The sequence below is a fragment of the Rattus norvegicus genome, chromosome Y (assembly GCF_036323735.1).
Source record: "Rattus norvegicus strain BN/NHsdMcwi chromosome Y, GRCr8, whole genome shotgun sequence".
In the NCBI taxonomy this organism is placed as follows: Eukaryota; Metazoa; Chordata; class Mammalia; order Rodentia; family Muridae; genus Rattus; species Rattus norvegicus.
Window position 1 is genome coordinate 55,942,240 of NC_086040.1, and position 72,089 is coordinate 56,014,328.

General features: G+C 40.6%; 1 protein-coding gene and 1 pseudogene across 1 annotated transcript; one reads left to right on the plus strand and one right to left on the minus strand.

Annotated features, from left to right (window-relative positions):
* Positions 1–1,329: 1,329 nt before the first annotated feature.
* Positions 1,330–3,652, plus strand: LOC134484262 (Y-linked testis-specific protein 1-like; annotated as a pseudogene).
* A 33,110-nt stretch (positions 3,653–36,762) lies between these two features.
* On the minus strand, positions 36,763–38,996 carry LOC134484257 (Y-linked testis-specific protein 1-like). The gene is made up of 3 exons (XM_063280598.1): positions 38,832–38,996; positions 36,923–37,792; positions 36,763–36,843 (listed from the first exon to the last, which is right to left on the minus strand). Exon 2 carries the CDS (start codon positions 37,713–37,715, stop codon positions 36,924–36,926), a length of 792 nt encoding a protein of 263 aa, XP_063136668.1. The 5' UTR covers positions 37,716–37,792; positions 38,832–38,996; the 3' UTR covers positions 36,763–36,843; position 36,923.
* Between the last annotated feature and the right edge of the window lie 33,093 nt (positions 38,997–72,089).

The following is a 72,089-nucleotide window of genomic DNA, read 5'->3' on the forward strand; positions in this document are numbered from 1 at the left end:
CTCTCTGTATTTGTGTGTTTGAGTGTTTATATGTGTATGTTTGTGTGTGTGTTTGTGTGTGCATATGTGTGTGTTTGTGTGTGTATGTATGTGTGTGTTTGTGTGTTTGTGTTTATATGAGTGTTTCTGTGTGTATATGCGTGTGTGTGTGTGTGTGTGTGTGTGTGTGTGTGCTTTCGAGGCGTAAAAAAAATCCCCAAGGCTGTAAATCTCAGCGGGTGCCTAAAGAAGGAAGAGGAAGGGGAGAAAAGGGGGAAAAAAACATGTCATTTGAGTTAACCCCACATTGAGGTCAGCCACATAGTGGACCAACCGGTACATAATGGCAGAGTAGTCATTAGGGCAGAGAGAGAGTAAAGTTCAAAGTATGAAGGAAAATGTGCTTAAAACTAAGATAGAAGGGAGAAAAAGCAGATGGTACACTAAGAAAAGTGGACAGATTTTAATAAGCTGCCATAAGTTGTTAAGCTCTAAGTACATTTAAAAAAATTATAATGTTAAAGTGGAAGGGAATTATTGGGAAGAGGGAAGGGATGGTCAGAGTGTAGTGGGGACAGGGGAGGGTTCTGAAAAGAATCCTTTTGAAATTCTGAAGAACTATGTGACACAAACAATTAAAGTGCCCTGTAATTTACAGGTAAATTTCATAATTACCTGCATCCAGTATTCTGTCTACCCATATTTCAAAACCAAAATTACCTCATCTATTTCATCCTGTTTTACTGCATTTGATCTAATAAATTCCTTGTAACCAGAAGTGCTGGTAAATTATAAAGACATTTAAAATATGACTGGTCGATATCGGGTTTGTCATCAGTTTATCCTGAATTTGGAAGCAGGTCCAGGAGATAATTTTTCCTCGCTCTTTGCAAAGAATCCATAATTCATGATTGCCATTGACTTTAAAACACGGTATTTAATCCTGTCAAATTCCAGCTTTGTTTGAATAAAAATGGCCCTCCTCTAATTGTGGGTTTTGATAAAGCTAATTTTGGTGTGCTATCCAGTGGGCTGTCTTGGAGCCTAGCAATATTTGTGATATGGAGAATGACTTAAAGATAACCAAAGAAAAGATAGGAGTTGGGAAAATAACCATCAAGGATGTTGGTGACTCAGAAACCAAAGACTTTTTTAGAAAATAAAAATGCGTGAAAAGAGCTACTTGGGCAGAATATTTGGGTGGGGACTTTATTTTGGGTCACAAGGAGGCTACATGAGAAGCTAAAACCTAGATGCTGGAAGTTTCTAAGGGTAACTAGGGAAGGAACTGGACTGAGGGCTTCTATGACATAAGAAGAGCCTGGATGATGTCACAGAGCACTGGTCGGAGGTTGCGCATCTCTTCCACTTGGAGGCATTAGACTACCTTGAAGGTGGGTTCACTATCTTCGCAGTGGTGTGTGAAAGCCAATTCAGCTCCTGAACCCCACAATTGTTCATCAGCCTTTTGGTGCCTGACCAGTTTCAGAAGACAGAATCTTAACGACTAGGACATTTTCTTCGGTAAATACGTTTATGAAGATAACTGGGACCCTTGTAGCCCAGAAAGCTAAAAGTTTGCCCTCGTTCATCAATTAACCTTATGTTTTAATGTCTTCCACGTTTGAGAGCTAGGCGGATGGTCTAGGCTAGTCAGTTTCCGGAGTTCATTATACTTTGCTAACTATATCTAATTCATAATTCTACTAAAATGCCAAAGCTTCTCTTTCTCCCTGTGCATTTTAGGAGATAATATTCCTTTGTTTTTTTGTTTGTTTGTTTGTTTGTTTGTTTTATATTTTTTTTCAGAGGTGAGGACCTTACCCAGGTCCTTGTGCTTGCTAGTCAACTGCTCTACCACTGAGTCATCCCAAACCCAGTAGATATTATTTCTAAATGGCTGTTGTTGCCTACACAAAAGACTCTTGTTGCGTTCGAAGATCCAACAGCATCACGGAATAAATCTGGGGCTGGGTCAGGATGCACAGTACCGAAAGCCAGTGGACTGGTGTGCTTTGTCTCTGGGCAGATACTTGTGGATGTTTTCACATAGCTCATAGTTAGAGGGTAGAAGAGGGGTGTGGCCACCCTTCTGGCTCCTTTGCTATCCTTTCTCTGTTCTGCTTGCTTAAAGTGGGGACAGGGATACTTAATCCCACACTGACCTAGCCATTCAAAGTGATGTTCCTCAGCAGAAGAAAAGTGCCTCGGCCTGAAGAAATGTGTCTGAATATGTTATTCTGAGCTGTAGAGAACCATTTTTTCATTTTCCTATGAATTTTAGATTTTGATTTTTGAGACAGGGTTTTTCTGTGGGTAGCTTTGGATATCCTGGAACTAATTCTGTAGACCAGGCTGCCCTTGATCTCACAGAGGTCTGCCTCCCTCTGCTTCTTGAGTGCTGGAACTAAAGGTGTGCTCCACCATTGCCCAACCCTCCTATGAACATCTGATTATGACAGAATTAGATTCAGATGCTCAAACCCGTTTACCATCGCCTTCCTCACCTGCTCCAAAGTTCTCTTAGACAAGAGCCTTGGTCAAGCGCCCTCCCCCACCCCACCCCCATTGTTCTTGCAGGCACTCATATGACAGAGGCAACACCATTGTGTCTGCTTTAAGCAGGTCAGCTCTTCAAACCCAAGCCATGGGCAAGTATGAAGCCTGAACACAGAACTATAGCCACAAGACAGTGGACCAGGAGTGCCGTGGCCTACTACACTAGGTCTGCAGCCAAGAAGAAGATGTCTCTGAGGAGGATGAGCACACCATCATTCCAGAAGCGGAGGAGGAGGAGGCCTTCTCCCCAGGCCCTGGGGAACATTGTGGGCTGCAGAATTTCTCACGGATGGAAGGAAGGTGATGAGCCATCACCCAGGGGAAGGCCATAGTTCTAGATCAAGTGTCAACAAATCCCTCTCTCTATCTGGTCAAGTATGATGGAATTGATTGTGTCTACGGACTGGCACTTAACAGCGATGAGAGGATTTTAAAGCTTAAGGTCTTGACTCACAAAGTAGTGTTTCCTCAAGTGAAAGACGCCCATCTCTCAAGTGCCATGGTTGGCCGAGCTGTGGAGCATAAATTTGAGGGCAAACATGGCTCTAAGGACAACTGGAGGGGGGTGGTCCTAGCCCAGGTGCCGATCATGAAGGACTGGTTTTACATCACCTACGAGAAAGATCCAGTCCTATACATCTACCATCTCCTGAATGATTACACAGAAGGTAACCTCCGTATCATTCCAGAGATTACTCCAGCAGAGGTGAAGTCAGACATTGACAGAAACATCTTAACCGGTCAATGTGTGCAGTTCACCAGAAGCGATGGGTCCAAAAAGATGGGAAAAGTTATTTAACAAGTACTAGGCAAGCCTTCCGTGTACTTCATCAAGTTTGATGGCGATGTCCACATCTATGTCTATAATCTGATGGAAAAGATCCGTTAAGGTGAAATTCACAAAGTTTGGGGGACATAGATGGGGAATTTATAGAATTGGGGGGAAAATGTTTGTTTTTCTGTGTTTCAGATACCCAAGGGCCTTTGACAACCCCAGTATCTTTTCCAGTGGAATTTGTTTTTGCTCTAAAAATTAAAATGTGCGATGTGACGTTCTGTGTGTGAACACTTTGGTGGAGGAGACTGACTGTGGTGGATGGAACATTGAGAGGAAGCCAGAAAGGTCAAGGTAAGTCTAATGTCACATAGGCTAAAACAAACAGGACTGAGCTGGTCTGGTCTTTAGGGAGAGGAAAGAACTGGAGATGAGGATTAAAGGAGCAGGGATGGCACGGGGGAAAAAAAAAGATGGATGTTTAGGAAGCAGTGGAGAGGGGCCAGAAATAAATAGACTCTCAGAGGTGAAGTTTGAGGGAGAAACAGACCGTTGGGGAAAGAGGGGCAGGTAACAGGGAGGTGGTCTTGGAACTCAAGGGGAAACCCAATAAACTGATCCAAGCAGACTCAGAATCAGAGAAGATTGGGGATTCTTTGACTAACAAAACTTAATGAAACCTGTTTTTCATCTGTAGAAGTATTATTTTTAATTATGTGTGTAGGGGCAGGGCATTAATACAGGAGACAACAGAGACAAGAATAGTCAGGTCACCTGGAGCTGAAATTAAAGGTGGTTGGGAGCCATTAGACATGAGCTCAAAGAAAAAAATCCAAGTTCTCTTTCAAAGAGGATGAGCTCTTAATCAATTGGTTTTCTCTCCAGGCCCCTAAAGTCATCTTTTTAAATAAATCCAAACTTCACATGCAGAGAAGAGACCAGGATGAGGGTAAGAAAGATTAAATTGATGGTGATGTGGAAGAAAGACTAAAGAACACATGAGGGAGTAGAGGATGCTGAGGGACGAAGGAATTCCAAGATGGAGTTCTCAAAATGTGAAGCAGGAGGCCCAGGAAGAACAGAGTGTGTCTAGAATGAGATGAACTTGGACCACATCCATATTGGTCTCTTTGGTTCCTTAAACAACAGCCAAGCCATCAATACAGAAGGTGGATGTGAGGTGGAGGCTTACCCGGAGGACATTTTGATGAGGATAACTAAAGATAAGTGAATGCCAAACTAAGTTTATATCTATCGATTCCTGAAAGTATCATGAAGCCCATTATTTTGTATGATCAGTAAAAAGTAATTTAAAAAAGAACATGAGGATGCCGTGAGCTTATGTCAGGTGTTACGTGGTTTCTGTGTTTAGCTTCCCTGAGCACTGTTAGACTCCGTTGTATCCTGTAATATTTCAATGCCCCTAGATGACCACATAGAGCTCCTGCACTGGCTATTCTTGCCTGGCTCTCCTTCGTCTGGATGGCTTCCTACACAACTGTAGGCCCTTTTATCTTATCTAGCCTCAGGAAGTTCCCGTCTTTTACTCACATGTAAGCTTATCCTCAGAAAACTCTTGACGGTGACTCCAATGCAGAGGTGCTGCATTGAGCACTTTCATAGGCCATTTGCCATGACTTTAAAATCCTTTGTGGTTCCTGACCATGGAGCTCTCTCCTCCTGAGAAGCCCCTGTGCACTCCATGGGGTCTTTCTGAGCCACATCTACACTCCAAGTGTTTCTATGGAGGCAACCTTATCTTGGACTCATTCATTGCTGTTTCTTCTCTCAAGAATAAGTTTCTCACTACAGGACTTGTAAATACTTTCTATCGTTGATTAATTCTGCTATTTGGGAGTTTTTATACTGGCTGGTTGTCTGACGGTGTCATTGCTGTGAAAAGACAACATGACCAAGGCAACTTATAAGGGACAATATTTTTTTGGGGGGTGGTGCTTTTTTTGCAGAGCTGGGGACTGAACCCAGGGCCTTGCACCTCCTAGGCAGGAGCTCTACCACTGAGCTAAATCCCCAACCCCAAGGGACAACATTTAATTAGGGCAGGCTTTCAGGTTCAGAAGTTCAGTCTATTTTCATTAAGGCAGGAATCATGTAAGCGTCTAGGCAGTCATGGTGTTGGAGAAGAAGCATATCACCCCCACTGTGATATGCTTCCTCCAACAATGCCACACTTACTCCAACAAGGTGTCACACTTCCCATGGGACAATCACATTCAAACCACCACCCTGATTTTATGCCAACTTGACACAAGCTAGAGTCATCAGAGTAGAGGGTGCCTCATTTGAGAATATGCCTCCACAAGATCCAAGTGTAAGGCATTTTCTTAGTGATTGGTGGAGGAGGGCCCAGCCCAATGTGAGCGGCACCATTCCTAGGCTGGTGGTCCTGGGTTCTATAGGAAAGCAAGCTAATCCAGACATGAGAGGAAGACAGTAAGCACTGCCACTCCATAGCAAATGCCTCAGTTCCTGCCTCCAGAATCCTGTCCTGTTTGAGTTCCTGTCCCAACTTCCTTTGGTGATGAGCAGCAATGTAGAAGTGTAAGCTGAATAAACCTTTTCCTCCCTAACTTGCTCTTTTGGTCACAATGTTACCTTACAACAATAGGAACCCTAAGTAAGACAATTTCTTATATAAACAGTGTTTCTAGTAGAGCCACAGGCTCTTACCTAATAACCACAAATAGAAAGTTATAGACAGTTTGTTTTAATTTAAAGGTAAAACTTGCTCATGTACTGATAATGTATAATAATGTATATAATGTATAAATATGCTCTATTTGCCTTGGTTATGGACTATTGGCTTTCAAGTTATTAGATATGGTTATAAGGGTATAATATTGGTAACAAAAAGTTGACATAAAGCTGGTAATCTGGATGGAGTCCTTCTAGATAGCGTGTGACACGGGCCAACCTAGGGAGACAGGTCTAAATTGAGGTAATGTTTTTATGGAATTCTTATTCTAGGAACCAGGCTTCTAAAAGAATTTAGGACATTGTCTCTTTGTAGAGGTATTGGAGACCATACCATCTTGCGTTCATATATAAGAATTGGCAGTCAAACTTTTTATCTGTATTTTAATGCTAATTCCACTGCCCCAAGAACAGTTGCCTAGTGAGTTTTCCTTTCCAAAGTTGTGGTTTACCCTAAAGCTATCGGTATTCTTTTTTTTTTTCTAAGAAAATTCTTTATTACTTCCTCATAATGAAATTCAGGGTAAAACAGCCATGCATGTCTGTTGATGTACTAGTTTGATTAGACCATTTATATCCTCTCCTCCAAGAAAAAGACATATTTTCCCCAAAGAACATTAGAATTACTAGAATCTAGAAGCTTCAGAAGACAGAAGTAGAGCCAATAAATGCACATAACACGGTGAGAGACTGAAGCTCAACCTAAGGAGATTTTTGTTAATAAATAATTTGCTCTTTGCCCTAGAACATAGGAAGTAGGAGGCATTCAAAGCATTTACTGGGTGGTTTCAAGGATCGTCAACAGAGAATTAGCACAGTAGTGAAATCTTCAGAGGAAATGTTCACAGAACATTTTCACAGACCAACTGAGAAGAAATCTGAACAAAATCAAGTGCCTGATGAGAATGATCGGTTTTAAGAAAAGGAGAAATGCTAAGAGATTTTTGTCTTTGAATGAAAATGAAATAGCTTGGATGTAGCTCAATTGGCAAATACCTGCCTAGCACACAGAACACCCTGGATTCAATCCCTAGCAATGCAAAACTGGGTGTACACACTTGTAATCCTAGGCTATGGGAGGTAAAGCCAGGAGAACCATGGGTTGAGAATTATCCTCCAGAACACAGCAAATTTTATAGTATCCAGATCTATATGATCTGTCTACTTCTCCCCCAAATGGAAAATGAATAAAAAATAAATGAAAAATTCCTTAAAATATTTTAAAAACAACAGTGAAATTCCCATTTTGATTGTTGCGAAGATATAGAAAGAATATCACACATTACGTGGACCATATAATTTATGGGCATAGAGTATACAATATTTATATTTTCTTACTATAAAGTTTTAAAAGTTTGCCTGCTATATATTTAACTTTATTAAAATGCAATAAGTATACATTTTATAATCAGAATGATAGTTATGATCACTTACATAAATGGAATGCTCAAACATGAGGTGCTGTTGAAAATGTTTTGGAATACTAGATTGTAATTTAGTTTTATTTTCCATTTCCAATTAGACTTAGTTAGATGGAGTTTAAACATCACTGAAGACTGATGTTAGTATGTGTAATATCAAGATGAGACACTTTTACTAGGCATATTACTTGTTGCTATGCCATATTTTCCAAAATTATGAAAACTTGCTGTTGGTAATGTACAGAAAGCCTAACATCAAAATGTACGAGAATAAGAAAAAGCCTTATTTTGTCAAGCACGATTTACTATTTATCAGTCTTCTTGGAAAGTAGAATGTATACATTTCGGTATAACGCTGCCATCCAATAAACTGGATTGCATACACAATAACCTGCACTGAACTTTACGAATTTTTAACTTGCTATGTAGGAGTTCAGTATTTTAATATTCTTATAGCCAAGTGTTGGGGCAGCCAGATGGAAGGAATAACACTGCATATCATAAAATTTCAAAATTCCACAAGGAGGAATCTAGAATTTCCACAGAGAACTGTTAGGAAGCATACCCGCAAAGATGCAAACTGAGCGATATAAGGGCTTAATTCTTTTTTTTTTTTTTAACATTTAGGTTCCCAAGTATAATATTTTTACAAAAAAAAATTCCTGTTTTAAAATGAATTCTTTTTATATATATATATATATATATATATATATATATATATATATATTTTTTTTTTTATTAACTTGAGTATTTCTTATATACATTTCAAATGTTATTCCCTTTCCCGGTATCTGGGCAAACATCCCCCTCCCCCCTCCCCTTCCTTATGGGTGTTCCCCTCCCAACCCTCCCCCCATTGCCGCCCTCCCCCCACCAGTCTAGTTCACTGGGGGTTCAGTCTTAGCAGGACCCAGGGCTTCCCCTTCCACTGGTGCTCTTACTAGGATATGCATTGCTACCTATGAGGTCAGAGTCCAGGGTCAGTCCATGTATAGTCTTTGGGTAGGGGCTTAGTCCCTGGAAGCTCTGGTTGCTTGGCATTGTTGTACATATGGAGTCTCAAGCCCCTTCAAGCTCTTCCAGTTCTTTCTCTGATTCCTTCAACGGGGGTCCTATTCTCAGTTCAGTGGTTTGCTGCTGGCATTCGCCTCTGTATTTGCTGTATTCTGGCTGTGTCTCTTAGGAGCGATCTACATCCGGCTCCTGTGCTATCGGTATTCTTATGCTAATTACCACTGCCCTAAGGACAGCTGCCTAGTCACTACTCAGAACTCAGGTGACCTCGTGGCTGTGTTCTGGTGTTACAAAGAGTACTTAAAGATTATCATTAGGATTGCCAGTGTTACATTGACTAACTCAAACTTATTTTTAATTAAGGAAAAATCATACAGGTAGAGATTGTTACAAGATTTACGAAGGATTGATGAGGTTTTGTAACTTGTGAGAACATTACAGCCATTTTACTTACTCCAACTGCCATTTCAGGATAGATTTAGAGGATTGCTAACAGCCTCATATTAGGTAATTTTGTTGCTTCTTCAGTGTAAGAAGTTAGAACTTAAATCTTTCAATGTATATGGAAATTTTTACTACAAACATTTGCTCTCAAAATGAGCTTTAATATTTGGGGAGTAGCTGTTGCAATACTCCAGAAAAGAATATTTGAAGCTAATTTGAAGCTTCTAAGGATATGTTAATTGGCTAAGTACCTCACCCTACCAGAGGAGTTAGGTCTTTCTTATGCACATTGGAGATAAAGCTTCAGCTGTGTTAATACAGAGTTGTGGACTGGAGTCATGGAAGTATTTTGAAAAGAAACCTGGTAAAACATATCTTATTCCAAACAACAGTTAATTGGTTATTACAAAATACTGATATTTGGCCTATTACATATACAAATTTTTCAGACAAAATTGATAATTTTACTCTTTGCATGCTTTTGTATTTCCTGTAAACAAAATTACATGCTGTAGCCACTGTTTTTAAATGTTAAAAAATCAAGCTTGCAATTCATATACTGATAGCCAATGTGTGGCTTGTGGTTTACAATTGATTAAAAGGTTTTATCTTTTTAGATACTACTAGCCCTCAAATTTTACAATTACTTAATGCTTTATTAGAGGCAGGTTTTCTACATAAAATCAGTGAGTGATGATTTCAGTGTGAATTGTTTGACAATTCACTGTCCTTTCAATGCTCTGGCTCAGACAACTAAACAAAACCATAGACCCAGCTCCTTGAAAATGGTAATGGAGTTGATAACACACCCTCACGAAAAGAGGAAGACTCCACTTGCTTACTTTCAAAGCCCAGCCTCACCCTGACAGCTCAGGGATTTTTAGTAAGACTGAATATGGACAATATTTACAAGATTTGACATTTCTAATTAATGCTTATATTTAGGTAAATAAAGTTTGTGAGGTGCTAGAGAAATGGCTTAGTGGTTAAGAGCACTAAATACTGTTCCTTTATAGGACATTTAAGAACTCAAACAGGATTGCCTGGGCTCTTTAGCAAGGGAGGACTAGATACCAGACAGATTATAGTCCTTACATAAGAACAATTAGTGAAAAAAATCTCATTCTTTATATATCCAATACAATTATGCTGGAGACAATAATTTGGTATACAAGTCAATTTATAAATACAAATGCTCAGTGTCCTCAATTTAATCCTCGAGGACTTACCTTAATAAATAATATCTTTACTATATCTTAATAAATAAAAAGGGGGAGTTATCCCTGTATGCTAAATAATGCTCCTTTTATTTCAATTTTAAAATTTTGGATGCCAAAGTTTATGGCACCCTACAACTAGGCATACTTCTGCCTAGGTGAAATAGAGAGATCCACTTATTGACATGATCCTGTCCAGATATTTTATATGGAGAAGAGGGAATGTTTGTGTTTTTTCTACAAGATGCTACAAGAGTATGCCAGCTGCCAGAGGTGGTTGCAGAGACTTGCTGATACTGGGAGCATGAAGATTCAGCTCTCGTGGTTCGGGTCCCTGGAGTCATTCCTGCCCTGAGAGGAAGATGGAAGATTCCCCCTCATCTTTTGTCATCACAGAGATTTTGGCGTTGCTGCAGTAAGTGTTACCACTGCGTGTGTCCCGTCCCACTGTGGCCTGCTCTCTGACCCTCTGTGCACTGCTACTTTCTGTAGAAGACTGGACTCCAGCCATTGCTGCCCCCCTCATTCCCCTGCTGACTCTTGCTGCCTTAACTGGTGTTGTCATCTTGCAGTCTGTAGCTTTACAGGAATGCTACCTGCGTAAAGCTACAGTGGACTAGGGAATTCTGTTATTCAGATCTCAGAAATGGTTCCATTGTCTGCTGGTTGTTCGAGAGAAAAATGACTGATCCTGAACTGTCCTGGAAAAGACCTTGACACTTTTGCTGCTATTGTAGCAGCCATTACTGCTGCAGACATTGTGTCTGCAGTGTCTGGAGTTATCCTCCCCCAATCTATTGTTAGACAAGCACAGTGGGTGAACTTTCTGGAGAAGTTGCTAACAATTGGGAATTCTAAATTTTATTATAGGAGCGGCTTGACTACGGCCCTTGGTGGTAACAGTTGAGGAGGACCAAATGAGGTCCCCACTACTTATCGGGAGTGGCTCTGTCTGGTGTAGCCCTATGCTGTGGATCAGTGTTCATACTTGGTTGGTTTGCAAACTCAGATCTCAACAGAAACGTGACAAGGCCGTTATCACTCAAGCACTTGTGGGCATTGTACTAGGGGCCTCCCCTGGAATTTGGTTATCTTGCACAGGACTCTCTTTGTATCTGAGTTCTCTGCTCCTGCACCCCATGGATCTGTGCATCCATTGCACTGGGAGGAGAGGGACTCTCCCTGTATATGAGTTCTCTGCTCTTACACCCCATGGATCTGTGGATCCATTGCACTGGGATGAGAGAGACTCAGTGATCCTTTGATCAGCCCATGCACATCGCTGAGGTTTCCTCATTGCACGCAATAGGGTGATCATGACTGCTATAAAATTATATAAATTATAAGGGTGAGATGTAGAGGGCCGCAATAACATTCGCCACCACTAGATGGCGCTGGCTTCCACTGCGCCCCACGTGGAAGGCCAGGATAGCCTCCGCTATTACAAGATGGTGCCAGCCTTCGCCGCGCCAGTCGACTTCCTTTCAGGAAGTTAACTGGGTGCGCATGTGCAAGAGTGCCTTCGTGCCAGATCTTTGCCCACTCCAGGGCGTGACTATGAGATCATGGGTAAGCAACTAATCAGGCGTGGACACGCCACATTAGGGTGTATATAAGCAGCGCCATTCTGGGGTTCGCTCTCTCCTCGTCAAGATGTAATAAACACTTTGCTGCAGAAGGATCCTGGTGTCTGCGCGTGTTCTTGCTGGCAAGACGTTGGACAGGCAACATTCAGCTAACTAGAAACAGTCTTGAGAGCCAAGGGTACCGTTCTGGCTTTACGCTTGGTGAAGAGTTGGTGAAGATCCTGTTGTCTCCTTTCAGAATGATGAGTTGACATCTTTACATGCAAATGTCTGTGTGTGTCATTGATTGGAAGGCAGGGCCTTACCCATTGTAGCTGAGTGAAGTTGATCCCATATGGACTGGAGTTGGCTCCCACTCCATTGCTGTTGACTTCTGAGCCCATGAGAAGAATGGGAAGCAGAGGAGGTCACTATGTGACAAAAGAGGCAGGGATGGACGATTTGTCCACACGCAAAGAATAGTGGTATCCTGCAGAAACAAGGGGAGGGACAGGGAGCTCTCTGTCTCTCTCTGTTTCTGTCTCTGTCTCTGTCTATCTCTGTTTCTCTGTCTCTCTCTCTCTGTGTGAGTGTGTGTGTGTGTTAGGCACTAGACACTCACCTTCCAGAATGCTGAGAGAATGAACGTCTGTTGTGATATCCCCCATGTATGGGCATGTGTTGTAGCCACTTTAAGGCACTCACACTGAATCCATTGCTGCTCTCATCTGCTCCTGAATAGCCATGATAAGGCAGACCTGGCTAGAATCGTTTGTAGTTGGAGGCCTACATTAGGTGAACACACATTGTTCAGGTTTACCCAGGATAGGGCACATAAAATAAGCTGCTAGACATTCATGTAGGTTAAAAAGTAGCAGAAGTCACCTTATGTTAACATAACCAGAACCAGGTACCTAAGGCAGCAAAGCTAATGCTGGGTATTGGGCACAGGTTCTAGAGGACCCAGGGGAGGAAGGATGTTCGTCATCCTCGTCCCACATCCCTGCACCTCTGTGCTGGTCCGGATACCACCAGGCAGGAAACCATCCTACAATCCACTTCTACACTGGTTTACTGGCCAGATCCATAATTCAGGAACCTAGAGCACTACAATGACCTCACTGGCTGCAGGGAGGACACAGCCAGTACAGAAGTTGCTAAAAGTTAAAGGAGAACTATCACTCTTGTAGGGAGAGGACATTTTCACTCTCCAGGAGCCTTGCCTGAGTGCTCAGGCCTCCTGGGATCCACAGTTCTTACTTCAGAGCTCAGCAAAGCTCAGGTCAAATGTAGTCATTTGTCGGAGCTGCCTTCCTGGCTAACTGAGGTGCCGTTCTTTCATTTTCTGCCACAACAAAATTAATGCTTAATTATGGTGGTATGTTTTTCATCTTGTGATACACAGTGCTGAACCACGAAGGCATAGGGAAAACAAACATCTGTTTGCACCTCTCTGCTGGAATAGGATGCTTGTTTTCTCTGGGGAAGTTGTGAGTTCCCCTGTAATACAGCTTACGTTCTGAACGGTCAACATCCAGTCTATTCTGCAGTAGTTGCATTCAAATACAATGCTGTCTATTTATCTTATTTGTCTGTCTGCCTGGCTGTCTATCTTATATATCTAATCTATCATTTGTCTATCATCTATCATCTATTTATCCATCCATTTATCCATCCATCAACTTAATATCTATCTATCTATCTATCCACCTATTATCTATAATTTGTCTATCTGTCTATCTATAATTTGTCTATTTACTATCTATCTAAAATTTGTTAATCTAATATCTATCATCTATATATCTAAACTGTGTGCATGTGTGTGTGTAGATGCCTATGTGTGCAGATGTGTGTATATGTCTCCACATTCAGGCAGAGTCAAAGAACAACCTCAGGCCTCATCCTCTGGCATGGTCTGTGTTTACGAGACAGGGTCTTGAATTGGCCAGGAGCTTACCAATCATGCCAGCTGTGGTGGTCAGCAGATCCTGGGGATCTGGTCCTTGTTTCCCCAACTGGTATTAGAAGCTTTCTCCATTCACATTTTGATGTGGGTTTTGGGAATCAAACCTAGGTCTTCATGATTATGAGGTATCCTGGTTAGTTTTCACTGACATCTTGACATAACTTAGAAGAGACTTGAAATAGAGTCTCCTGGATGAGAGAACCTCTACTGAAAAGCTGCCTCCATCAGATTGGCTTGTGGCCTAATGTGTGAGAGACTGTCTCGACTGACAGTTGATGAAGCTGGGACCAGCCCACTGTGGGTGTCATCATTCCTAGGCCAGGGTGTCTTGGCTTCATGAGAACGCCAACTAAGCATGGGCTAGTGAGTAAGGCTGTGAGCAGTATTCCTTTGTAATTCTCTCCTCGAGTTCCTGTCTGACTGCCCACAAAAGCTGGTAAGCCAAGGTGCAATCCAAAGAAATGATTTCCTTCTACAAGTTGTTTTTGGCTAGAGTGTTTTATCAAAGCTTTAGAGAGGGAGACTAATTAATATGTGAGGCAGACACTTGACTGACCTAGTGACGTGCTTATTTGCAGTCATGATTTTTAAAGAAAAAGCTTTAGGAATGGGCACCAAATGGCTGACTCTTTCTAGGGTGAATACAGAAATCAGATACAACAAAACTAGGATTTATACATACATATATATGTATATACATGTATATATATGTATATGTATGTGTATGTATGTATATGTATATGTATGTATATGTATGTATATGTGTGTTATATATATATGTATATATATATGTGTGTGTATGTATTGCATATATATTAGTATATTGTATATATACAGTATAAAGATATCGCATGGGTGAAACTAAGTGCACACCCACTAATATGTATATGTGTTTTTATAAAATTATCAGTGTGTTCCATGTATGTATGTTTATGTGGACATGCATGCATGTGTGCACATGTTCTTGGTGTGCATATCCATGCAGATATATGTGTCATGAATGTCTGTATGCATGTAAGTGTATGTCTGTGTTGAGGCTACTTAGTCTTGTCTTCCATGCCGTAACCGGCCTGCTTCTCAGTGTCACTTTAGATGGAGTTGGGTGTTTTCTTCTTCCGGTAGGAAATGATGGACTGCAAGTGAATACGATCATACACTGGATTCCCCAGCACAGTTCATACACACATGGTGGGAGTGTCTCTGTATTCTGTTAGAGGCAGGGACTCAGATCTCTGACCTCTTGTCTATGAGTCAGAAAACATCTTTCCTCTCTTCTCTCCTGCCCTGGTTTCCATGAAGTGTCCTCGTGCTGCTCCTCAGAGTTGCTGGTAGGAAGCTCCCTGCCTGTTGCCACAAGACAAACCTGCACCCGGAGAAGCCCAGTTATCTGCTGGTCCCGAAATCCAGGTTAACTCCAGCATTCCTGCTGCTCAGGTTACAGAGCTGTGCTGTCAGTTGTGGGGGTATAATTGATCGTTCTCACCTGTCTTGTAAACATTGGGCCATTATCTTTCTGGTCCAGGCTTCAGATAATGGCCATACAGAGAGTTTTGCTACTTTCTTGCCCTGGGAGAGAGCAAAAAAAATTTTAGTAGATATTATTAAAAGGCTTTTAATCCATGAACACATAGCCAGCTGAAATGGGCTGAAAGTGCCATTGTGACTGAACGGAGAATGGGTGAAGCATCTTTATCTAATATCCACCATTTGCAATAATAAAGATTCCAAATCAAAGCCGATGAGTCAAGTTCTTTTCTTTAAATCTGCTTCTGCCAATAGCCCTACACATCCGTAACCCATTTTACTGTCGTCTCTTCTACTGAGAACGGAGGCAAAGGCTTTCTATTCTCCCCAATGTCCAAAGAGACTCAGTACTGATTCCTTTGGGCTCTCCGTGGAAGGGTACTTTTAAGCCTAAACCCGCAGGCACCATTTGGTGTGGGGTGTTGTGTGGGGTTCAATGTCCCCATTTCTGTGTCCAGCTTGCGCTCAGTTCTCACCTCACGTTTTCTTATCCGCATGCTCACCCACCCCGAATCATTTCAGACAATGTTGTCCCTGCTATCTTTTGTCTAGGTGGGACTTCTGTTCTCTTCTTGTCTCTTGGGCTTCACGGAAAGGGTCTCACCCACAAGTCCCCTGAAATAATTGACAAGGTAAAGCCCATCGATGGGTGACCAGGAGGGGTTTTCAGAGCTAACAAGCACAGCGGAAGTTATATTGGTAAGATTTATAAAGTCATGAAGTAGTCCCGGACTAATGATATATGAAAATAAAAGAATGTAACCCAGCTTAAATAACAATGCACATGTGTACACACACACAGACACACAGTCCTTCTACACAAGCATGCACACGAATTCAGGATTTCAGAGTTCACAGACAGGTGTCATCTTCTTCTGTGTTCTGACTGTGTTCACAGCTGGCTGAACTTACTGTTGTAAAGACTGCCACCTATTTGATTATTAAACCCTACCTTTTCCTCCTGGACATCCAGCTCAGTGACATTGCCTGTTATCTGTGGACTGAGTGCAAATGGAATGGTCTGTGTATATGACTGGATTACTGGCAGCCTCCTCTCCAGTCCTTCGTGTCCTTTCTCCCCTCCTTTTTTGGCTAGCTCTTTGTCTTCTTAGGCTCAAAGTAGGGCAGAGTTATAGGGAAAGGGAAACCTGGGTCCCCGGAGACAATGTGGAACCATGTTAAGAAGGCAATTGCAGCCAGAGAGGAGGTCTGGGCCCTGGGTTGGCAGCTGATATTTCAACGGCTCATGTCTGCGTCATTTTTTGACTTCCTCTTCAGAGATAACTATACTCAGAGAAGCAATCCTCTCTATACCCCACCAGCTGGAAAGGAGCTTTCTTTATTGAATTTCCACATTTCAATTTTCATTTTTGTAATGAATGCATCATGTGTACTCACAGTTGTGTGCACATGTTTGTGTAGGCTGAAAGACTGGTGTCAGCCTCGGGAACACCACACACATCATCTGAAACAAGGTCTCCCATTGTACTGGATCTCACCAGTTAGGCTAGATAGGCTGGTCACCCAATCCCCAGGATCCACCTGTCTTTACACATCAGCACAGGACTAATAATATACAGTGTGCACACAACACACCTGGCATTTCCTTCAAAGTAAGAGACATCCTGAGTTCAAATACCAGCAACCACATGGTGGCTCCCAACTATCTGTAATGGGATCTGATGCCCTTTTCTGGTGTGTCTGAAGATGGCTACAGTGTACTCATAAATAAAGTAAATAAATAAAAAATATTGAATGCAGTGTTTTTGTGGCTTTCAAAGGGCTGCCTCTTTCTCTACTCTTTCTTCTTTTCCTTTTCCTCCGTGTCTTCTAAGGCGTACATATATATATATATATATATATATATATATATATATATATATATATGTAGGGGTGTTTTATTTGAATGCATGTATATGTACATTGGGCATGCCTGGAGCTCAGGGAAGCCAGCAGAAAGTCTTCGCTGAAACCGGAGTTACAGATATGTGGGGACTTCCTTGTGGGTGCAAGACATCAAACATGAGTCCCCTGCAAGAGCAGCCAGTGCTTTTAGCTGCTGAGCTGTCTCTCCAGCTCACAGTGGGGTCTCATCCTTAATGACAAAAGGGATTGTGGCCAGTCTTTCTGACCTGGTAGGAGGAGGATGCCAGAGTGATCATGAGAACTCCAGGATTAGAAAGGAAGGATGGGATAGAAGGCTCATTTCCTACATCCTGCAAGGAAAAGGCATCTAGATTTATAGTTACTAAGAAATAGGGACAGCCTCATGCATACATCAGTCCCATATTAGAGTAAAGTTCGACTGGATTGTCCTCTTCTCTGCTTAACAACAATAAAGTAAATGGGTCATAAAGTAGAAAGAAGTCCCCCATGGTTTTAACCGAAAGAACTTAGATGTGCAAATGTTTTGACAATGAAAGGGTAGGTAATGAGAGAAACTTGATGCCTGTTTTGACTGAAGGTTGACAGGGCTTCTGTAAGTATTTGAGTTGGGAAGTGCAGTGGATGTTTTGGATTTGTTACTTCTGTCCTCTGTCTGGTGCCTTGCACTTCTTGGGTCACAGCAGTCTTATGAAGATCAGAGTGTGTTGTGGTTAAGGTGGGATAACAGGAGCTTAAAATTCGTTAATGACTAGAAATTGGAGAAGGGGGGAAGGTGGCCACTATCTGTTTAATTAGATCTGGAATTTTCCTTGAGTTCTTTTACATTAAGATGCTGAGTTTTGTGCAGCAGGCTCAATGCTTCACTGTAGGCAACACTGTAGCCCTCTCTGTCAGTAAGAAAACAAAAAACCGAAAAAACACCACATGAGCAGCAGACAAGCTCCAAGACTGTGTCTTTTTATTCAGCTCAGAACCCACCTGCCTAGGGAATGGTACCACTCACAATGGGCTTGATGCTCCTAAGTCAGTGAACAACTAAAGCAGTTCCTAATAGACATGTCCACAGACCCACAAACCTCTGGGCAGTGCAGCTGAGGCAGGAGCATTATTGAGATACTTGGGTTTCTTTCCTCTTATGGCTCGCTTCTTTCTTTCTTGACTTAGAACCTTCTGTTTGGTTACTGATGGGGGAAGGGAGCCCACACAGGAAATGTACTACAGAGTCCAGCTTCACCTCTGCCTCTGGTCCTCTTGTTGGCCCTGTGGGAAGCGTTAAGTTCCTCCTCTCTTTCTGTTCCCACTGCTAAACGTTATAACCACTGGGTCATTAGCACTCTTTCTTGTACTTGGAATAAGGACAGAAGTGACTGTGTTATCTCCAAGGTAATGCAGACTGTCCATCATTCTCTTGAGCCTGCCCAGGTCACTGTGGCTTACAGTGATAGAAGAGACAGAAGCTGCAAGCACATGCTCCTGAGAATCTGTGAGGCATCAGTCCTCCCTGCTGCCCCATGGAGTCTGTTCTAATTTCCTTTCTGTGCCTGTGATAAAATGCTTGGATGGAAAGTAGGGTAGCGGAGAAAAATGTTTTGACTTCAACTTTCAGGTCATGGAGGAGAGTCAAGTAGGAACTACAACAATGTTTTGAGGCCGATGCCACCAAGTGACTCTGCTTGTTGCCTTGCTCCAGCTCACCTAGCTTCCTTATAAAACTCAGAACGACCTTCATAGGGAATGGTGCTGCCCACAGTGGGCTTAGACCTCCTAAGTCAGTCAACAATCAAGGCAATTCCTCATAGGCCTGTCCACAGACCAACATAATAACACAAAAAGACATTTGCTAAGCCCTCCCTCACGTTTGTATATGACTGTCTGTCTGTCTGTTTTCTTCTCTCTTCAAGTGATGCTGAGTTGACCAGAGGTTATAGTTAACCAGTTTATGCGAGCTGCAGCATGCATCTTGCTTTATTGATTTTGTAGACTCATAAACGGTGCAGAGATGTGCCCCATGGTGAATCATACCCGAGTCTAACCAGAAACTGATTTAGATGAGATTTTTGATTCAGGAGTGAATCAGCACTCTGAAGTACTTGGCTATGAAAATGACAAGTGTTTTGGATGCCAGAGGGAAGATTTGGATTGAGTTTTGTTCTCTTTAAAAAGATACACAGACATCTGTTATGTAAATGGCACGGTGGGTTCCATGGGAAGGACGAGGAGACAAATTACTCTTTAGGAAGAACTTTATGAGGAAAGGGTCAGCACCCCAGACAGCCATTACAGCCATGATCAGGCCCTGAAGCAGCAGTGAAAACATCTGGCCCTAATGGGGAACTTCCTTAGGAGAGATTGTTTCCAAAGGGAGCTGTTTTGTCTTCACTCTTTCGGCTTCAGTGGCTTAGCATGGGCAGCAACAGCATTTATTCTGGGAAAAGCAAGGTCTGACAGAGTCCCTGAAGTGGCGCTCCTGGATCTTACACCCTCTGGAAGACCAGTCATGCAGCTGGTCCTAGTTGGGCTCTGCTCCCTGAGGGGACAGAGTCTACTGAGTGAACCCTGAGACATGGAATCTAATCCCCCATCAATTGTTTTAGAAGTGTTTTCTTTTTCTCACGCATCACTTTAGAACAGGCCTGTTTATCAAGGACCACTGGTCTGTGTTATTCATCAGCTAAGGAAAATGCTCAAGTGGCTTTCTTTCAGACTAGCAGGATTTTAAAAGGCGGTTATTTAATTACAGGCTACTCATGAGAGGGACAGAGAAGCCTAATAGAGCATTTTATTTAGTGGGGAAATGACACCTGAGGCACAGCAGACACGTCTGTGTGTGTGTGTGTGTGTGTGTGTGTGTGTGTGTGTGTTTTGTGTGTGTGTGTGTGTGTGTGGGTGTGGGTGTGGGTGTGGGTGTGTGTGTATGGTGACAGCAGTAACACTGTCAATTTCTCCCTGTCTACTCTTCAGGTTTGATGCTTACTTGGAACTTTTAAAGTGACTTCAACCTCTCCCCTACACCTTTGCCTCCTTCTCTTTCCCTCATCCTTCTCTACTTTTCTCCATCCTCCAGGGAGGGACACCAACTTTCATTTCACAGGGTAAGAAAGCCCAAGTCTTGAAGATGCAGCCAGGCTTCTCTGTACCTCAGAGGCTGCAATCAGAACATGTCCACATCTGAATTAGATCTCCTGATAAAAGAGACACTCTGTTCTGAGTGTAACTGCAGAGGCATGTGGGGGTGGAACCATTTCTTTCAGAGAATATCCCTTCGGACACTGAGAAACACACACAGCAGAACGCAGGCATGAAGTTTGCGATAGACCATATGCTGATGGGGACTGGGAAGATAGCTCAGTGGGCAAGAGTCTTTGCTCTGCAAGCCCAAAGATTTCAAATTCTCGCTGCACATTTGTAAAACTCCAGGCCTGGATAATCATGTCTGAAACATTGTAGGGTGGAGGCAGGTGGATTGCCAAGAGTATCCTGGCCAGCCACACTAGTCAAAATGATGGGCTGTGGTTCACTAAGAGAAGAAGAGTAGTGAGGAAGAGAATGCACATTCTACTCATCTCTACACATATATACACATGTATGTGCCCTCACACTTGGGAACAGGCACTCAACTCATACACACACATGAATCCCCCAACCACACCCCTGTCGAACCCTGAGTTCAGTTGTTCCATAACATATATGACTGAGTATTCTAGCAACACGAAATTTTACATCCTCCTTGTCTTGTAAACCCCATTTTCTGTTCAGTTTACAAACACAAGAAGCTAAATGTATGATTTCGCCGGCTCGGGATGGTGTGTCATAGCTTTTGGTCTTTCTGGAACAGCATCTGTCTATCAACAGAGGGACTTCAACAGAGGGGCTTTCTAAATTACCCTCAGTGAAATGGAGCCATTTGAGGGTTTTAACCGAGTGACTGGTGTGCTCACTTTTCCTTTTGAGAAGTAGATTGGACATAATGTACAACATCACTCGGTTACAGGATGAATAACACATCAGAGGCTGGGAACAGTGAAGTGATTGTCACTGGGGTTTTGTGTATGTGGAATATGTTAAGACACTGGATCTGAGAGAGAGAGAGAGAGAGAGAGAGAGAGAGAGAGAGAGAGAGAGAGAGAGAATGAGCTTGATCTTAAAATATCTGTTCAATGTATAATGTGATCAGAATACTGCACCTCATACTTCAAATGTATACAGTCTCCATTTGTCAAGCATACTCGATAAATCTCAAAAGAAAGGTAATGGGGAGTTGGGACAGAAAGTTCTGGAAGGGGCTAGGGAGAGAGTCTTGCAGTTAAGCACTCACTCCCCAGAAACTTACATAGATGCCCCGTGGATGTGGAGACCATCCTATAATTCCACCTTGGAAGGCAGAGGCAGGATGCCCAGAGCAAGCTGTCTGGAAATTTGAACCATACCAGAAGGAGCTTTGCCTGTGAGTGAGAGTTGCTGCCACAGTGAACAAGACAGACAAGACATTAAGGATATTTCCTGAATGTACCTTGCGATTCCACACACACACACACACACAGACACACACTGAACAAAAAAGTTAAGTTCTGGAAGAGGAATGCCCAGACTGGATGGATAAAATCAGAAATGAAATAAAAAATTATGTTGGAACTCACTCTGAAAGAAGAGGGGGAACAGAGGGAGAGATGTGAGTGTGGCTGTCTGCTTGTGCCAAAGTGTAAGGCCATATAAACCCAGTGCCACCTCCTCCAGTATATCAAAGCAACAGCTCTAGTTGAGGTATTGTTCATCAGTGATGTCGACTGTGTGTGAGTGTGTGTTTGTGTGTGTGTGGTCACTTTTGTGGGTGAATGTGACCACAAGCCCATGCTCATCAGCTCACAATCCCTAAAGTGCTTTGGGCCCCATCTTAAGTCATCAAATCTCTCAGTGCCTGAGGTTAACTGAATTCCAGAAAGCATCATAGTTTGGCTGACTAATGTTTCATTACATCACAAAGACATTTTCTACTGTAGATAAAATAAACACATATATTTTAGAATAGACAGAGACTTAAAAAATGGAAGTGGAAAAAATATCACTACCGAGTTTGCATTAAAAAACATATTTATTATGGTACTTTCTCCAAAATTGACCATATAATTGGTCAAAAAACGGGCCTCAGCAGGTACAGAAAGATAGAAATAATCCCATGCGTGCTATCGGACCACCACAGCCTAAAACTGGTCTTCAATAACAATAAGGGAAGAATGCCCACATATACGTGGAAATTGAACAATGCTCTACTCAATGATAACCTGGTCAAGGAAGAAATAAAGAAAGAAATTAAAACTTTTTAGAATTTAATGAAAATGAAGATACAACATACTCAAACTTATGGGACACAATGAAAGCTGTGCTAAGAGGAAAACTCATAGCGCTGAGTGCCTGCAGAAAGAAACAGGAAAGAGCATATGTCAGCAGCTTGACAGCACACCTAAAAGCTCTAGAACAAAAAGAAGCAAATACACCCAGGAGGAGTAGAAGGCAGGAAATAATCAAACTCAGAGCTGAAATCAACCAAGTAGAAACAAAAAGGACCATAGAAAGAATCAACAGAACCAAAAGTTGGTTCTTTGAGAAAATCAACAAGATAGATAAACCCTTAGCTAGACTAACGAGAGGACACAGAGAGTGTGTCCAAATTAACAAAATCAGAAATGAAAAGGGAGACATAACTACAGATTCGGAGGAAATTCAAAAAATCATCAGATCTTACTATAAAAACCTATATTCAACAAAATTTGAAAATCTTCAGGAAATGGACAATTTCCTAGACAGATACCAGGTATCGAAGTTAAATCAGGAACAGATAAACCAGTTAAACAACCCCATAACTCCTAAGGAAATAGAAGCAGTCATTAAAGGTCTCCCAACCAAAAAGAGCCCAGGTCCAGACGGGTTTAGTGCAGAATTCTATCAAACCTTCATAGAAGACCTCATACCAATATTATCCAAACTATTCCACAAAATTGAAACAGATGGAGCCCTACCGAATTCCTTCTACGAAGCCCCAATTACTCTTATACCTAAACCACACAAAGACACAACAAAGAAAGAGAACTTCAGACCAATTTCCCTTATGAATATCGACGCAAAAATACTCAATAAAATTCTGGCAAACCGAATTCAAGAGCACATCAAAACAATCATCCACCATGATCAAGTAGGCTTCATCCCAGGCATGCAGGGATGGTTTAATATACGGAAAACCATCAACGTGATCCATTATATAAACAAACTGAAAGAACAGAACCACATGATCATTTCATTAGATGCTGAGAAAGCATTTGACAAAATTCAACACCCCTTCATGATAAAAGTCCTGGAAAGAATAGGAATTCAAGGCCCATACCTAAACATAGTAAAAGCCATATACAGCAAACCAGTTACTAACATTAAACTAAATGGAGAGAAACTTGAAGCAATCCCACTAAAATCAGGACTAGACAAGGCTGCCCACTCTCTCCCTACTTATTCAATATAGTTCTTGAAGTTCCAGCCAGAGCAATCAGACAACAAAAGGAGATCAAGGGGATACAGATCGGAAAAGAAGAGGTCAAAATATCACTATTTGCAGATGACATGATAGTATATTTAAGTGATCCCAAAAGTTCCACCAGAGAACTACTAAAGCTGATAAACAACTTCAGCAACGTGGCTGGGTATAAAATTAACTCAAATAAATCAGTTGCCTTCCTCTATACAAAATAGAAACAAGCCGAGAAAGAAATTAGGGAAACGACACCCTTCATAATAGACCCAAATAATATAAAGTACCCGGTGTGACTTTAACCAAGCAAGTAAAAGATCTGTACAATAAGAACTTCAAGACACTGAGGAAAGAAATTGAAGAAGACCTCAGAAGATGGAAAGATCTCCCATGCTCATGGATTGGCAGGATTAATATAGTAAAAATGGCCATTTTACCAAAAGCAATCTACAGATTCAATGCAATCCCCATCAAAATACCAATCCAATTCTTCAAAGAGTTAGACAGAACAATTTGCAAATTCATCTGGAATAACAAAAAACCCAGGATAGCTAAAGCTATCCTCAACAATAAAAGGACTTCAGGGGGAATCACTATCCCTGAACTCAAGCAATATTACAGAGCAATAGTGATAAAAACTGCATGGTATTGGTACAGAGACAGACAGATAGACCAATGGAATAGAATTGAAGACCCAGAAATGAACCCACACACCTATGGTCACTTGATTTTTGACAAAGGAGCCAAAACCATCCAATGAAAAAAGATAGCATTTTCAGCAAATGGTGCTGGTTCAACTGGAGGGCAACATGTAGAAGAATGCAGATCGATCCATGCTTATCACCCTGTACAAAGCTTAAGTCCAAGTGGATCAAGGACCTCCACATCAAACCAGACACACTCAAACTAATAGAAGAAAAACTAGGGAAGCATCTGGAACACATAGGCACTGGAAAAAATTTCCTGAACAAAACACCAATGGCTTATGCTCTAAGATCAAGAATCGACAAATGGGATCTCATAAAACTGCAAACCTTCTGTAAGGCAAAGGACATTGTGGTTAGGACAAAACGGCAACCAACAGATTGGGAAAAGATCTTTACCAATCCTACAACAGATAGAGGCCTTATATCCAAAATATACAAAGAACTCAAGAAGTTAGACCGCAGGGAAACAAATAACCCTATTAAAAAATGGGGTTCAGAGCTAAACAAAGAATTCACAGCTGAGGAATGCCGAATGGCTGAGTAACACCTAAAGAAATGTTCAACATCTTTAGTCATAAGGGAAATGCAAATCAAAACAACCCTGAGATTTCACCTCACACCAGTGAGAATCGCTAAGATCAAAAACTCAGGTGACAGCAGATGCTGGCGAGGATGTGGAGAAAGAGGAACACTCCTCCATTGTTGGTGGGATTGCAGACTGGTAAAACCATTCTGGAAATCAGTCTGGAGGTTCCTCAGAAAATTGGACATTGAACTGCCTGAGGATCTAGCTATACCTCTCTTGGGCATATACCCAAAAGATGCCTCAACATATAAAAGAGACACGTGCTCCACTATGTTCATCGCAGCCTTATTTATAATAGCCAGAAAATGGAAAGAACCCAGATGCCCTTCAACAGAGGAATGGATACAGAAAATGTGGTACATCTACACAATGGAATATTACTCAGCTATCAAAAACAACGAGTTTATGAAATTCGTAGGCAAATGGTTGGAACTGGAAAATATCATCCTGAGTGAGCTAACCCAATCACAGAAAGACATACATGGTATGCACTCATTGATAAGTGGCTATTAGCCCAAATGCTTGAATTACCCTAGATCCCTAGAACAAACGAAACTCAAGACGGATGATCAAAATGTGAATGCTTCACTCCTTCTTTAAATGAGGAAAAAGAATACCCTTGGCAGGGAAGGGAGAGGCAAAGATTAAAACAGAGAATGAAGGAACACCCATTCAGAGCCTGCCCCACATGTGGCCCATACATATACAGCCACCCAATTAGACAAGATGGATGAAGCAAAGAAGTGCAGACCGACAGGAGCCGGATGTAGATCTCTCCTGAGAGACACAGCCAGAATACAGCAAATACAGAGGCGAATGCCAGCAGCAAACCACTGAACTGAGAATAGGTCCCCTATTGAAGGAATCAGAGAAAGAACTGGAAGAGCTTGAAGGGGCTCGAGACCCCAAAAGTACAACAATGCCAAGCAACCAGAGCTTCCAGGGACTAAGCCACTACCTAAAGACTATACATGGACTGACCCTGGACTCTGACCCCATAGGTAGCAATGAATATCCTAGTAAGAGCACCAGTGAAAGGGGAAGCCCTGGGTCCTGCTAAGACTGAACCCCCAGTGAACTAGTCTATGGGGGTAGGGCGGCAATGGGGGGAGGGTTGGGAGGGGCACACCCATAAGGAAGGGGAGGGGGGAGGGGGATGTTTGCCCGGAAACCAGGAAAGGGAATAACACTCAAAATGTATATAAGAAATACTCAAGTTAATAAAAAAAAATAAAAAAAAAATATTTATTTTAGAATTCTCATATAGGATTCTTGAAGGATAGTTGAAATTTCCCATATAACCTACACATGATTTCCATATATTAACATGTTACATAATCATATGTAAATAATTAGGAGAATTTTACCTTTGGAAAAAGAAAGTACTTTTTTCCTTCCCAGCTCCCGCTCCCACAATGACAACTCTAAATCTAATTATTTATTAACAAATTCCTAAGCCACAAACTTTGGCTCAATCCCGGACTAACTTATTTAACCCATTCAATCTATTCTGTCTTCCACATGGTTATTTACTACGCTTTCATCCCCTTTCTTAGCATCTTCCTCAACATATCCTTTAGCATCTGCCGCAGCGTCCCTCTCTGTGTCTCCTATTATACACTATTTCCCAGAATCCTCTCTTCCTGCCACTCTTCTGCCTTCTATTTCCTGCCTCAGCTCATATGTTTTAGACTATTTTTTATTGGCAGGTTATGCTTAGAAGAGATTCTCTCTGCAAACCTTGGTGCATTAACATCAACTAAATGACACATTTTAAGTTCTCACTTTTATTTTTGTTCATGGGTCTTTTTTGTGTTATGTAATGTGGCTGCAGTACCTGCAAAGGCCAGAAGAGGGAGTGAGATCTCCCAGAGTCAGAGTCAGTTGTGAGGATGCTAAGGGTTCTGAGTAGCTGAGCCATCTCTCCAGCCCCTAAATGACACAATTTTGTCACAGTAAGGGGAAAACTGGATACTACTACTCCTATGCCTTCTCACACTGTAGATTCCAATCCTCACTGTATTTAGAAGCTAAGTGTCCTGTAAATGTATTAAAGTTTTTTTATTCCCACTTCAGGGGGTACCTATCCCTGCATTTCCCCTAGTCTTTGAAGGTTGTCAAGATATGAATGGCCCGTTTTCCAGGCTCTTTGCTTATGATCCACCTGTCTGGTCTACTGAGCCTCCGTACCCTATCCTGTAGGTCCTCGATCAGCAATGATCCCCTCACCCTTGTGGATTCATGCTTTTGAACACTGATTTACAATTTTTTTTGTGCAGCCGTAGGGAGGTTTGGCACCAACTGATTTCGTTCAGCCTGTGCTATTTAACAGATAAAGATCCGGTGAACTTTAAAATATTCATTTGAATAATTTAATTTTATATAGATAGTAATATGATCTGGTGTGGAATTCAAATATCTCGCCACCAAGGAACTGAATTTAGGACGTTGTGTAAATTTTTTTTTTTTTTTTTGGTTCTTTTTTTCCGGAGCTGGGGATCGAACCCAGGGCCTTGCACTTCCTAGGCAAGCGCTCTACCACTGAGCTAAATCCCCAACCCCCGTTGTGTAAATTTTTAAAAACCATTCTCTGGTTTTAAATTTTGGGGTGTGCGTGTGCGTGTGCGTGTGCGTGTGTGTGTGTGTGTCTGTGTGTCTGTGTGTGTGTTCATGTGTTTCACTGTGACTAGGATCCCATCTACAAAATCTGCATAGATATTTCCCAGAATAGACGGGTGGAGACTCTGGAAGCTCTTCTCCCCCAACTGAGGAACTACTGGCAACTGATGACTACAGGGAAGAGGGCCCGTTTTCTTCATGGATTTGGCCCGTTTCAGCTGTCCATGCTCCCCTGGATGTTTGTATCCACCCCCACACATCTAGTCAGCACTAAATGGACTCAGCAGTTTATGTTAAAATGCAGATGGAATTCGCAGGGAGGAAAGGGGAGGGATTTGAAGGGAGGGGATGGGGATGGATTTGCTCAAACACATTATGTGTATGTACCAAGTTCTTAAGGAAAAAAAATAAAATGAAGTAAGTAAGTAAATAACTAAATAAATCTGCTCATTTGTGCACATCTGCATGGATTTATGTGTGTGTGGGAGAGGGTTGCAGCACCCTGCTCCAAGAGGATACCATGCAGTATCTTTATGTCTTTCTGCCATTTTCTTTTGATGCATTGTTGTGGTTTGAATACTCTTGGCGCATGGGAAGTGCCACTAGTAAGAGGTGTGGCCTTGTTGGAGAAAGTGTGTCACTATGTAGGCAGGCTCTGAGGGCTCCTAGTGTTCAAGCTCTGCCCAATGAGGAAGAGAGATGCTCTTCATGGCTGCTTGTGGCTGCGAGTCTCTTTCTGGGCTGCCTTTAGATTTAGATATAGAACACTCTCAACCACCATGTCTACCTGGACACTCCCATGTTTCCCACCATGATAATAACGGACTGAATCTCTGAAACTCTAAGCCAGCCCCAATTAAATATTTCCTTTATTAAGAGCTGCCTTTGTCATGGTTTCTCCCCACAGCAATGGAACCCTAACTATGACAGGTATTGTCTTTGCCTGATCCCAAACTCTCATATTTTCATCCGGCTGGAGCCAGCAGACCTTGGTGATTCTGTTCCCCCTCCCTGTCCCTGCGGTTACAGGTTTCCCCTGCCTCTTTCATGATGTCTGGGATCAGAGTTCAGGTCTGCTTAGGCAGCAAGCTGTTTCACCCACTGATCCTCCTCAGACCCATCCTGTGGTTTTTATGGCTTACAAGATGATTACGGTCAACATGCAAACACAAATTAGAGATGGCGAGAGTATCTTGATTTTACCTTGTTTCGGTATATTTGAGTTATTTCAGTGTCTTGATTTCACCTTGTTTCGGTATATTTGAGTTGTTTCAGTGTCTTGATATCACCTTGTTTCGGTATATTTGAGTTGTTTCAGTGTATTTGAATGATAGCTGAGGATTGGGAGACTTAGTGCGTGATGGGAAGGAGAAAGTGAGGATTCAAAGATCTATCGGATCCCTGCCACTTGCCCTTGCATTCAACATTTCATATTTAAAAAACAACAACAACCACCACAAACGACAATATTCAACAAGTCATGCATACAACAGACTGGCAGAGAAGACACTAAAGAGATTACATACTTGTAACCTCACTTTCTCCAATAAAGCCTAATGTATTGAGCTGATGGATTTTGTTTTCAAACCCTGATGATCAATCCCTAGATTGGAGCCCGATAACATTGTGATGAATGACACCGTGGTCGATGGGATAGGCACTATTTGTCTTAAAACTTGAAACTTATTCATAAAACTGTTAAATGGACAACAGGTAACTTTAATGAAATAAATACGGAAGTATTAGAAAAATAAACAGGAAGATGTGTGCTGTAGTTACTGTTCTATTGCTGTGAAGACACACCGTGATCAAACCAATTTTTGAAAGGAAACATTTAATTGCGGTCTTACAGTATCAGAGGGTGAGTCCATGGACCATCGTGGTAGACACCATGGCAGCAGGCTGGCAGGCAGGCAGGCATGGCTGGAGTAGTTCCTGAGAGCTCACATCCTGCTCGACAGATGAGAGAGAGACAGAGAGAGAGAGAGAGAGAGAGAGAGAGAGAGAGAGAGAGAGAGAGAGAGAGAGAGAGAGAGAGAGAGAGAGAGAGAGAGAGAGAGAGAGAGAGAGAGAGAGAGAGAGAGAGGAGAGGGAGAGGGAGAGGGAGAGGGAGAGGGAGAGGGAGAGGGAGAGGGAGAGGGAGAGGGAGAGGGAGAGGGAGAGGGAGAGGGAGAGGGAGAGAGTGAAGCCTGGTGGGCTTTTGAAATCTCAAGGCCCCCACCTCCCATTGACACATCTCTTTTAACAAAAACACAATACCCAATCCTTTTTAAACAATCCACTAAGTGAAAACCAAACACATTCAAATATATGAAATTCTGAGGGTAACACTTATTCAAAATCCTAAAGTATGTTTTTTTTTCTTTTAAAAGAAATCAAGTAATGAATGTCCATCCCATTTGGTAGTATTTTTTATCGTTACATTTCATTTCTCAGAGGTTAGCGTTATTTGCATAACAACTATCCAATCAAGCCTTAACTCTGGAATAAGCCAAAGGCATCATACCTCCCCCCTTTCTACTTGATTATCCACATAGGCATTAATTATCTGTACGGAAACATATTCCTTCATCCTGATTTAGTTCGAAGCATGGGGAGCTATTGATGTGCAATTAATTGCTATTCATAATGGGATAAAATGGAAGCAAACATGATTGAGTCTATTGTTGCTGGGAGCTGAAGATTTTCCTTCCATTTAATAAAACGTGAAAAATATGATTTTTAACGCAAGCTTAGAAACTGCAACAAAGCCTTTAGTTTATATTTTTTCATTATTTCCAGATCATTCTCTGTGATACACAGGAACATAGAGGAGGAGAACTGTCTGGAGTCACTGACACACACTCAACAAAGGATTTGTTTGCACAATAAGGAGATATATCCTGTCCTCTGAGAGTTGGCCCCAGGACTCTCAATGATCTAAAAGTCCTCAGGTTCCTTGGCTAAAATGAGACTGCATTTGCATATAACCTATGCAAGCCTCTTGAATACTATAGTCATATTTATGTGTCTGTATGTGTGCATGTGTGCATAGAAACATGTTAGTTCAGAGGCTGGGGGTGGGTAGAGCGTGTTCTGCTCCTTCACTACCTACTGTAATCCCTTGTGACAGGGTCCCCTGCTGAACCTGAGGTGAGGCTCACTGTCAGGAAGCCCGGGTCATCCTCCTGTTCCCATACCAAGCACTGGTATTTGCATGTGTGACCACACATTTGGCTTTACCCTTCTGCTGTCATTCCAGATCTTCCTACATTTTAAATAATCTCTGAATTGCTTTTGTACTTAATGAAATGAAATCATGTGGGACTGTTATTTAGGAGATGACAAGAAAAATGGTTTGTATGTGTTCAGTGCAGATTTAGTATTTTAAAAACCACTTTTGTTAGTTCCTGGAGAACTTTGTACATTATATATTGGTAGAATTTACTTCTCACATCTCTTCCTAACTCCTCCCAGATCCATCCCGACCTAATCCCTTCGCCCAACTTCAAGCTCTCTTTCTGCCCTCTGTAATAACCCACTCAAGTCATTTATGCTGCCCATAAATCATGGGCATTGGGCAAGCCACTGGAGCCTGTGCAGCTTATCACCAGCTACATCTTTGTAAAAAACTGACTCTCCCTTTCCTATCAGCTAGGGCTGGGGGATAGTGGTCCTGTTGTGTATAGAAGGCACTGCTTTGTTCTGGTTCTTGCTGACATCTGCATATTATATTTCAACTCTCCCTTCCGTGAGGGTTCCTAAGACTCAACTCCTTCCCTTTTTCCCTCTATCTGTGAGTCTGTATATATGCGTGTTTGTCTATATTATAGATGTCCCATTTTACATTCAAGAAAACACATGGTGGGGGGCGTCTTTTCAATTGATTCTGAAGGTATCTCACCCCAGACAAAATGCTGTAATGCAGACAGGGTGTAGCTCAGTAACAGAAAGAAATAGGAAATATTGAGAAATCTACCCAGTTGTTGCTAGTGTGAGGTGAAGTTTAAACCTCTGACACAACCTTCTGGCCCTACCCTATGGGTTTAAGATACACATTGTCCCAGTTCAATGTTCAAAGTTGGGACTATGAAAAGCCATTGGACCCTGTGGGCTGTAATTAATGAGTTCATCTGTTGATGGATGTGTATGAATGTGGTGGGAAACTAGGAGAAAGGAAATTAAGTGACTTGGTCATTTGGGATATGTCTTGGAGGGTGTTTTTTTGTCCTTGGTCTCTTCCTGTGTTGGTGCTTCTTGGATGCCAGTGAGGTTAGCAGTTGAGCTCTATAGTGCCCCTTTCATGGTCATGTGTCCATGGACTGAAACCTATGAAACCATGAACCAAAATGAGTTTGTTTACTATATGAGTTGCTGGGCAACTTGTAAGAGTGATGAATGTGATTAACATGAAAGTGGCCAAAAGTGATGCTGACCTTACCAGGTCAGGTCCGGATTTGGTGTAGGAGGACCCAAGACTTAATCCTTTAAACACTTTGTCTGGAGGCTGCACACTAAGAGAAGTCCCAATGTTTCCCAAGTGGTTTTATCCAGACAATTCTGCCAATGTATCAGTTGTCTTAGCAAATCAAGTGCCTTGCTGCTTCCCGCTCTGGTCCTTCTCCTGACTTCAATTCTGTGTTTTTAATAGACTTTGATATCATATGAACTAGTGGGAAATGAGTATTAAAAAAAGGAAGGAAGCTATAAATTTTGCTTTAAAATCATTAAATTACACACTTAAAATAAATGGATTTTTTAAGTATGTAAATTATACTTCAATAAAGCTGCAAAAAAGGTTTGGTCAACTGTGATGCTTGTTATGTGATTTGCTATTTGTCATAGTTCCTGTGACTTTGCTCTTTCTAGTAGTGGGTTTCATTACAGATGACTCAGACACCAGTGTAACCATGCAGCGAGAACACTCCGTTCTGTCAGGGAAAAAAAATCAAGTCAAATTCATTGGCTTTCTTGATGAGGGTTTTTCTGGTCACAGCTGAGTTGGTTGGAAGTTGGACAGCTATTGGCTGAGAGGAAAGATGGAGAGAGCACAATGTTTATAGGGATAACTAAAGGTTGTGCTCACGAAATGAGTTGAGTTTCACGGAGAGCAATTGCAGAAGCTCTAGCGACTGATGGAGCTGGGGCCTAGGACCCTTGCAAGACTGCCATTATATGTTTTGTGATGTAACGGCTGAGTGTGAGATAAGGCTAGATGAAGTCGAAAAATTTTGGTTACTTTGGAAACTCACTTGTCTCACAGGATATTTTTCTAGAAGCTATGTTAGGAGAGGATGTTTTGCAGAAGCAGACACATGAGAAGGCATGTGATATTTCGCTGGAGAACATGCTTGAAGGGGGACAGGATGTTTATGGAGAACATAAATGTAATCCAACAGAGAGGGAGAGGACATTTTTACATTGCTACACCTTGCAAGGCTTCGATGGTCTTTGCTGGTCTTTGTTCCATAATGAGAAACACCCAAAAGGACCTGTGCTATACGGGCTGCTTCTGGCTGCTTCTGCTGCTTCTTGTTGGTTTGTTAGAGCCTTGTAGTCTCTTCCAGATCAAGGCACTGCTACTGATTTGTGTTTTGCGTTTGCTATTGGACCATACTGCACAATGAAGATTGGAGTTGCCCCAAAGAATTACTTCTAAATAGGTCCAAAACTCTCTCCCTTTTCCTATCAACTTTCTCTCTCTGCTACCTCTGGTTAGTGGGCTTGAAGGGTGGTTAAAGTGTTTAAGAACCCTAAATAAAGTAGGTTTTGAAAAAATCTAAGCCTACAGATAGTCATGGGTTTTGAGAAAGGGCTATGTCTCCTGCTGAGAGGAGATGATATGTTTTGACTTTTTGGTACTGTGGTCTACTGTGACCCATTAAATGGCCAGTGACTGACAGTCTTCCAGTAAGTGTAACACACACTAAAATGCTTTTGCTTGGCGTTGGGAGCTGTAGAATGTATTACTTTCTTGTCAAATACCCTCGAATATTCATGTTGGTGACAGTAGTTACTCTTCAGTTCTGCCATACAGGGAAGTGGGTCTATACACTGAGAGAAGAGAGTGGCTGGTGGTGAGTATGTAACATGGAGTAAGAGAAACATTAAGGTGCTGGGTCTCTCACTCTTTTTTTTTTTTTCTCAACTTGACAATTTGGAGTCAACTGAGAAGAGAGAACAATTCAAGAACTGCCTCCATTAGATTAGTCTTTGGGTAAGTCTATGGAACATTTTCTTGATTAATGATTGTTGTGGAAGGGCCCAACATCAGTAGTTATGTATATAAAGAAAAGCCTTTTAGGCTGTAAGAAAAAGTAAGGGAGCAAGCCATGGGGAGTGTGGTGTTTTGAATAAGAAAGGCTCCCACAGTCATATATTTGAATATATAGGTAAAAGGGAGTGACAGTATTTTCAAGGATTAGAAGGATTAAGAGGTGTGGCCTCATTGGAGGAAGTGGGTGTGTCGACAAGGTTGGAGTTTGAGTTTTCAAGAGCCCCATGCTTTGCAAGAGTTTCTCTTTCTTTCTTTCTCTCTCTCTCTCTCTCTCTCTCTCTCTCTGCTTACAGAGCAGTAGCTCTCTATTGCTCCAGTGTTATGCTCCCTGCCATGATGATGGAACAGGCTTCTGAAACTGTAACTAGCCTCCAATTACTTGCTTTCATTTACACTAGTAGCCTTGACCATGGTATCTCTTCACCGCAAGAGAACAATGACTGAGACAGGGAGCAATCCAACAAGCAGTGGTCCTTGTTACCGCTTCAAGCTCCTGTTCTTGTTTCCCTCAGTGAATTTCTGTAACCTGTAAGGCAAATAACCCTTTCCTCCCCAAGTTAGTTTTGATCATGGCATTCATCAGGGAGAGAAGGAAGAAACTAGAACTTCACAGGTCAGTACATGAGCAAGTCTTACCTTTAAATTAAAACAAAGTGTCTATATGTTTCTATTTGTGGTTATGAGGTAAACATCTGTTGCTCTACTAGACACACTGTTTCTATAAGAAATTGTCTTACTTAGGGTTTCTATGGTTGTAAGGAAACACCGTGACCAAAGTGCAAGTTAGGGAGTAAAAGGTTTATTCAGCATACACTTCTTCATTGCTGCTCATCACCAAAGGAAATTGGGAAAGGAACTCAAACAGGACGGGATCCTGGAGGCAGGAACTGAGGCAGAGTTTATGGAGTGGCACTGCTTACTGTCTTGGTACTCGTGTCTTGCTTAGCTTGCTTTCTTATAGAACCCAGGATCACCAGCCTAGGAATGGTGCCCCTCACAGTGGGCTTAACCCTCCCCCACCAAACACTAAGAAAATGCCCTACAGCTGGATCTTATGGAGGCATTTTCTCAACTGAGGCAACCTCTTCTCTGATGACTCTAGCTTGTGTCGGATTGGCATAAAATCAGGGTGGTGGTTAGAATGTGATTGTCCCATGGGAAATGTAGCACAAGTAGGAGGTGTGGCCTTGTGGGAGTAGGTGTGGCCTTGTTGGAGGAAGCATATCACTGTGGGGGTGATATGCTTCTTCTCCAACACCATGTCTGCTAGAGGATTCTATGCTTCCTGCCTTGATGAAAATAGACTGAACTTCTGAACCTGTAATCCAGCCCTAATTAAATGTTGTCCCTTATAAGTTGCCTTGGTCATGATGTCTTTTTGCAGCAATGAAACCGTCAGACAACCAGCCAGTATAAAAACCACCAAATAGCAGAATTAATTAAAAAAAAGAAAGTATTTTCAAGTCGTGCAGTGAGAAACTTATTATTGAGAGAAGAAACAGCAATGGATGAGTCCAAGACAAGGTTGCCTTGAAATACATTCTTGGAGTTTAGATGTGGTTCAAGGAGACCCCACAGAGTGCACAGGGGATTCTCAGCAGGAGAGAGCTACAAGGTCAGGAACCACAAAGCCTTTTAAAGTCATGGCAAATAGCATAGGAAAGAGCTCAGCACCTCTGTATTGGAGGCACTGTCAAGAGTTTTCTGAGGATAAGCTTAAGTGTGGGTAAAAGACTGAAACTTCCTGGGGCTAGATAGGTAACAGGGCCCACAGGTGTGGAGGAAGCCATCCAGTCATAGGAGAGTCAGGGAAGACAAGCCAGTGCAGGAGCTCTTTGTGGTCTTCTAGGGGCATTGAGCAGAGACCTCCAAAAATATTACAGGATGCAACAGAAGCAAACAGTGCTCAGGGAAGCTAAATACAGGATCCATGTAACACCTGACAGAAGCTTACGGCATCCTCATCTTCTCTTCTAAATTACTTTTTACTGATCATACAAATAATGGGCTTTATGATACTTTCAGGAATCGATAGATATAAACTTAGTTTGGCATTCACTACTCTTGAGTTATCCTCGTCAAAATGTCCTCGGGGAAGCCTCCACCTCACATCCACCTTCTGTAGTGATGGCTTGGTTGTTCTTTAAGGAACCAAAGAGACCAATATGGATGCGGCCCAATTTCAACTCATTCTAGACCCTTTCTGTTCTTCCTGGGTCTCCTGCTTCACTTTTTGAGAACTCCATCTTGGAATTCCTTCGTCCCTCAGTGTCCTCTACTCCTTCATGTGTTCTTTAGTCTTTCTTCCACATCATCATCAATTTAATCTTTCTTACCCTCATCCTTGTCTCTTCTCTGCATATGAAGGTTGGATTTATTTAAAAAGATGACTTAAGGGCCCGGAGAGATGACCAATTGTTCAAGAGCTGGTCTGCTTTGAAAGAGGACCTGGATTTTGTTCTTTGAGCTCATGTCCAATGGGCCCCAACCACCTTTAATTCGAGCTCCAGGGGACCTGACTATTCTTGTCTCTGTGGTCTCCTCTATTCATGCCCTGCCCCCACCCACATGATTAAAAATAATACATCTACAGATGAGAAACAGGATTCATTAGGTTTTGTTAGTCAAACTAAACCTGCTCTTCTCTGATTCTGATTCTGCTTGGATCAGTTTATTGGGTTTCCCTGTGAGTTCCAAGACCAACTCCCTGTTACCTGCCTCTCTTTCCCCAACAGTCTGTTTTTCCCTCAAACTTCACCTCAGAGAGTCTATCTATTTTTGGCCCCTCTCCACTGCTTCCTAAACATCCATCTTTTTTTTCCCGTGCCATCCCTGCTCCTCTAAGCCTCATCTCCACTTTTTTTCTCTCTCTAAAAACCAGAACAGCTCAGTCCTGTTAGTTTTAGCCTTGTGACATTAGACTTACTGTTCACAGCGTTGACTTTTCTGGCTTCCTCTAGATGTTCCATCCACCAAAGCCCGTCTCCTCCACCAAAGTGGTCAGACACAACATGTCACATCACACATTTTAATTTTTAGAGCAAAAACAAATTCCACTGGAAAAGATACTGGAGTTGTCAAAGGCCCTTGGGTATCTGAAACAAAGAAAAACAAACATTTTCCCCCAATCCAATAAATTACCCATCTATGTGCCCCACACTTTGTGAATTTCACCTTAACTGATCTTTTCCACCAGATTATAGACGTAGATGTGGACGTCGCCATCAAACTTGATGAAGTACACAGAAGGCTTGGCTAGAACTTGGTAAATGACTTTGCCTATCTTTTTGGACCCGTCGCTTCTGGTGTAATGCACACTTTGACCTGTTAAGATGTCGCTGTCAGTGTCTGACTTCACCTCTGCTGGAGGAGTCTCTGGAATGATACGGAGGTTACCTTCTGCGTAATCCTCCAGGAGTTGGTAGATGTATAGAACTGGATCTTTCTCATAGGTGATATAAAACCAGTCCTTCATGATTGGCACCTGGGCTAGGACCACCCCCCTCCAGTTGTCCTTAGAGCCATGTTTGTTCTCAAATTTATGCTCCACAGCTCGGCCAACCATGGCACTTGCGAGATGGGCATCTTTCACTTGAGGAAACACTACTTTGTGAGGCAAGACCTTAAGCTTTAAAATCCTCTCATCGCTGTAAAGTTCAAGTGCATAAACACAGTCAATCCCGTCATACTTGACCAGATAGAGAGAGGGATTTGTTGGCAGTTGATCTAGAACGATGGCCTTCCATTGTGTGATGGGCTCATCACCTTCCTTCCATCCATGAGAAATTCTGCAGCCCACAATGTTCCCCAGGGCCTGGCGAGAAGGCCTTCTCCTCCGCTTCTGGAAGGATGGTGTGCTCATCCTCTTCAGAGACATCCTCTTCTTCATGGCTGTAGACCTAGTGTGGTAGGCCATGGCACTCCTGGTCCACTCTCTTGTGGCTATCGTTCTGTGTTCAGGATTCATACTTGCCCATGGCCAGGGTTTGAAGAGCTTGCCTGCTTAAACCATACACAATGCTGTTGCCTCTGTCATATGAGTGCCTGCAAGAACAATTTGGTTGGGGTGAGGGAGCACTGGACCAAGGCTCTTGTCTAACAGAACTTTGGAGGGGGTGAGGAAGGTGATGGTAAACAGGTTTGAGCATCTGAATCTAATTCTGTCATAATCAGAAGCTCATACTAGGGCTGAGCAATGGTGGAGCACACCTTTAATTCCAGCACTTAAGAAGCAGAGGGAGGAAGACCTCTGTGAGATCAAGGCCAGCCTGGTCTACAGAGTTAGTTCCAGGATAGCCAAAGCTACCCACAGAAAAACCCTGTCTCAAAAATCAAAATCTAAAGTTCAAAGGGAAATGAACAAATGGTTTTCTACAGCTCAGAATAACATATTCAGTCACATTTCTTGGGCCCATGGCACTTTGCCTCTGCTGCGGAACCTCTCATTGAATGGCTAGGTCAGTGTGGGATTAAGTATCCCTGTCCCTCACTTTAAACAAGCAGAACAGAAAAAGGATAACAAAGGATGGAGAAGGGTGGCCACACCCCTCTTATACGCTCTAACTGTGAGCTATGTGGCAACATCCACAACTATCTGCCCAGAGACACAGCACATCAGTCCACTGGCTTTCTGTATTGTGCATCCAGACCCAGCCCCAGGTTTATTCCGCGAAGCTGTTGCATCTTCGACCGCAACAAGATTCTTTTGTCTAGGCAACAACAGCCATTTAGAAATAAAGTCTCCTGCGGTTGGGATTTAGCTCAGTGGAAGAGTACTTGCCTAGCAAGCACAAGGCCCTGGGTTCGGTCCTCATCTCCGAAAAAAAAAAAAAAAAAAACATCAAAAAAGAAATATTATCTCCTAAAATGTACATTCACAGAGAGGAGCTTTGGCATTTTAGTAGAATTATGAATTAGATATTGTTAGCAAAGGATAATAAACTCCGGAGACTGACTAGCCTAGACCATCCGCCTAGCTCTCAAACATGGAAGACATCAGAACATACGGTTACTCGCTGTACGAGGGAAAACTATTAGCTTTCTGGGCTACAAGGGTCCCAGTTATCTTCATAAACGTATTTACCGAAAGAAAATGTCCTAGTCGTCCAGATTCTGTCTTCTGAAATCGGTCAGGCACCAAAAGCCTGTTGAACAATTGTGGGGTTCAGGAGCTGAACTGGCTTTCACACACCGCTGGGAAGATAGTGAACCCACCTTCAAGGTGTCAAGCGCCCCCAAGTGGAAGAGATGCGCAACCTCCGCCCTGTGTCTGTGACATCATCCAGGCTCTGCTTATGTCATAGAAGCCCACTCAGGCCAGTTCGTTCCCTAGTTACGCTTAGAAACTTCCAGCATCTAGGTTTTAGCATCTCATGTAGACTCCTGGAGACCAAAATAAAGTCCCCACCCAAATATTCTGATGACTCGAGACACAATCTACCCAAGTAGATCTTTTCATGCATTTTTTTTTTTTCTGAAAAAGTCTTTGGTTTCTGAGTCACCAACATTCTTGGTGGTTATTTTCCCAGCTTCTAACTTTTCTTTGGTTATCTTTAAGCCATTCTCCGTATCAGACGTATTGCTAGCCTCTCTTTCTCCGAGGCAGCCCACTGGATAGCACACCAAAATTAGCTTTATCAAAACCCACATTTAGAGGAGGGCCATTTTTATTCAAACAAAGGTGGAATTTTTACAGGATTAAATACCTTGTATTGAAGTCAATGGCAATCATTAATTATGAATTCTTTGAAAAGAGGGAGGAAAAATTAGCTCCTGGACCTGCTTCCAAAGCTGGGATAAACTGAAGACAAACCCGATATCGACCAGTCATATTTTAAATGTCTTTAAAGTTTACCTGCACTTCTGGTTACAAGGAATTTATTAGATCAAATGCAGTAAAACAGGATGAAATAGATGAGGTAATTTTGTTTTTGAAATATGGGTAGACAGAATAGTGGAAGCAGGTAAGTATGGAATTTACCTGTAAATTAAAGGGCACTTTAATTGTTTGTGTCACATAGTTCTTCAGATCTTCAAAAGGATTCTTTTCAGAACCCTGCCCTGTCCCCACTACATTCTGACCATCCCTTCCCTCTTCCCAATAATTCCCTTCCACTATAACATTATAATTTTTTAAATGTACTTAGAGCTTAACTTATGGCAGCTTTTTAAAATCTGTCCACTTTTCTAAGTCTTCTTTTTCTAGTCTTCTTTTTCTCTCTTCTATCTTAATTTTAAGCACGTTTTCCTTCACATTTTTGTGTTTTACTCTCTCTCTATGCTCTTCTGACTCCTCTGCTATTTTATGACTGTTGGTCCACTATGTGGCTGACGTCATTGTGGGGTTAATTCAAATGGCATGATTTTCCCCAATTTCTCCCCTTCATCTTACTTCTCTAGGCACCTGCTGATATTTATAGCCTTCGGGATTTTTTTAAGCCTGGAAAGCACACAAACACACACTTACATACACACACAAACACACATACATGCACACACAAACACACACACACACAAACATACACATATACACACTCAAACATTCAAATACAGAGAGAGAGAGAGAGACAGAAACAGTGATAGTTACAGAGAGAGACAGAGTGCCCATGAGAAAACATGTAATATCATCTTTCTAAGAACAATAAACAGAGCCAACTTTCAAAAAAGCGAAGAACAAGTAGGCAACAAGAAGAATAATCTCATCATAGCCATCAACTTGAGGAGGAAAGAGTTTGTCTCACTCAAGGCTTCTAGGTACCTGTCTGTTACTGAGCGAAGTTGGGGCAGGAACTCATGCAGGACTCTAGAGGCAGGAAAGGAAGCAGAGACAACTTAGAAATGCTGAGTACTGGATTGGTATCCATGACCTACTCAGCTTTCTCTCCTTCTCATACTACCCAGGGCCACCTTCATGGGGGATGACAGTACCCATAGTGGCCTAGACCCTTCCACATCAAACATAAAAAAAAAAAATCCTTACTGATGTGGCCAAATGCAAATCTGATGGAGGCAATTCTTCAGCTGAGGCTCCATCTTCCCAGGTTGAGTCAAACTGACAATAAAAACTAACCAGGACCAATGCATATCCATTTTGATTGCCACACTGTGTGAAATAAACAAGCCATTCGAATAACCTTAGCTGTTGATCACTGGATGAATGGCTTAAAAAATGTGACATACATTGATGTGGTTTTCATCTATGTGTAACAGGAAAGGGTTTTGTTCTCAGAAAAACGGATTGAACTGTAAAATACAATATGTTGTGTGAACGAAGCCAGAGTCAAACAGACGGTTGTGAAATTTATATTTTAATAAGGGATATTAAGTGAAAGGGGGCATTTAAGTATAGAAAGGGGAACAGCCGGGTGTGTGTGTGTGTGTGTGTGTGTGTGTGTGTGTGTTTGTGTGTGTGCAGGTGGAAATGGAGGTGAGTGGTGAGGATGAAGTTAGCTAATATACAGTATAAACTGGTACAAGGAGTCACAAGTAAGCCCACTGACTTGTTCATTTAAAGCACACAGCTATATGAGAACTAAGTGTAAAACAATGTTTTGAATAAATTGGGGGTTTATAGCTTAGAGATACCATAAATTTTATTCATATTTTCCTTCCCACAGGTGGCTCTTTCTTTTTCGAGCTTGATACTGGTGACAGGATATGCCAATGAGCTTTGGTGTCTGTACCTCATTAATCACCCGGAATTCAGGTAATTCAGTGAGGCTACCGTGGGGAAGGAGATAGTTAGAGATCTTAAGGGTACACGACGTGGGAAGAATAATGCCCACACCCACTATAGATATCCAAATATTCACTCTCATCTCTGGTTTGAATGTGTTCGCCCAAAAGAAATTTTCTGAAGATTAATCCCCAGTGGGAATGTAGTTGTGAAGAATTGATTAGGTCAAGAGGGATGCGACCAACAAATAAAGATCCATTAATGATGCTATTGTGGAAAAATGTTAAATTATGAAAGGGAGTTTGGCTCCCTCTCTTGTCTTCCTACCCATTGGATCCCTTCTGTGATGACAACATCCCACAAGAACTCCTTCCTGTTCTGATGGTCTCTTCATTTTGGATTTATAGGCTTCTGAATCAGAATAATACAGAATTTGCGTCATTATAGACTAGCCAATTGGTGCCATTCTGTTTGACCATACAAGCATGAACATGCCTCAGAATTGTGAGCAGCCGGGTCATATGGGAAATCGAAGCTTGCAGAGAGGACTAGGTTGTTAGTGCTGACTGAAGACAAGATGGGTTCAGGGTTAGCGCGTGTGCTCTTCATGAAAGAAACAGCACAGAGGAAGAGTGTAGATTGTAAAGATGCAGCTTGGGCGGCAATAAGACTTCTACTATTGGCTTTGTGGGGACAAGGAGCCATTAGGTAAGGGGAAAGATAGCTAGGGATAGCTTCAGCCACTGCTTTTGGCTAGCAGAACCCATTTTAGAATCCTTATCTTCGAGGATGTTAAAGAAAACTGCCTGGAGTCAGTTGATACATAAGTAACCATCAAGAGTGTGTCCACTATTACAGAGGGCCCAGGAAAAAGCCTGATATTGGAAGATCCTTTGCCTTCAAGATATGGAGACTTCTCCCCGGCATCACTGGGCAACCTATCTATGTCGGTAAGGGCATCCCACTAAGTCCAGATCAGTGGTTCTTAACCCTTGGATTGAAACCCTTTTGGGAGATCAAATTGCCCATGCAAAGGGTCACATATCATATATCCTGTATATCAGACATTTACATTACAATTCATAACTATAGCAAAATTATAGTTATGAAGTAGCAATAAAATAATTTTACAGTTGGTGGAGATTTATTAAAAGGTTACGTTAGGGAGGTTGAGAACCACTCTTCCTGACCCCTCTAAAATATGCCTGTTGGTATAGACTGGAGGTATAATCCCTTTTAATCAATCAGGCAAATCCAGAAAAACCAAAACACCTTCAAAAGGTTATGAAGGATAAAAGGCCACTGTACCCACAGTGTCAGGACTGCTGACATGTTACACAAATGATGTCAAAATGGAAATCATGTAACACCATGACCATGCCCCTAAATGAAAAGCAGAGGAGAAAAACCAGTTCCGTGGTGGTGGCACTGAGAGAAAACCATTGTCAGAATTGTCAGCAAGGGTTTTAAAGCAACAATTCAAGTGTCGTCAATGAGAAACTTCCAAAACAAAAGTATTCCCATAATCTTGGTGAGGTAATAGAAGAAATAAGAGAAAATCAAATAGGAACTCACTGAATTAAAACAAAGACTAAGAGTAGGAATTGAAGACATGCCTGGCAAGATGAACAATGAAGTGGAGTTTAGAGCAGGCAGAAGGGGCTGTGGAGATGGCTCGCTGCTTAGAAACACTGCTTGCCCTTGCAGACGACCAGGGTTCAGAGGATCTGATAAACTCTTTGTTCAAAACACACACACACACACACACACACACACACACACACACACACACCCCATAGAGATAAAATTAAAAAAAAATTAAAAAAAGAAGGAGTCAGGTAAGCCCCTTTAATCCCAGCACTCAGAAGCATGCTGATCTCTGTGAGTTCAATGCCTACCTGGTTTATACAGTGAGTTTCAGGCCACCCCTAAATACATAGTGAAACCCAGTGTCAAAATAAAACAGAACTGTGTGTTATATTTATTTCTGATAATGTAGGCAACAGAGAAACTATTTCTACAGAGAAAGAACTTACTGTTGAAAGAATCAGTGGGCTGGAAGGAGACCCCAATTCTTTGTGTCACTACTCCATCACAGCCTCAGCCTGAAGCAAGAATGGGTACAGCTAAAAGGAAGCAGGGCGATTATGAATAAAGCTGTGGACATGCATCAGCCCATCAGCAACAGAAGCAGGCAGAAAACCAGCTAGGATGAGATGGCTTCGCCAGGCAATGTCTCTGACTGACAGTCCCTAGTAGCACCAGGATGTTCTTTTCCTTCAAGTACACTGGACTTTTCAGACACTCAGAAACCACAGAATTAAGTGTGGCAAATGCCTAAGAAAAGATGTCTTGTGGGACATATTTGTTTATACAGGCTTCATGTAGCCGAGGCTGGCCTCAAACACACTATGCACCCAAGGATGATTTTGAACTCCTGGTTCTACTCCTGGTAATGGGACTACGGGCATGTACCACCACACCAGGCTTATGAGGTACAATAAGTGGAGCCCAGAGCTGTGTGAGAGCCAAGTGAGCACTCTGTCCACTGAGCTGCATCTCCAGCCCCTCGGGATGTGTTTGGTAATACAACAAAGCTAAAATAGAAGTCTTCAATTAGAGACAACAGGAGTCTCCCAGTCCACAAACATTAAATTACACATTCATAAGTAATACATATGTCAACAAATAATGAACCTATGTAACAGTAAGAAAAAAAGAAGAATATAGGAAACATACTATCAAAATGTGTGAGACATACTATGAAGGTGCTAATAGGAAACTTTATTTACAACACTAATTCTTAGAGTAGAAACAAAGACCAGCAACCTAAATTTTTACCTACACTAGAAAATAAGAAAATAATTAATTCAATGAAAAAATAATTGTAAAAATGAACCCCAAATCACTAAAAATAAGAAATTAACAAAAAAAGCCAATGAAACACAATTAGTTTTTTTTTTAAAGCAAAGAATGATATTTTGTCGTCTCGATTAGACCTAGATAGAAAAATATAAGGTCCATTCTGTTTGGTGATGAAAAAAAAAGAAAAAAAGAAATTGCTGTGTTTTAGAGTTTATGCTGAACACTGAACCTGGTACCTCAGACAAAAATTAAAAAAAAAATTATTCATCGTTTAAACCCTTCTTAATGACAGTGTTTATACTCAACTTGTCTCACCTATAATCTGTTTAATATCAGACAAGATTTCCAGGGTTGCCATATGGAGATTATGCAGTGTTGAAATGGAAGCATAACATTCTATTCTCAACACAGACTCTGGTTGAGAACATCAATGTTTTTATTACAAGGAAACTAGCACAAGATCCAAGCCCAGTTTCTCGAGGCATTGTCCCATCTTAGAGCCATTTCTTCAGACAGCACTTCAGCTGTGTCATATTTTTCTGCAAAAATCAAAACAGACTTGTTTACTGCACTGTTTGGTTTGCCGTGCTGCTTGGGAGATCCTGGATCATCAGACATGACGAAAGTTATCTCCCACACTTCCAAACTACAGCACTGGTATCAGTGTAGAGGAAATAGGAGAGACATAAACCAAAAAGGAAAAAAAAAACTGTTGTTGTTTGGAGAAGAGTCATGTAACTAGGCCACGCTGACCTTGGACTTTCTTTGAAGCCTAGCTTCGCCTTGGACTTACTATTTAACCCAGGCTCGCCATGTACTTACTCTGTAGCAAAGGATGGCCTTGGATATAGGATGTAGCCCAGGCTGTCTTTGGACTTACTATGTAGCCCGGGCTATATTTTATCTTGTGATCTTCACGCGTATTGAGAATATAGGTATGCACTACCACACTCAGCTTTGTATCTGTTATTATAAGTGACTCAGCTGTGGCCCCTCATTTGCCAGCCTCCCTCAACATCAACAACAGCATCCACAATCACCTACTAGGATAATCCCATCCTTTAACTAATTTGTTAAGGTAAAACTTTACAGAACAGAGAGTCAACAGGGTCCTCCTCCTTATTAGAGCACATTTCTGTGGAGGGATTTGAGTGATTGTTTGAGTGAGCCAGTCATACCTTTACCTGGTTCTGATATTAATACCAAGACGAAAAAAAAAAAAGAATAAGAAAAGAAAAGTAAAGGAGATGGGTCAAACACCGGGACTTGAACCTTAGCAGTTGAGGAGATGGCTCACGGGTCTCAGGTAAATGATGGGTAGACCTTGTGGCCCACACAGAATCCCAGTCAAGGGAGGTAGAGATTGGGCAGAACCCCAGTGCAAGATAGCTGTCAAGACTAGTCATATTGGTGAACTCTGGGTTTGACTGAGAAATGCTGCTTCAATGAATAAAGTAGAAGAGAAAATAGTTTAGTCCCTACATTATACACTGCATGTGCAAGTATGTATACACACACACAAACCCACACCCACACACACACACACAGGAACAAAACAAAAAACCTTGGACTTTAGTCATTTCCTCCACTGTAATAGTACATAGTAGGAGATGGGGATCTAAATAAGTGTTCCTTTTCACACCCACAAAGACCAACATACTTATGAACCCTCAGCTTTGTATCTGTACAATCTGCTGAGGACTCCCAGTTGTTTAGTTTAGTCTCCCCACTCTCTAACATATTCTGGTGTTCTGTTTCAGGAATCCTGAGCTGGGACTTGGCTGACTTGAGCCTTACTCCCAGTCTTGCATCCAAGAAAACTTTCAGCTGCCATGTACTGATTCTTGGACTTCCCTGCAAAGGTAAGCTGACTTGGATTTCTCAAGAGGCTATGCCATGAAGCCAGAGAAATTGCGGCTGTCTTACTCTGCCATTTATTAGCTTAGAGTATTGGGAAATTGGCTCAACGTTTAACCCTTACGTCCCTCATGTATAAATGAGCAGGCGAACAATTCCAGTTCATCAGTTCTACATTAGGAGTGAGTTAGAAAACATGTCAAAACGATTAGTGCCAATGTGTTTTATGAATGATAAGCAGTATTATATATATGATTTGTAACATTGGAAAGTATTGTACCTGGAACGTAACGGTTTTCATTATCTTTGCACAGATGATGTTGAGGAAAGCATCTAGGATGCAGAAATGCTTCCTTTTTTGCTTTGTTTCCAAGAAGCATTTCTTTCTTCACCAATTATTTTTTTAAAACTTACTTTCCACTCCATCTCCCCTTAGGTGATTAGGTTAGAACAGGGTTTGGAGAGAGGGATTATAAAACGTTGTTGTACAGACTATATCTACAAGATCAACTGTTGAGTTCAAATGGAGGCATCCTCCATGGATAAGTGATGCTCCCTCTGAAGCTATTGATTCCTTTTATTTTATTTTTTTTTTTTTTGATTTTCATAAATTTGTTGCGATGGCTAGTATTGGAAGAAAGAACCTTGGTTGAGGAGCTTCCTCCATCAGATTGGCCTTGACTATGTCTAGGTGGCATTTCCTTGACTGTTAACTGATATTGGAGGGCCTGGTCTACTGTGGGCAGCACCGTCCTATAAAGGTGGGTCTGGGATCTGTAAAGGTAGTTGAATGTGAGCTTAGAAGCAGGCCAGTGAGCAGTCTGTAGTTTCTGTTTCACAATCCTGTCTTGGTTTTCCTTGATGATGGTCTGGAACAGATAAGATGAAATAAAGATTTCCCTTCCCAAGCTGGCTTTGGTGAGTGTATTTATCAGAGCAACAGAAAACCAAAATTAAGCAAAAATCACAGTGCCAGATGTGGGATGTGTTTCTGAAAGTTGCTGACCAGCGAGATAAGGAAAGCCCTCATAACTTTACAGGTTGTTGCCATTGCTTCTTAGCCCTCTAGAACTTGATGGTAAGACCCTTTTGCTGAGGACACTGAATCCTTTTGGTCACAGGTCACAGAAGTGTCAATGTGAAGTTGAGGTGGAAGCATCCTCTATAATGACTAGCCTTCATGGTTCAAGAAAGTGCTAAGTAGGCTTCCAGGGGAGAAAATCATCGACAACCTTACTCGGGGGTGAACAATTCAAGCTAAAATTTCTGGCAAGATGTGGCCCTAATGTGTTAGTGGCATCAGAGTCAGGGGAGTAACCAGTGGCTTTCCAATCATATGCAAGGCATATTCCACACGAGGGAATACATACCAGGTTCTGTAAACTGGTCAAGGACCTATGGTTAGGGTGATGTAGGCCCTATGAAAGAACCTAATGGTAAATACATTGTCAAACTTCCTTCCAAACATCCATATTTGTATCTATAGATCATGGTTGCATTCAGCTCTCATAAGAGAAGAAGCCTCTGACTACCATGGGCAGAGACATACAGCTGGACAAAGTGCTGGGAACCAGTGGTGTTGAACTGTTCAGATAGAAATAGGACAGCTAAGTCTTCTCCTCCAAGGTGAGAGAACATCATGAAAGAGTGGGTAGAAGGAATATAAGAACCAGAAGATGGGGTAGTGGACAGCAAAAGGATATCTTTTAGATTGGACCTAGTCATTGAACTCTTAAACTGATGGCGGCTATGGTCATGGGACAATACTGGCCCCCTCAACAACACATTACAGATGGGAGATGGTATAAAGACCCTTCCCTCCCTTGGCAATCAACATTTATTGGAGGAGGGGTTCTATCCTGCAGGCTTAGATTTTTCAAGACCTACTTTACTAAGATTTCTTAAACCCTTTAACCTTCCTTTAGCCCACCACCCACCAGAGGTAGTGGAAAGGAAAGGATAATAGAGCAAACAAAGGACATTGTGGACCTGTTTAGAAATAGTTCTCTGGGGCGATTTAAACCTTCAACATCAGGATATCAATTCAGTAGAAATGAATCAGCAGAGGTAGGTCGATCTACTTGCAAACACCATTCACGAATCACCAAGGACAGTTCAACCCAGAAGAAATTGCTGTGCTCTTCCAATTGGCCTGGGTTTGAGGAGGCAGCAAGAAGGCAACACAATGTCACCACAAGAAGTTCTCTGGTGCTTTTCTTTCTACAAAGCCATGACAAATAATGATCAGTAAAGAAGGAAAGGTCAACCAATGCCACAGCATGGTCAATGAAGACCAGTGTCATCAAACTCCATTGAGCATCAGCGAAGAGTGGCAAGGCAAGCCAATGCCATGGTGTTGCCCACTGTTGTCCAGGGTTATACTCGTACCCTTTCTAAACATCACATGCCCTTTTCCCAGGCAGCTACCACAAACACCATATGTTTGTTCTCAGCAAAACATCCTCTCGTAAGACAGTTTCCAAAACAACATCCATGACACAGTTGAGTCTCCAAAGAAACCAGAAATTTCTGCTTCACCCCCTTCTTCATTCCTGTACCCATAGATAAGTTGTTCTGTCGAATTCCTCTGTACTCATGTAATTAATTAAACTTAGGAATTACATGCAGAAAGGAGACGTGAAGTAGGAAGGGGGACTTATTCAGAATATCGGTGCCAATTGGAGAGGGAATGGAGTGAGAGAAGGGGTTGACCGAGGGGATGACGGAGGAGGATTAGAGAGGAAGCAAGGGGGAACTGAAGGATGGGATGGGAGAATGAGGGAGGGGGTTGAGGGAGGGGAATTGGGAAGGGAAATACAGAAAGGAAAGGACTAAAACTAATAAGTATATGAAATTTTTAAACAAAAAAATCAAAATCGTCTTTTTAAAAAAAATAATGTTTCTCTTTATAGAGGGTCAATCATTACAACTTAGGGCTTATTTTGTTTGATCAATTTTGTTTTTAAGACTTTTTTTTCCTTCGAGCAAATTGTCAGATGTGAAGTTTTATTTCGAGTCAGTGCTGTCCAGGGTTTTGTGTAACTGAAAATCAAGTCAATAAACACTTTGTATTAATCGTCAAAATCCCAGTGAATTTTCTCTAGTAATTTTCCTTTTATCACACACCACCCACAGCCCTTCTCAAAATGCTGGCAGAATTAAGTACCTGCCACTGAATGGGTCACAAGTTCAAACAAGTCGAAGTGGGAAAAAGCGACTAAAATCAAACAAATTAACAAACAGCAAAACTTCTTCCCTCTGCATCTGGGATTCCATTTTATGGATTTGGAGAGTCTACTACACTGAACAAAATGAAAGAGTTGAGTCTGAGGTGGTGCTTAACTTAGTGAAGAAAGGCAGGCATAGCTGCAAATGGGGGGGGGTAGACTTTCAGGGTGGTTCATCTCTTGAAGATGTATGTAAACACCAAAGCTGAGAATGAAGAGAACCTCCAAGTGAAAATGGCTATGCCAAAATTTATGAATACAAGACTGTTTGTATCACACTGACTGAATATTCACACAAATAAATCACACCACAAGTCTAGTATGCGTGTTTACACACATCAAGTGGTGTTGTGTTTGGGGGTTGTATAAACAATGATTGTGTGTGACTGGAGAGGTGGCTTGGTAGTTGAGAACCGTTACTACCCTTGCAGAGGACCTGAGTTCAGACCCTGGCACCAACATGGTTGCTCACAAGCATTGATTACTCTTGTTCAGTTCTGTTCCCTGCTCCTGTCTCTTGTCTTGATGAGTACACATGTGATCTTGAGAGAAACCGACTTGAGCCTGTGGCCTCCCATGTCTTATTGACAGCTATACCTGCTTTTCTTCCCTAAGTTTCTTGTGGCTTCTGTATATCTATCTTTTATACAGATACATAAAAGCAAGGGAAACACCTATATATGGAATTTAAAACAAGGAAACAAAGAAAGAACGAAAGAAAGAAAGCTGAACATCCTCCAGGTCTGAAATGTGACTATCACACTCGAGTTCCTCTGCTTTCCTCATCATGATGGATGGTACCACCTCAAAAAATGGGCCAAAATAAACACTTCCTGTCTCTTTTTTATTGGAATTTTATGTATTTAAATTTCAAATGTTATCCCCTTTCCTGGATCCCCTCTCTCCCATTCTCTGTACCCCTGCTTCAGAGATGATGCTTTCCTTCCCAACCACTCCCATGTCAACTCCCTGGCATTCCCCCACATTGGGGAAATGAGCCTTCAGAGGACCAAGGGCTTCTCCTCCTATTGATGACAGACAATGTCATCCTCTGCGATATATGTGGCTGGAGCCGTGGGACCAACCATGTGTACCCTTCGATTGGTGGATTAGTCTCTGGGAGCTCTGGGGGCGACTGGTTGGTTGATATTGTTGCTCTTCCTATGGGGTTGCAACCCCCTATAGCTCCTTCAGTACATTCTTTAACTCCTCCTCCATTGGTGTCTGGGTGCTCAGTCTAATGATTAGCTGTAAGCATCCTCATCTGTATCAGTCAGGCTCTGCCGGAGCCTCTCAGGAGACACCCATATCAGACTCCTGTCAACAAGCACTCCTGTCTTCATTAAGTTTTTCTTTTTATTTTATCATAGCAACAACAAGAAGAATCAATAGGCTCCCTCTTCATATCAGGGACATGTGAATTGGAGTCAGTGCTTCACTGAGCCCAGTAGGATTCTCTTGGCTCCATCCACAGAGCCTGGAGAGGGCATGGACCCTCAAACTGACCTGGTGTGGCCAAGGTCAGCATAGATTCTTGATGATCTATTCTCTTTGTGAGAAACAAAACTTCATGACATTGATAAATACAATCAAGGAGAGTATCACATGTAGCTATCATAGAGTCTATTTTTGTATACTTATTCTCAGCAGCCCTCGTTGCTATTATGAGGAAGCTCTTCCTCCCACACACTCCCACGTCAACATCATGGGATCCCCCAACAATGGGGAAATGAACCTTCACAGTACCAAGGTATTCCCCTCCTATTGATGCAGACAATGATATCCTCTGCTATATATGTGGCTGTAGCCATGGGACCCTCCATTTGTTCTGTCATTATCCCTCCAATTATGCATTATGGGCTGTCATACAGGTGCTGGTAATTTCACAGCAGGCACTGTTTCCCACAAAACTATCTCCCCAGCTTGCATTTTATCCCATGTTACTGGCATGCTGTAAATCCTGTATTTTGTTTATTTGGCCCATAGCTAGACCCTCTTTCTTGGACGATAAGTAAGTGATCTACCTTCCTAATGCTGCCACCCTTTAAAATAGTTCCTTTGTTGTTACGTCCCTTGATGACAAAATTATTCTTTTTGGTTCTTCATTATTGTAGTTTCACTACTGTTATGAATCGTAGTAGGTAATCATTTTGGAGACTGACGTTTGTCAAAGGGATTGTGACCCACACACAGGTTGTGAACCGCAGCTATAACCGGTTGGTGGCAAGATATATTTGAAGGACAAACTGGGAAAGACAACCACCAGCCCTGGGTCCTAAGCCCGTCGTTTCATGGCCCTAGCTCACCTCTGTACCTCCTTAAATAAGGAGTCATGGGAGGAACGTTTGTCACTTTGAATAAAACAAACGTTAACAGAGACACACGATGGTTCGTTGTTGCCCCAAAACCCCACATTTTAAACATCATCGGAAGCCTAGAAAATAGGCATAAAGATCTGTCTGTGTGTGTTACTGCCCACAATTCATTTTGTTCACCTGGACCTTAACTTTAGAAGACAGCAAGCATTAGCCATTTGTGAAATCCACTTCCTGCTCATGTTTTGTTGAAGAAAAAAATCAAGCTAAATAGAACAATAGAGATGGAGTGTACAGGACGGGTTGGGGGTTTAGAGCTCTTAAGGAAAGCTCGCACAAAGTGAGGTATGTCAACATACCTCAGCTGACTCAGATGCAAACAGGTGAGGACCATAGGAAGCCTTGGGCATGAACAACAGGGAAGAAGGTGTCTTTCCAAGGCAGGGAGACAGAGCAGAGCATCCTTCCTTGGGCTAGTTGAAGTGAGGAAGCTAGTGGTTCTCCAACTAAGGCATCCCACACTGAGCCGGCTCGTGAAGTTCTGGACCCATAGACTCTCCAGTGCCTGAGGTTGAAATTCAGCTGCTCCACACCAACCCCCATAGGAACAAGCACTTGTTCCAAGGAGAGGTGCTTGGAGACTTCATTCTTTGAAGCCATCTTCTCTGAAGGGTAGGTCTCCAATTCCTTAGCAAGAAAGGCATCATGTACTCAACCTTGTCGTCTTTCCAAATCTGTCATCTCTATGAAGACCCATCTCGAAGGTCTTATCCAGGGCAACTGGCTTCCTGAACTGATGCCTCCAACAGGTTTACTAAAGTCTCAGAATAGCAGTTTTCGACGGATTACCTGTGCCTTATCTAGAGTAGAAACAGGGAATTAATTCTGGCTTATCTTAGTCCCTGGAGGTAGTAGGTGCTTATAGAGAGCAGGTGAAGGAATTATAGACATGAAAGTGCTAATCCATTTTTCAAGTGCGAACTTCTCTAATTTTTTATACATTTTTTAAATCATTTAATAAAGTAAGTAAATATCCCAGACAGGGTGAGTGTCTGGCTTATGCACCACCTCTCTTTTCATCCTAACTCCTGGCTGCTCAGGCTGTGATATCCATTGAAAGTAGAGTCATTGCAGATGTAAGTGGTTATAATGAAGGCCACACTGGAATGTGCTGGGCCCCTAATCAAATATGATCATCGACACTATCAGAATAGAAGTGTTAGTGGGCTGAATGGCAGGCAAGATGGATGGGACCAGATGTCAGGCTGTGGTTGACTGGGAGCTGGTTTTATTTCCCAACCAGGAGTTTGGGTTTTAGCCTGAGGTTCTAGTAAGCACTGGAGAATTTTTATCAGGGATATCCCTTCAGGGATCCCTCAGGATGATCCCCTGTGGATGTACAGAGGAGGATCTAGAGGAGGCTGCAAGGGCTGTCAGCTCAGGCAACACGGAAAGCTTTTGGCTTCGCAGGAGGCACATGCTGCAGAGTGCAGGCCAGCAGAGACAGTGATTGAGGCAGTTAGAGCAATGTCCATCTTTGCATCAGAGCAGGCCCCCCGACACTATACTTCTGCCATGCCGGACTTACATATTCAAAAGACAGTCAAAACCCAGTTTGAGTGAGGGACACAATAGCACTAAGAAAGGAACACTGCATAGTACAAGACACCAAGGTATGATGTTTCACAAATGATGGGAAACTGAAATAATGTCAGTTAAGATGGTTTACATTCCCCTCAGAGGACCCGGGTTCAATTCCCAGCAACTATATCAGAAGGTCCCCAACTCTAGGGAGTCTGATGCCCTCTTCTGATCTCCGTGGGTCACTACACATGGGTGTACATACATACATACATACATACATACATACATACATACATACTACATATATATATACACATATTACACACATACATACTATACACATACTACATACATTCGACATATATATTATGCCAGTGGGTTACTCAGTAATCTGCTATCCTTGGTCAGTGGATTACTCATGCCCTCAGGAACCCTCAGTGAAAGTGAAACTGTCCATTTCTTCTTCTCTGTCAGTTCCCTTCTGGTGTCTAGGACCCTCTTATTGACTGAAGACTTTATATGATTTTTGAGTTTCTGCAGCATTTCTGTAACACGAGCATCAGGGTTTTTGAATCTCTGGTCTTCATAGGGTTTTGAGCATCTGAACTTGTGCTGAGTCTGTCTAAGTAGTCCCGGAGGTGGAAAGTCGCTCGGGTCTCTGCTGTTCAAGTGCTTCCCCGGTGGGGTAGGATGTTATAATCCAGTTGAGATACACTGAAGGCGTTCTCAAGTGGCAGAGGCTGGGAACCCTGCAAGTTCTTCCCCCATTGGAGTCTGGTGTTATACTCCGCTTAGGGGACACTGAATGGGCTTCCAGTCTGTGGAGGCTGGGAATTCTTCAACTGATTCCTCTGTTGCACTCCGGTGTAATAATCATCTTGGGGGACTCTGAAGGGGTTCCCAGGCTATGGAGGCTGAGAAATTGTTGGTGCATTGTGAGAGGGTAAAGGCCGGGATTAGGCTCTCTGTCCTCTCTAAACACTACCACGTGAAGGGGCAATGAAAGTACTTGGCAGTTGTGAGTCTTGGTAAGCATCACGTGAGCTGTATCCTATGAACATTTCAATCTCTCTCTCTCTCCCGAGAACTGTGGACAAGTCCGTAAGGCAAAGCAGGGAAATTTCGAGTGACCATTGATCTCAGGAAACAACCGAAGCTCGAGAGGGGCTGTCCTCGAGTTTGCACGAGTCAGAAGCGAGGTCTGCATGGGGCAGTCTCGAAGTCTGCACGGGGCAGTTGCGAGGTCTGAATGGGACAGTCGCCAGGTCTGCACGGGGCAGTAGTGAGGTCTGCATGGCCCAGCCAGGAAATGCCTCACTTGTCAGTTCTGCTTCTAGTAGCGGTGTGATCATCCAAGCTTTCTGAATGAGGAGGAACCATGTCGACTCTCTTCCTTTGAGTCCGGAGTGCTACCTGTTTTGTGCACACTGTCAGGTGTCGTGACAAGTGATTCCTGAAGGAACAACATGAATGGAAAGGACAAAGTGTGCTTAGGAGTCTGTGCTGTCAAGCGCCTCTTACAACAGCTTTGGTGCAGTGATGTCTTGGAACCTCATAACCGAATGGGAAAGGCTGATCTAGACCCTTGCTCCTCAGAGACTGCAGGGACTAGAAAATCACTGGTTGACTGTATTAAGGAATGAACATGTAATAGGATTTGAATAGAGCATAGAATGCATGGGATTGATATTAGAAATCCATGTGAGTTTCAGGTGTTACTGTGACGCTTCTACCTTGATGTCTCACTATGTTTTTTTTTTTTATTTTTTTGTCCTAAAGCTCTTAATATTATTTCCGTGATGATATTTTTGAAATATTGAGTATGCTACACAATATCAAGTATTTTCTCTAGTCCCATATATTGAAATTCTAAATGTCTTTTGACATTGTATGTAGGTGCCTGGCCAGAAGTCCTGGGATGCTTTCAATACTTCTAAGTTGATTGAACAAAAACTGTTTGTGTTACAAGCTTTGCTTGTAAATAATTCTTTTGGTGACCCCCAATTAATTGTACAAATGCCTCCTGCCTTTTACAGACATATCTACAACCACCCTTTCTTGGAGAAAGGAGTTAGGTGTTATGCCTTCTTTGAATGAAGAGGAAGATCTAAGGCTACACTCCTCAGAGTAACAAGGTATCAGGTACTGTAGGAAGAAATATACATCTAGGCAACAATAAATGTTCCAAGCTAACCTGTGCAGTAAAGTAATGTATGCAATATACCCCTCCTATTTTAGTAGTATTATTATCCATTGTATTTGTTTATATTTCAAATATTACCCCCTTTCCATAAACCCCACCTCCACATATTCCTCCTCTTTGTCTCTAAGAGGGTGACTGCATAAGACCCATTCATTCTTTCCTCACCCCTCTAGAATCACTCTTCTCTGGGACATCAAGCATCCAAAGGACCAAGTGTTTCCCCTTCCACTGATGTGAGATGAGGCCGTCCTCTGCTATATATGTAGGATACTAGACAATGTATACTCTATGGTTAGTGGTTAGGTCCATGGGAGCCCTGAGGGGTCTGGTTAATGGATATTGTTTTTAATTACAGTCTCCTTCAGCTCTGTCATCCCTTCCCCTACATCTTACATTGGGATCTGTAGGCTCATTTCAATGGTTGGCTGTGAATATCTGCATCTGTATCAGTCATGTGCTGGCAGTGCCTCTCAGAGGACAGACATACCAGACTCCTGTTTGCAAGCATGTCTCAGCATGAGCAACAGTGTCCATTTCAGTGTCGGCAGATCTCTGAATGGCCTTTCTTACAAACTCTGCTCCATATTTACTCCTGCATTTAAATAGACACGGATAACTCTGATTTAATAAGAGATGGGTGAGTGGTCCCATCCTTACACTATGGTCATGTCTATCTACTGCAGGTGGTGTCTTCAGGTTCAATTTCACTGTTGGTGTTGATGTTGGCCAATGTCATCACTTTTGGGTCCAGAGAACCTGTTGCATTCTTAGTATCTGGGACATCCTACAGGTTACCCCCATCCTCCAATGTTCCTTCTTTCTATACTCATTCTCCTGGTCCTTTGTGCTTCTCTCCTGTCTCTTCCCACATCTTATCCTGCTCCCCTGTTTTTCCATTTAACTCCCCTCTCCCACACAGGGTCCTTCCTCCATGTGCCTCCCATGATAATTTTCTTCCCTCTTCTAATTTGGATTGAAGCAGTCCCTCTTTGTCCTTTCTTGTTGAGCTGCAGAGTGTATATGAGTTGTTTGTGGATATTCTGAGCTCTTAGGCTAATTTCCACTTACAAGTGAGTGCATTCTATGTGTGTTTATTTGTGTTTGTGTTACTCCCTCATGATGATATTTTCTAGTTTCATCCATATGCCTATGGTCTCCTTAATGTCTCCTGTAATGGTTTAAGGGATTTTTGTGTTTCCTCCTTAAGGGCTTCTATTTCTTTACATCTGTTGTCCTGTATTTCTTTGATAGAATTATTTATTTCCTTCTTAAAATCTTTTAACATCATCATGCTAAGTGATTTGAAGTACAAACATTTATTTTTCTTTTCTGTTGTGTAGAGGGTATCCTAGCCTTGTGTTGGTGTGAGAACTGGGTTCTGATGATGTAATATTACCTTGGTTTATATTGCTTAGGCTATTATACTTCCCTCTCGCCATCTCGTTATCTCTGGGGTTATCTGGTTTTACTGTCTCTGACAATAGATTGATACTCCTGTAAGCCTATGTGTCAGGAATCCAGGGATACAAGCTCTCTCCTGAAGGATCTTGTGTACCAAGAGCTGTGGATCAGATTCAGCGACAAGGAATAGATAGAAACCAGAAGTATCCTGTAACAGACTGCCCCTCTGTTCCTGGGTTCTGAGGGCTCCAGGCAGTTTTCCCTAAAAAGTGGTAGTCTCTAATGTGATCTCGAGTGTGTCAGCACTCCTGGAAGTCCAGCCATTTCCAGGTGGGATATGGGGAGTGAGAGATGAGGTAGAGTTTCAGCTTTGTAAACACAGCTTTAAGTCCTCTTGGTTTTTAATCTTTCACTGAAACAGCTTACAAATGAACTTTAACTCCGTGACCGCTAATCCCCTGGTAATGATCATCTCTTTGTATTTTCAGAGATGGGACCACAAATGATTGGCACCTGGCATTTTTACATGGGTGCTATCAATTAAAATTAGGTATTTTTTCTTTCATGTCAAAAGTAATCCTAGGTGAGGTAATTGCTCAGTCAACAAAGCATTGCTGTTGAATATGAAATAGACTATCAATGACAAATAAAAATGTTTAGGTAATGTCATGTAGGTCATTGAATTGTAATATATTGAACAACTCACATAAATACTTCATGATGGTTTAACCAATGTATGGAATGCATATTCATTAAAACGAAGAATAGTATAAAGTTTATTTTTACAACTTACTGAATCATGTAATAAATGTCTCCATTAATGTACCAGGCTCCATAATAATGGTACAGATTAGGAATGAAAAAAAGTATTTTGAGCTTTCTGTTATAAAAATTGCATTTTGATATAAAAAAAGAAAGAAATGAATGCATAAATCAGTGTGTTGGAGGAGAAAGACAATGTCTTGTTTTGAGCAAATGAAAATATGTTGGAATTATTTACTGTGATGTGGAATATTTCATGGTAAGTGTATTTAGGAGAAATTTAAAGGAATATATTTTACATTAATTTACTTGGAGATGCTTGAGAGAACCTCTAACTCACTAGAATTTCCTATTTACGGTTCAAGGTTTGGTGATTTAAGCCATTACTCAGACCATGAATTAATAGCTGATATATAACAAAAAATTTACTTTAATAGATGTATTTTTCCCATTATAACTGGTAGTTCTTATTTCATTAAGAACAAACCTATGCTTACATTAGATGCTTGTTTAGTACATGCAGACAAATAATTTGCCAATTTACTTACTGCAAACATTTTGGTTTGCAATTAGCATTATTCCAACTTTATGGGAGCTGACACAGCTGTTTGATTACAATGTAATAGCTCATGAATGTGAATTTAACAGAAAGAAGTGATTTGGTCATATTTTGTAAAGTTACAAACTCTAGAAGAGTAAAAATATTTAATAAATATCTAGCTCTTCTAAGTTTTCTCTTTAGTATTTTAGCGTGTTATGATATTCATGCAAAAATTCCTTATCCAGATGATTTTTAACAATAATATCCAGTAGTATTAAACATATGCACAGCATTTTACAACTATGAATAATATATGCTTTCAGAAAATTTTCATCAAATGAGCCAGAAATTCTTCCTGTCTTCAACACAACATGGCCATTGGGAACTGAATAAACCACAAATAAGGAAATGCAGAAAGTGAGTGACACACACAAAATTCTTGGTTTTAAATTAAATTATCATGCTAGTTATGGGATAGAGCTTTGAAAATAGAGTCAATGACAGGATGAAAAACACTGAAGAAGAGTATTAAAATTGAATTTTTACTAAATAAAAGAAAACAGTGGATCTGGACGTATGCTACATTTAACAAAATGACCCTGTTCTTCTGCCACTATTTGTTCAAAGCTTTGTTTTTTTTCCCTATATTATGTTCCAGAAACGTCTCAATGATTCTGGTTATTCTTAAATAAATGAACATGCAGTTCAGTTGATCTAATATTCCACATCATCTTAATGTTCTTCTGTACCTTTAGATATTAAAATTATAGAGAATTATTTTAACTAGATAAAATTTTATTGTTTCTTTATCATAGTAGAGAAGCAATTATTTACAGAGAATGGATACCTGATATTTTCTAAATAATCTCAATAGAGGTTTAAATCATACATATTAGATCAATCATTCATACCTTCTCCAAATGAAACTCATTAAATGTTACTACACATATAATATGTAAAGGGAGTTGTATATAGAAATAAAAACATCACCTATGCAGGCACAATCATCTATTATCCCCATGATGAAAGCCAATACTAGGAAGAGAAGATGGTACAGACACATAGCACGATAGATCACCATCATTCAAAATGAAGATTGAGCTGGAAAATGATTTGAACTAAGTATAGTTAAGAATAATGTAAATAAGCTTAGTGTTATGAGAACTAGTTTACCTATTATGGTTGCCTTATCCCTTCTTAACTTGGGCAGTCACATTTCTGCTCTGTGGAATGAGACAGTCTCCACCTACTCTGCCCTCACATATTTCAGTTTGTCACTTGGTCCTCAGGACATCCATATACCTGGTGATGAATTTTTCTTCTTGGAAATTCTAAATGTTCATATTTCCTGACTTCGGAGAGAGGGTTAAAAGCAAATGGGAAGTGAGTGACTTACCATAACTCTTCTGTGTTATTATCAACATGGGTTTTTTTCGGGGATGCGATACTTGGGGTGAGAAGAAAGAAAAGGTGCTACTTTATTTCAAATATTTTCTTACCTCATTGTGTGCCCTTGTAAGGGGCCCAGCCTTATCTGTCAGGCCTGGCCATTTTCCTGTCACAACTCCACTGCCTTACTCATGAAGTTCTTAATTCTAGATCCTGCTTGCCAGATCCTCTTGACCAGATTCATGTCATTTCCCTGTGATCCTCCTCTGAAACATACTCAATTTTTTTCTTTTGTTTCATTTTCAAACTTTTAAATGTTTATGTTAATTTTTGTTTAACCTGTTTCATGGAACCCTTAGAGGAGAATTATTCACGGATGTCTCTTTTGATTGGAATAAGAAAATAATGAAAAACTACTCTTTTTATTTTTACAAGACATTTTCATTTCTAATCATTTCTCTTACATAAACCCACCATGCTATTTTATCTCCCTGTCTTGTCCTGAATTCTTTCTTCCCATTGCTACTTGAATATGCCTTTTAGGACTTACTGCAGAACCATAAATGCTGGCATACACGAGGAAGGAGTTGATTCTTCTACACTTTTCTAACCCTTTTTTAGATGTACCCTCCTACTCTCTTGAGCTATTTGAATTAATTTGGATCACTGTACTCAATAATATAGTACTATAGTGCTTGGGCCTTGAAAATAAATGTCATTATTGGCTTGTCATAGTTTTACATCTCAGGGTTGGGCCTAGTTACATTTGGAACTTTTGTCCAAGAAGATTGTGAACTTGGCAAAAACCTAGACAGCAGCTATCAATACTTTCAAATGGTATTTTAATACATGAGGGCTATAAAACCTTAAATAAATCATGGATAAGCTGTCTGAGATTCCTGTTTCTGTAAAGTACTTGAAAAACATGAAAGGGAGAAAGATCATGGCCCAGTCACTTTTGTCTTCACATAGGGTGGTCAAATGTGACTTAGTTTTGGTGCCTTTTGTAGTTAGAACATAAAGTTGGTTGTGGTACTTTGTGGTATTGGTTTGTTTCTCTTAATATACCCTTTGGTATTGTTTTTGTTCTTTGTATTCATCATTCCCTTTAGGGCCATGGTTCCCCACTTTGTATAGATAAAAGGTGGTTTCAGTTCAGCTATTATTGTCCTGGGTAGCAACCCACAATTTTGGGAACAAATGTTCACAATTATATAGTTGACCATGATTTGAAATTCTTCCATGCCATCACTTTCTTGTAGCAACATAATTGTTAGCTTCCACTTCAATTAATTGTATTGACCACCCCATAATCCCATAATGTATCTGTGTGTAGGGGGAGAGGGATTCTTTAAATTTTCTGTGGTATGTGTTTTTTTTTTTCTTTTTTTTATTAACTTGAGTATTTCTTATATACATTTCGAGTGTTATTCCCTTTCCCGGTATCCGGGCAAACATCCCCCTCCCCCTTCCCCTTCCTTATGGGTGTTCCCTTCCCAACCTTCCCCCCATTGCCGCCCTCCCCCCCCACAGTCTAGTTCACTGGGGGTTCAGTCTTAGCAGGACCCAGGGCTTCCCCTTCCACTGGTGCTCTTACTAGGATATTCATTGCTACCTATGAGGTCAGAGTCCAGGGTCAGTCCATGTATAGTCTTTAGGTAGTGGCTTAGTCCCTGGAAGCTCTGGTTGCTTGGCATTGTTGAACATATGGGGTCTCGAGCCCCTTCAAGCTCTTCCAGTTCTTTCTCTGATTCCTTCAACGGGGGTCCTATTCTAGGTTCAGTGGTTTGCTGCTGGCATTCGCCTCTGTATTTGCTGTATTCTGGCTGTGTCTCTCAGGAGCGATCTACATCCGGCTCCTGTCAGTCTGCACTTCTTTGCTTCATCCATCTTGTCTAATTGGGTGGCTGTATATGTATGGGCCACATGTGGGGAAGGCTCTGAATGGGTGTTCCTTCAGTCTCTGTTTTAATCTTTGCCTCTTCCTTCCCTGCCAAGGGTATTCTTTTTCCTCATTTAAAGAAGGAGTGAAGCATTCACATTTTGATCATCCGTCTTGAGTTTCGTTTGTTCTAGGGATCTAGGGTAATTCAAGCATTTGGGCTAATAGCCACTTATCAATGAGTGCATACCATGTATGTCTTTCTGTGATTGGGTTAGCTCACTCAGGATGATATTTTCCAGTTCCAACCATTTGCCTACGAATTTCATAAACTCGTTGTTTTTGATAGCTGAGTAATATTCCATTGTGTAGATGTACCACATTTTCTGTATCCATTCCTCTGTTGAAGGGCATCTGGGTTCTTTCCAGCTTCTGGCTATTATAAATAAGGCTGCGATGAACATTGTGGAGCACGTGTCTTTTTTATATGTTGGGGCATCTTTTGGGTATATGCCCAAGAGAGGTATAGCTAGATCCTCAGGCAGTTCAATGTCCAATTTTCTGAGGAAACTCCAGACTGATTTCCAGAATGGTTTTACCAGTCTGCAATCCCACCAACAATGGAGGAGTGTTCCTCTTTCTCCACATCCTCGCCAGCATCTGCTGTCACCTGAGTTTTTGATCTTAGCCATTCTCACTGGTGTGAGGTGAAATCTCAGGGTTGTTTTGATTGGCATTTCCCTTATGACTAAAGATTTTGAACATTTCTTTAGGTGTTTCTCAGCCATTCGGCATTCCTCAGCTGTGAATTCTTTGTTTAGCTCTGTACCCCATTTTTTAATAAGGTTATTTGTTTCCCTGTGGTCTAACTTCTTAAGTTCTTTGTATATTTTGGATATATGGCCTCTATCTGTTGTAGGATTGGTAAAGATCTTTTCCCAATCTCTTGGTTGCCGTTTTGTCCTAACCACAGTGTCCTTTGCCTTACAGAAGCTTTGCAGTTTTATGAGATCCCATTTGTCGATTCTTGATCTTAGAGCGTAAGCCATTGGTGTGTTGTTCATGAAATTTTTTCCAGTGCCCATGTGTTCCAGATGCTTCCCTAGTTTTTCTTCTATTAGTTTGAGGGTGTATGGTTTGATGTGGAGGTCCTTGATCCACTTGGACTTAAGCTTTGTACAGGGTGATAATCATGGATCGATCTGCATTCTTCTACATGTTGACCTCCAGTTGAACCAGCACCATTTGCTGAAAATGCTATCTTTTTTCCATTGGATGGTTTTGGCTCCTTTGTCAAAAATCAAGTGACCATAGGTGTGTGGGTTCATTTCTGGGTCTTCAATTCTATTCCATTGGTCTATCTGTCTGTCTCCGTACCAATACCATGCAGTTTTTTATCACTATTGCTCTGTAATATTGCTTGAGTTCAGGGATAGTGATTCCCCCTGAAGTCCTTTTATTGTTGAGGATAGCTTTAGCTATCCTGGGTTTTTTGTTATTCCAGATGAATTGCAAATTGTTCTGTCTAACTCTTTGAAGAATTGGATTGGTATTTTGATGGGGATTGCATTGAATCTGTAGATTGCTTTTGGTAAAATGGCCATTTTTACTATATTAATCCTGCCAATCCATGAGCATGGGAGATCTTTCCATCTTCTGAGGTCTTCTTCAATTTCCTTCCTCAGTGTCTTGAAGTTCTTATTGTACAGATCTTTTACTTGCTTGGTTAAAGTCACACCGAGATACTTTATATTATTTGGGTCTATTATGAAGGGTGTCGTTTCCCTAATTTCTTTCTCGGCTTGTTTCTATTTTGTATAGAGGAAGGCAACTGATTTATTTGAGCTCATTTTATACCCAGCCACTTTGCTCAAGTTGTTTATCAGCTTTAGTAGTTCTCTGGTGGAACATTTGGGATCATTTAAATATACTATCATATCATCTGCAAATAGTGATGTTTTGACCTCTTCTTTTCTGATCTGTATCCCCTTGATCTCCTTTTGTTGTATGATTGCTCTGGCTAGAACTTCAAGAACTAAATTGAATAAGTAGGGAGAGAGTGGGCAGTCTTGTCTAGTCCCTTATGTTGGTCTTTACCATTTATTATCCTTTGTAGTGCTGGATTTGTAGAAAGATATTGGGTAAATTTGGTTTTGTCATGGAATATCTTGGTTTCTCCATCTATGTTAATTGAGAGTTTTGCAGGATACAGTAACCTGGACTGGCATTTGTGTTCTTTTTGCGTCTGTATGACATCAGTCCAGGATCTTCTGGCCTTCATAGTTTCTGGCGAGAAGTCTGGTGTGATTCTGATAGGTCCGCCTTTATATGTTACTTGACCATTTTCCCTTACTGCTTTTAACATTCTTTCTTTATTTTGTGCGTTTGGTGTTTTGACAATTATGTGACGGGAGGTGTTTCTTTTCTGGTCCAATCTATTTGGAGTTCTGTAGGCTTCTTGTATGCCTATGGGTATCTCTTTTTTTAGGTTAGGGAAGTTTTCTTCTATGATTTTGTTGAAGATATTTACTGGTCCTTTGAGCTGGGAGTCTTCACTCTCTTCTATACCTGTTATCCTTAGGTTTGATCTTCTCATTGAGTCCTGGATTTCCTGTATATTTTGGACCAGTAGCTTTTTCCGCTTTACATTATCTTTGACAGTTGAGTCAATAATTTCCATGGAATCTTCTGCTCCTGAGATTCTCTCTTCCATCTCTTGTATTCTGTTTGTGAAGCTCATATCTACATCTCCTTGTCTCTTCTTTTGATTTTCTATATCCAGGGTTGTTTCCATGTGTTCTTTCTTGATTGCTTCTATTTCCATTTTTAATTCCTTCAACTGTTTGATTGTGTTTTCCTCGAATTCTTGTGGTTTTATTCTTCCATAAATTATTTCCCACCACCACATGAGCACAGCACACTACCTGTCATTATTGCATGCTGGGATCATTGGGGAAGGGTAGTGTGAAATTCATCACTGTTCTTTGTTTCAAAGATTCTTATTTTTAATAAGTAATCCATCCTATTGAAATAGCTAATTAACTCTTGTATTCTCCTTCATATATGGCTGCTGCTATGAACAAATTGCATTTTTCCATTGACAAACAATTACAAAATCACATAAAGGCACGAATATATATATAAAAAAGGGAAAAGTATTCACAAAGAAAAAATGCATTTAAAATGGAGAAAAATATAAGCAAAATGAGATCAAAAGTTATAGTCAGAAATTATGAAATTAAAAATTTCACTATAAAATTACAAATTTGAAGGTTAGATAATACAAATATATACTCAAACAAAGAGGTAAACATTAAATGCAATGTATGCACAAAGAGTTAACTCAAAATGTAGTATATAAACCAAAAATGGAATGGAGAAAACACTCTTGCTCCTGTAGAGGCAAAAATGGAAGGACTACCACTAGGTTTAACCCAGTCTTTATTGCATAGTCACAAACTATCAAGAAAGATGATGTTTCAAAAATACCACATAAATATATCATCGATAATTTAAACAAATACAAAAAATAATAAAATATAGAAGAGCAGCCCTAGTCCATGGTGATCTGATAGGATGCGTAGGATTACTTCAATATTCTGGTATCAACTAAGGTCTGTTATGTGAATGAGTATATGGTCAAATTGGGAGAAGTTACAATGAGGTGCATAGGAAAAGGTATATTATTTTGATTTAGGATAAAATGTTACCTAAATATCTGTTAAATCCATTTGGACTTTTTAAGTTATTAAAAAACTTCTGTTATTTTAACCATAACTGTTAAGTTTCAGTTTCCATAAATTGTCCGCTGATGAGAGTGCAGAATTGAAATCTCCAACAATTTTTTTTGTGTGTGTGGTGCACTATTTGCTTTGAGCTTTAGTTATGTTTCTTTTATGAATTTAGGTGTCCTTGCTATTATAACATAGTTGTTCAGAATTGAAAGTTCATCTTAGTATTACTTTTTCTTTGACAAGTATAGTTCCCTTCCTTATCATTTGTGATAACTTTTTATTGAAAGTCAATGTTGTTCAATATAAGAGAGGCTACTCCAGCTTGTTTCTTGGGAACATTTGCTTAGAATTTTTCTCCACCCTTTAACCCTGAGATACTATGTCTTTGTCTCTAAGGTATATTTCCTGTATGCAGCAAAATCTTGGATCCTCTTTATGTTTTCAGTCTCTTAGTTTATGTCTTTTATTTGGGGAATTGTGTCCATTGATGGTAAGGGATATTAAATGAAATCGACTGTTGCTTCCTGTTATATTTGTTGTTAGAAATGTAATTACAATTGTGTGGCTGTCATCTTGTGGGTTTGTTGAAAGATTAATTCCCTAATTTTTGCTAAGGTGTAGTTTCCTTCCTTGTGTTGGAAGTTTCCTTCTACTATCATATATAGGGTAGGATTTGTGGAAAGATATTGTGTACATTTGGCTTTGTCAGGAATGTCTTGGTTTCTCCATCCATGGTAATTGAAAATTTCACCAGATATCCTAGCCTGAAGATCCAGAAATGAATGCAAACTCCTATGGTCACTTTGTCTTTGACAATGGTGCTAAAACCATGAAATGGAAAAAAGACAGAATTTTCAAGAAATTATGGTTCAACTGGATGTCAGCATGTAGATGAATCGATTATGTAAATAAACTCCCGGGGGGGGGGGACAAATGATCATCTCTTAAGATGCTGATAAAAATTTTAAAAAATCAATATTCAAGACAATATTAGATGTCTTGGAAAATATTAGGAATTCAACGCCCATACTTAAACATAGTAAAAGCAATATTACAAAAAAAACAAAAAAAAAAAAAAAACAAAAAAAAAAAACAGTTGCCAACATCAACTTTACTGGAGAGAAACTTGAGGCAATACCACAAAAATCACGAACTAGAAAAGGTTTCCTAATCTCTACTTACCCCATCAATATAGTACTGGAATTCTTATCCACAAAAAATAGACAAAAACACGGGGCAAAACAGAAAAAATTTAGAAAGCAAGAAGTTAAAATGTCACGATTTTTAGATGATGTGATTGTATATTTTAGACCCAAAAATTCCACCAGAGAACTCCTTCAGCTGATAAACAACTTCAGCAAAGTGGATGGATGTAAACTTAACTCAAACAAATTGTAGCATTCTACTTCAAAGATAAACAGTTTGAGGAGAAATTAAGGAAATGACAGCCTTCAAAATAGTCACAAAAATTATAAATACCTCAGGTTGAATCTTAACAAGCAAATGAAAGTTCTGTAAGACAGGAAGTTCAACTCTCTGAAGAAAAATATTGAAGAAGATCTCAGAAGATGGAATAATTTCCCATGCTCATGCATGTGCAGGGTTAACATTGTAAAAATGGCCATCTTGCCAAAAGCAATCAACAGATTCAAGGCAATCACCATCAAAATTCCAACTCAATTCTTCACAGAGTTAGAAAGAGCAATTTGAAAATTCATTTGGAATAACAAGAACCCCATGATAGGGAAAACGTTCATCAACAATATAAGAACTTCTGCGGCAATCACTATCGATCACTTCAAGCTGTATTACAGAACAATAATAAGAAAAATTGAATGGGAATGGTACAGAGACAGTCAGGTAGATCAATGGAATATAATTGAAGGCCCAGAAATGAAGGCACATACCTATGGCCACTTGATATTTGACAATAAACCGAAACCATCCAAAGGAACGATAACATTTTCCACAAACGGTTCTCATTCGACTGGAGGTTAGCATGTAGAAGAATGGAAATCAATCAATTCCTATCACCCTGTTCAAAGCTCAAGTCGAAGTGGATAAAGTATCTCCACAAGAAACATATAATCTTAAACTAATACAAGAATACGTGGGGAAAATTACTGAACAGAACAGCAAAATGTCTTATCTCCAAGACTGAGAATTGACAAATGGGACTTCATAAAGCTTTTGTAAGTCATAGGGCACTGGAATTTGAAAAAAGGTAAAATCAATAGGTTAAGAAAAGATCTTTACCAATCTTCCATCTGATAGAGAGCTAAAATCAATCTATACAAAGACTCAAGGAGTTAGACTCCAGAAAATCAAATAGTCCTTTCAAAAATGGTGAATAGCATTAAACAAAGAATTCTCTACTGAGGAATATGAACATCATTAGCCATCAGGGAAATGCAAATCAATAAATTCTGAGGTTACACAGCACACCACTCACAATGGCTAAGATAAGAATTTCACAACAGATTCTGGCAAGGAGGTGGAGAAAGAAGAATTCTCCTCCATTTTTGGTCAGATTGCAAGCTGGTATAACCAATCTGGAAATCAGTCTGGAATTTTCTCACAAAGTTGGATATAGTACTACCTGAGGATACCACAATCCCACTTCTTTGATATATACCCAAAACATGCTCCAACATATAATAAGGACACATGATGCTACAGGTTGAGAGCAATCTTTCTTTTTTATAATAGCCAGAAGCTGAAATGAAACCAGATGTCCCTCAACATAGTAATGTATAAAGGAAATGTGGTACATTTACACACCTTTGTACTACTAAGTTATCAAAAACAAAGTTTGCATTAAATTCTTAAGACGGAAGTAGAAATTATCATTCTGTGTGAGGTAACCCAGTCACAAAAGAACACAAATGGTAAACATTTATTGGAAGTGTGTATCAGCCCAAAAGGGTGGAATACGTAAGAAAGAATTCACAGGTCATAAGAAGCCCAAGCAGGAAGAAGACCAAAATACCGATGTTACATTCCTTCTTAGAACAGAGAACAACATATTCATGGGAGGAAATTCAAGGATAAAGATTTAAGCAGGGACTGAAGAAAGGGTCAACCAGAGACTGCCCGATGTGGGAATCCATCCCATATGCGGCCACCCAAACCAGTCACTATTTCTGATGCAAACAAGTCCTTGCTGATAGGAGTCAGATATGGATGTCTCCTGAGAAGCTCTGACAGAATCCTACTTACACTGATGAGGATGGTTGCAGCTAACCATTGGATTGAACAAGGGCATTTCAATGGAGTTTTTAAAGAAAATACTTAATGAGCTAAAGGGAATTGCCACATCCTAGGAAGAACAACAATATCAACCAACCAGACCCCACCAGAAATCCCAGGGTTTAAAACACCCACTAGTGAGTACAGATTGAGGGACCGACCCATGAAACCAGCCACATGTGTGGCAGAGGACTGCACTGTCCAGCATGATTGGAAGGAAAAGCCCTTAATCCTGTGCAGTATTGTTTCCCCACTGTAGGTTAATGCCAGGTTATTGAGGTTGAAATGGGTTGGTAAAAATGGGAACATCCTCACAGATGACAGGGATTGGGTGGGTGTTTTGGGAGAGGTAGGAAAAGAGATAATATTTTAAATGTAAATAAATAAAGTATTCAGGAAAACTTTTAAGAAAAATGACATTTTGTCCTATTAAATTAATCATACTGTAAAATATTATTTCCCATTTCTGATATTGGCACAAATATTAGGGTCTGGCATTAATTTCCTTTAGTCTCTTTTGCTGTCTATAGCCAATATATCCCCTTTGATATGAATTATGTAAACAAAAATGTATTTTACAACTTAAAAGAATATAGAATGAAAAAATATTGACATCATATGTGATTCAAAGATACTAACAATTATATTGTACTACCCTTTATTAAAAATTAGACAATTCCTTGAAGAAACTCTGATGGGTAATATCAAAATATGTTTATAATAATGGTATATCTAATACTTTTTGTTAATAGCCACAATCAGGAGATGCTTCTGATATTTATGCATCATGGTATTTGACTTTGGAAGAAAGTGAATGATCATTTATTTTGTAATAAAGTATATAAATCATTTATTCTTAATGTTTGTTGACAGAGGGTAGTTATCAACGAATACATATATACAAGGTGGCTAACGTTTCTATTATAAATAAAGCAAATTAAGTATATAGTTTATGAACTGAATGTGAGCAATCATGTACAAAAGAAATATATACCATTGAGTCTACCTACATTTCGAGTTAAGATATGATTCATGCTTCCATGAATTTCTTTCTAGACATCTAAAGAATAAAAATTATTGTGGAAAAATCTAAAACTGCAATAATTATGTTTGATCTAGTATACATATTTATCATTACTTTTGAAAAATATACTTAAAAAAATCACTGTGTCCATAAATTGTCAATATCACTCGAGCAACTTTCTCTGGTCATATTAGATTTGATTTATCAAATATACATATATATGTATGTATACACACAGCCACACATACACACAAACAAGCACAATACTTCTAAAAATTCAAAACAAATTAGTAAATAATAAAGTCATTCAGAGTAAACTAATGAAAAGGGATTACTAAAATTCCAGTATAAAGTACTCCCAAAAGTACACTTTCTAGCATATAAAACTTTGCCTCATGATTTTAAGAAAAATAGTATTTGCCCAATATATGTAATCAGATCCCAGTTGGAATTTTCATTCAGAATTAGAGGAGAAATTGAAATGGATTGGGAAACATATTAAATAACAAGATATAGCTATACTTTTTCAATTATACAAAGAAATCAGCGAAATGACAGAACATGTTAAATTTCATTCTATTAAGCATTGATATCTAAGTTTAGTCTTCATACTCTATATAATAGACAGAGAAAAGTAAATCCTACCAGTTTTTTCCTGACTTAAACACAGTTTTCTTGGCTTGTAAATATACCCAGAACCAATCAATAAAATGAAAATGGATAGTTGCAGTGTTACAACAAGTAAGAGACATTTTGTTTATTTATTAGGTATAAATTTATTTTTGTAGCATATCTTCCCAAGTTCTGATGGGTATTTTATAAGTCCTCATTTTGGTGTGGTGGGTGCTTAAATTATTTGAACATGGCTGAATATGACAATATAATAGAAATGGATCCTTGGGGAAGAGAATACCTTTGGGTTCAACCTGGTTATAATGAAATGGTGGCCAGAGTGTGCACAACCAAATAGAAGGTAAGGAACTATGTTTTTGATACAGGGCTCTTTATGAGATTTCACTTTGTAATGTTGGAAGAATTGTTCCATGATATCATGAGATTGTGCAGTAAACAGGCTTTGTCTTTATTCCTGTAATGAATGCAAATATTTGTTATTTTCAGTTCCTTCAGAGATCTTGCTACGTGACTAGAACAATCAGGAACTCGGGATGAGGGACTTAAATATGCAAAATATGTTTGTATTGGATTTCTTCTAGGTACTTCTAGGGAAGAGACTGCATAAGATTTGGAATATAATCATACAAGAGCTTGTTAAAGATGGAGAAAGCACTGGGTGTGGTGGCACAGACCTTTACTCTTAGCACTGGGGAGGCCCAAGCAGGCAGAAGAATTCTAAGTTCTAGGCCAACTTGGTCTACAGACAAAGAGAGAGAGATTTCTGGTACTGCCAGGGATATAAAAGAAACACTGAAACAAGAAAAACTTGAGTGGGGGATGTCCTGTTGTAGTCAAGTTGTAGCCTGACTGAGGAATCTGTTCCCAAACAGGGTTACCTTATCTGAGTGCAGTTGGGGAAGATGTGCCTAATCCTGAAGAGACTTGGTGTTTCAGAGATGGAACTACCTAGGCTTGTCATCATCTTAGGAGAGAAGAGGATTGGGTCAGAGACTCTGGGTGGAAGGGCAATACAGGGGGCAACGGTTGGTATGTAAATTAAAAAACCTAATTACTAAATTTGCTGTATCTCTAACAGTAATCTCCTAGATTACAGTCCCACTGTACATTATCACTGTGCTCTTAAATCCAATCTCTACTGGTGGACTTCTATTTGCATAGATGTTTAGCTTCTCTCTCCTTACCACATGAGTTCATAAATAGGTGATTGGGAATGCAATTTTCTTCAGAATGCAGGCATAGATGTATCATACACTACGACAGTTGGCAATTGAAATACGACTGAGTATTGAGGATTGAGCTATTTTAGGGAACATAAAAGTAATTTCCCATTTAATAATATGCTTTTTGTCATGAACAAATACAGGAACAGAGGATTCCATATATTTAACATATAACATTGTTTTGGTCTTACATTTTCCTCTCCTTCAACTTCCCATAGATATTTCAATTATATATATATATATATATTATACATATAATATACATATATATTATACATATAATATACATATATAATATACATATATAATATACATGTAATATATATATTATAATATATTATAATATTATATATATATATATATATATATATATATATATATATATATATATGATCAGCACTTGAAAGTCAGCAGAAGAATCATTGCAATGATGGGGCAATTTACCTCATCATAAAAAATGTGTTTTCCAAATCTTTATCTGACATAGGGATCATATCCATAACATAAGACCCAATATATCTTATTCTTCAGAAAAATGTTGCATATTTGAATAAATGGTTAAAATAATTGCACAATAATTATCAAAAGGTACATGAAAAATATTAAACCCACAAATCATTGGTGAGGTTTAAATAAAAATGACAATACTCATACTGTGTTGCTCAAAAAAAGAACCCTAGTATACAGTTGCTTGGACTAAATTTTAACATAGCTATTATAGAAATCGATATAGAAGTTAAAAACTGAAATCACTTGTGATTCAATAGTACCACTGAA

Excerpts from the sequence above, each read along its gene's own strand:
- LOC134484257 (XM_063280598.1), bottom strand. The coding sequence starts at position 37,715 with ATGAATCCTGAACACAGAACGATAGCCACAAGAGAGTGGACCAGGAGT.